Raw genomic sequence first — 72,089 nt, 5'->3', positions numbered from 1 at the left:
AATCTTAAAAAATCACAAACCTTCACCTTTGACATTAGTGCGTAAATGGGCACTCCCAACCCCTATTGCATGCACAATTGTGAAAAAGTGCCTTCATGCTAGACCCAGTCCTTTTGGGGCATGTGTCATGTGACTGTGACAGCTCTTGTTAATCATTTCTTTTTATATGCCCAAAGAAACTTTGGTTGTATTTTGTTATGGCGCATCTTCCGCTTGTCCATCCCTCTGTCTGTTTGTCTGTCAGCCATTCTTGTCCGCTCAATAACTTTAATACTATTCAGCTTAGGGCAACCATGGATTAAAAATTTATGACCCAACAATTCTTAGGGTTTTGCAAGTTATATATATATTACATTGTTGGGTTAATTTTTTTATGACCCAACAATTATTCAGAGTTCTCATGGAATATATAAAAAAATGTATAATACATTGTCTTTTTGTCTGTTAGCCATTCTTGTCCGCTCAATAACTTTAATACTATTCAGCTTAGGGCAACCATGGATTAAAAAATTATGACCCAACAATTCTTGGAGTTTTGCAAGTTATATATATATTACATTGTTGGGTCAATTGTTTTATGACCCAACAATTATTCAGAGTTCTCATGGAATATATAAAAAATGTATAATACATTGTTGGGTCACCAATCTCAAATACTACCAGTAGCTATCTTTAATTTGAAGGTTATGTTATCGGTCACCAAGGCAACACTTAATTAGGGACCAAATCAATGTCAATGTCACAGTTATCTGATATATAGAATGCCTGTGCACTCAAACATTTCTGCTCAATACCGTAACTTGAATAACTCGATCAATAGGTCATCGCCACCGTGATCTTTAATCTAGTCAGTACCATTAATTGAAACGCATTCAGCTAAGGACTACCTTATGTGGTGTTATAGATGATCATGGTCTGTAGTTGATGCTTATTTTTATACCCCCAGAAACCAAGTTCGAGAAGGGGTATATAGGAGTTGGCATTGTCGTTGTTGTCGTCATTGTCATGGTTGGTGTAGGCATGAAAAACTTTAACCTTGGCTATAACTTCTTTGTTCTTGAAGCTACTGCAATGAAACTTCACACAGCTGTTTACAATCACAAGGGCTTTAATCTGACCAAGAGCCATAACTCTGTGATGCTTTGTTGTCAGAATTATGTTTATGGTCTTGGGAAATAATAGACGAGAGTTGACCTCCATGCACGGGACTTATAGTTTTGAATTGTCTCTTCAAGACGATTATTGAGTAATAGCCCATAATAACAAAACCTTGTTGTGTCAGGAGCTGGGGCAGAAGTACTGATGGTTCTAGGGTTTTTGTGTCACCTGCTGTAGGCAGAAGGTGACACTAAACGATCACTTCTCTGGCGTCTGTCTTAGTCCGTCTGTCCAGCCGTCTGTCCGTCCATCTGTCTGTCCGTCACACTTTTCATGTCACGCGTTTTAGCTCACCTGAGCAAAGCTCAGGATGAGCTACTGTGATCGCTCGAGGCATCCAATAAATCGACTATTATTCTTTTGATATAATTAGAAATAATATAAATGATAATATAAATATAAGAAATGAACGCCTACTCGCTACATTTCAACGGGTATATGAATACAACAGGTCGCATGCATAGTTAATGTAAACCCCTTCGGGGTTTACGAACTCTGCACGCGACCTGTTGTATTCATATACCCGAGAACAGACGCGAGAAGGCGTTCATTTCTTAATTGAAATTAAGTTTTAAATTTTATTCATAATTACACCTGTAATAGCCTATAGGACTTATTCTTTTTGGCTGAAATCTGTTAAGGTTTTGGGGTTAGTGTTGTAATGCACTGTTGCTCCATGAAATAATATTTGCCCTAGGAAGCTTATATGTGACGTCGTTTGAAAAAATGGGACCAATTGCGGGACAAAAAATGCAAACTTAGATCAGACGCCGCTCATTCTGCGCGACGTCTGATCAAAGTCTGCACTTTTTGTCACCCATAGACGTGTAGAGAAAACATTTTCTCTCTCTGTGTGTGAAGATTAAACTAAAAAATAACGACACATGTGTGAAAACAGCTGATATATAATGTCACCATGTTTTCCGCAATTGGTCCCATTTTCTCAGACGACGTCACATATTTGAAATGGAAGTGCCCTGTATGCTGAACATAGATTCTGCATAGATACTGTTTCAAACAATTGATAATTTTAGTCAAATTTCACAGGATTTGAACTGAGTCATTTTTAGTTTAAATCTGATTGATAGTTGAAATATTTGCTGTAGGGAGCTTATATTTGAAATGGAGATGCAATGGAAGGCTGAATATAGATACTTCATAATTAAAGATGATGAAAATATGTTTTATCCAAATTTTAACCCTTTACCTGTTTAATGTTCATGTAAAAAAAACTCTGCCTACTATGCATATATTATTAGATCATTTTCATAGTTTGTGAATTATACTTGTAATTTGTAGAACAATATCCAGACTACAATATTTTATGTTGCAAACAGAGCAGTGTAGTGGACATGATATTTATTATCATATGTTAATATAATAAACACCATGTCCACTACAGACCATAGTTATCTCCCCTTGATGTGTTAAAGTAGGCAAAATAAGCCCTGTCCGGGATTCTTCTTTGTTATTATTCAACAAATCTTTATCAAACTTTCAGAAATTAATGGCCATGTTGTAAACTTTCGCCTCTGTGAATTTGGTACGGGTCACATGACCCTGACCAGAGTTATCTCCCCTTGATGTGTTAAAGTAGGCAAAATTAGCTTTGTCCGGCCTAACTCCAGGGCAAAAAACCTAGACATGGAGGGGATGTACTTATTTCAAACAGTTAGCTCTAGGCGAGCTTTGCTCTTTGTTACTTTTTGTTGTATAAATGGTACAACATGTATTTTTATGCCCCCTCTCTTAAAAAAGGGGGGGGGCATATAGATTTGCCTTTGTCCGTCCGTCTGTCTGTCTGTCTGTCTGTCATTCCGTCTGTCTGTACGTTCCGAAAAGTTTGTGTCGCGTGTATCTCAAAAACCGTTAGTAGTTCAGACTTGAAACTTCATGGATGTAATACTCTGGGTGGGAACTTGCGCACCTGGGTATTTTCATCCGGCCAAAATTGATATTTACGGAGTTATGGGCCTTGATTTTGTGAAAAAATGGCATTTTTAGTTTGTGTCATCTGTAACTCTAAAAGCCTTTGTAGTGCAGACTTGAACTTCATGGATGTATTACTCAGGGTGTGAACTTGTGCACCTGGGTATTTTCATCCGGCCAAAATTTATATTTACGGAGTTTTGGGCCTTGATTTAGTGAAAAAACGGCATTTTTAGTTTGTGTCATCCGTAACTCTAAAAGTATTTGTAGTACAGACTTGAAATTTCATGGATGTATTATTCAGGGTATGAACTTGTGCACCTGGGTATTTATCCGGCCAAAATTTATATTTACGGAGTTATGGGCCTTGATTTAGTGAAAAAGCGGCATTTTTAGTTTGTGTCGTCCATAACTCTAAAAGCGTTTGTAGTAGTGACTTAAAACTGCATGGATGTATTATTTAGGGTGTCAATTTGTGCACCTGAGTATTTTTAGCCAGCTAAAATGTATTTTTACGGAGTTATGGGCCTTGATTTAGTGAAAAATCTGCATTTTTGACAAAGCACTAGTGGGGGCATCTGTGTCCTATGGACACGTTTTCTAGTTCATAAAAGAGTTCTTTAAGAATAAAAGTTAAAATGAAATTTTAGCTTTGTCTGATTTATTCCCAAATCATTTGAATTTTATGTATTATTAACTTGGAGGTGTGTTTCTTGAGGCTAGGAAATCCAGTCCCTACCTAGGTTTACAGACCGCTTAAAACTAGCACCTAGGTTTGGAAAGGTTGGGGAATAATCTTTCGTAGGCAAGCAAGGTCATTTTGCTAAAAGCTAGATCGTTTCTTTTTAAGCAAGATTAAAATCTACCTCTGACTTCCTCTTACTTTGAGAGTCTAGCTGAAGGAAACGCACATCTGATGACTTTAAAAAGTAGGACCCATGCAAACATTTTTGGACTGATTTTTCAACGAAAAAAATCGTCTATTAAAATAGTGATGTCCGGGCGGGCGGGCGTCCGCACAGGACCACCTTTTGGTAAAAGTGCTATAATTATTTTATCCTTCAATGGATTGCTTCCATATTTGGACAGTTGCTTCATTGGATAGTCCCTTTCATGTGACATTGACCTTGACCTACTTTTTGCCCCGGAAAATCCGTCCATAATGCGTTTCTCGATTTTATTTTTTTAGCTCACCTGAGCACAGCTCGGGGTGAGCTTTTGTGAACGAGCGTGGTCAACAATTTGCTAATAACCTAATAACCACTTTATAGGCCAGAATTTAGAACCTTGTGTCGCCAAACTTGCTCATAATGTTTTCTATTGATAATATCTCGACCGGAAGCTTTTTTTTCTTCACTATTAGATCTATTTAGACAAATAATTGATATTTTGTTCCATGTTTAGGTCAATTATTTCAGGGTGACATGGCTTACGAGCATGTGCAAATAAACAAACTAGCTATAGCTTAGGTGGCCGAACTTACGTACTTCAAGGGGCTAGCTCACGTAAGAAGACTTTAAAAATTCCAATCATAGTCACACGGCCTGTAAACGTGGGCGCCACCTCTTTTTATGCCCCCAGAATCTGTGATTCGGGGGCATATAGGTTTTGCCCTGTCTGTCTGTTTGTCTGTCTGTGTCACGAAAACTTAACCTTGGCTATAACTTTTCAACCATTGGTCATAGAGCTTTCATACTTGGCATGTGTCTTCCTTGTGACAAGAGCTTTCCAGCTGTGCAAGATTTGTAACTCTGTCTGCAATATTTAAGGAGTTATGCCCCTTTAACCGAAAACTTAACCTTGGCTATAACTTTTCAACCATTGATCATAGAGCTTTAATACTTGGCATGTGTCTTCCTTGTGACGAGCTTTCCAGCTGTGCAAGGTTTGTAACTCTGTTTGCAATTTTGATGGAGTTATGCTCCTTTGAAATTTTGAGTTTTTTTACAAAAGTGCCGCCTGGGGGGCATTCGTGTTTCACAAACACATTTTTCTTGTTTTTAGATGCATTGAAAATGCCCCTATGCAACTTCACAGATACCAAGACATATTTCCACAATTTCCTAGATTGAAGCAGTTTGGATTAAGCAGACGATAATTTTATCGGCGGGTTCAGGGTTAAACTATCGTAAGCAAAATTATGTGTGGCCGCAGCCTCTTAATATAGCGACAAAAACATTTGACGTCATCTGCGAAAAGGACCTTATTGCGGAACAAACCATGACGTACGTCATAAAGCAGCTGCTTTCACACGTTTATGTTGATATTTATAGTTTATACTGCACACAGAGTGATAAAATGTTTTTCTACTAGACTATACAGTCCTATTTGACAAAAAGTGCAGGCTTTGATCAGCCGCCGGGCAGAACGAGGCGTCTGGTCAAATCTTGCACATTGTGTCCCTCCATAAGGTCCTTTTCCCACACAACGTCATTTTTCAGCCGTTTTAGATCTGCAGTCCTGTGCTTTTCAGCTTATTGTAGAGCTAAGCCATTAAAATGTTTAGTGTCCTGAAAAAAAATGAAACTGCGTAGACGGTCAGTGTGACACGTGCTCGCTTAGCCCATTCAGCCCTAGCGACGAGTTTCAGCGTCCTTTGCAAAAACGTGTAAACCAGATCAGAGGGCTCCTGATGGAGCCCTCTGATCAGGGTTTCACTTTTTGTAAAAAAATTAGATTTATTCATATTTTTTTCTCAAAAAAATCCCCCAAAATCTCAGACTGAATTTGTCTTTATAGATCGCATGGAAAAGTCCATTTTAAGGCTAATGCTCAAGGAACTATCTGCACTTTTGTTTTAACGCACTTATGCCTAAAGTCGACAAAAGTAGACATAGGCAAATGGTGTAGACCCAGATAAGCGGACTATGTTTGCTCAACCTGAAATTTCCAAAAAAATCAAAAATCTTAACACTTTGGAAAGTTTGTCCTTATTGTATCAAAATAGACTGTTCCGTGGAATAAATTGGAAAATCCCACTATTAATTCAGGCATGAATAGTAGTGATGTACTGATTAATCAGAAAGTCAACGAATCGTTGACGAGTAGCCCTCTGACTTGACGATGACGGCCGCAAATATTCGTTGACGAAATTTGCCCAAACCCGAAAATGCTTCATTAGTACTGTAGAAGGCATGCGTCTTTGCCTTCGAAAAAATACTGCACTTTTATCACTAGTTTTTAATTGAAAGAAAGTATTTTTCTATAAGTTCTCTATATCCTCCTATATACCCCCAACTTTTGTGTCGGGGGATAACAATACTGTATCAAGCATCAAAGAGTATTATAGTAGTCATTTAACCTTTACAACATTAGTTCTAATGAAGTTTTGCAACTTTTCTCACAAACATTAATACTGTCCCTTTTAGTTGACTTTAGTCGATTAATCGTCAACTTTGACCACTGATTAATCGACGAACTTTTTGGGGGCTGATTACAATCACTAATGAATAGGTTAAGTGATTACCGAATTATTTTTTTAAAATGGTTCTTTCATATTTTACCTCATTCTAACTGCAAGTTCACGATTATACTAGCAAATGTTACTACCGCTGTTATGATATACCACTATACCGGTATATCGAGGGGTTGCTGCCAGAAGCACATAGCTCCTTCTGGCAGTAATCCCTCGATATCATTCGATGTAATTTACACAGGTTCTTAAGACCTCCAAACTGTGTGCAAGAATAGCGGTCCATTCAAGACCTAGGGACTGTTACAGAGGGACTTCGAAATTTCCTTAACATTGAGTTAATGTTTCGTTAATGTTTGCTGGTAAATAATGGTTACAGTAGTGAACTTGATTAAATTGACAACTCTTCCGGTTCCGGTTTGGTATTACTGATTGAATTATGGGATGTGTCAATTCTTATGCAAAATAGTTTGGATGCTGGGACTCTCACAGTTGGCGGTGTCTCACAAAGTTTCCATCTGTAGGTATTTGCAACGCTCAAATACATGTATAATGGCCACAAAATGTTTGAAAACGCTGGATTTTCTTAGTTTGTTAAAGCTTTTAATGGCATCATTGATTAAAAGGTTAAATACTGTGGTACACGTATTAAGGTTAGGTGTTGATAATAATGACAAAAAGTTATGTTTATTGTTTAGCGATTTATTAACACAACGAGCTTCATTAATACTAACCCTATCCAATACAGTAACAATTATTAACGTATAAAACATGATAAAAAGTATACATAATTCGAATTATCTGCACTGATTAACCCAATCATCCAAATTGGTAGAGCTGTTACGAGTATCCGAGTACTCGGATATCCGTGAATCAGGCCTAAAAATCGTGTACGGATATTCGTCATTGCCGAGATCGGTGGATCGCAATCTTTTGCACATTATATAAGTTATACAAAGTATAACGTTTTTGTTCATTATCTTGCCATTTTAAACTGTTCATTTCTGAACAGAAAGTAAAGAATCAATCTATAGGTAGCAACGAACCTTTGTCATTATATAAGATTCGATGATATTCTTGTATGAATTTTCAAAACACAAAAACATGTTTTGAAATTAAATCTTAAATCAGAATGACAATGAACAAGAAATTAATTATAATTTTATGGATATAAAATAATAAATAAATAAATCGGGCTTATTGGTTGACAGGACTGATACACACACGCTTTGTAAAATAAATAATTTGCCAGCATTAACGTTTGACTTAAATGATTCGTATGTGAGCTATTCACTAGGAGAAAGAAACTACTGAGTAAGAACAGTCATAAGGGTATTGCTAGTATTTGCTGTCTTTCCATTGCTGTGTTGTTATTATTATGTCTCCCCTTCTCTGAAAGGGGGAGACATATTGTATTTGTAGTTATTCTTATTCTTATTATTCTTAGTCTTCTGGGAATTTTTTTGTCCGAGGCAGAACTCGGAAACTACTTGAAGGAATTGATTGAAACTTGGAACATAGCTAGATGGCGATGTGAAGTTGTGCCCCTTGCAAGAGTTATAACTCTAGACCATTTTTTTGCAGAGTTATCTCCCCTTTTTCAATTTTTTAATGGTGTACTTTGTCCAGAGCAGAACTCAGAAGCTACTTGAAGGAATTGATGGAAACTTGGAATATAAATAGATGGCGATCTGCAGTTGTGCATCCTGCAAGAGTTATAACTCTAGGCCACTTTGTTGCAAAGTTATCTCCCCTTGTTCAATAGTTAAATAGTGTAAACTTTGTCCAGAGCATACTATGACAACTACTGGATGGAATTTTATAAAACTTCATACAATTGTAAAGCTCAATGAGAGGAAATGCATTATTCAGGGGCCATAACTCTTAATTACATAATCACAGAGTTATGTCCCTTTGTTACTTTTTCTTATCTAGTTCTTCTTCTTATTCTTCTGGGAATTTTTTGTCCGGAGCAGAACTCGGAAACTACTTGAAGGAATTGATTGAAACTTGGAACATAGATAGATGGCGATGTGAAGTTGTGCACCTTGCAAGAGTTATAACTCTAGGCCATTTTGTTGCAGAGTTATCTCCCCTTTTTCAATATTTTTATAGTGTACTTTGTCCAGAGCATAACTGAGAAACTACTTTAAGGAATTGATTGAAACTTGCAACATAGATGACGATGTAAAGTTGTGCATCCTGCAAGAGTTATAACTCTAAGCCAATCTGTTGCAGAGTTATCTCCCCTTGTTCAATAGTTAAATAGTGTAAACTTTGTCCAGAGCATACTATGACAATTACTGGATGGAATTTTATAAAACTTCATAGAATGGTAAAGCTCAATGAGAGGAAATGCATTATGCAGGGGTCATAACTCTACTTTACCTAATTACACAGTTATTTCCCTTTGCTACTTTTTCTTATTTGGAGCATACCATGAAAAGTATTGGATGTAATTTGATAAAACTTCATAGAATGATAAAGTTCAATGAGAGGGATTGCTTTGTACAGGAACCATTACTCTAATTTACTTCATGACAAAGTTGTCTCCCATTCTTTAGGTCAAACATATGCTAGGGGAGACATCTGTTTTCGACGCTATGCTCGAAAACAACACCCATCTAGTTTTCAAACTGAATTTCGATGAACAGATGATGAAAGCTATAACACAAATATCAAAATAGATATTATTTTACAACACAAATTTAAAGAAAATGATTTTCGTAAGGTGTTTATGTGGTCGTTAATTAATGCTGATGATTCGTGGTTCGATCTGTGAATCGTCATCTCTGACTCGTGGATCGAATCGGATCGCCACTTGACCGGCGATCCACAGCCCTACAAATTGGACAATCATTATGTAATAATTAAAATTGATAATAGAACTATCACTAAAATATTTTGATGCTCTTTTCTGACAATATTGTCAATATTGTCAAACATTCTATTTTATCTAGAAGTCGGAGGCAAAATTACCTATTTATATTTCAAAGTGATATAAACCTTCAAAGCAAATAAATAGGATCCTGATGAAACAACTACAGATGCTGTCTCGACGGGGTCCAAACTATTTACATATCAAATTCGTTACAGGGTTGATTGTTCATACTTCTTTATATCCAGAAGTTCTTTTTACAATATTCAGTTAAAAAAAACTAATGTCTTGCTGTCAGTTTTTGATTGCCTCCAACTGTCCCCACTTTCAGGAAACGACTTAAGCCTCTTGGTGGGCCAATTTGGAAATTGGTTCCTGATCCAATTTTGTTAACAGATCTGATCATCATGTCTACTAGAAGTAAGACATGTTATATCTAAATCCATACATTTTGAAATTTTAAATTCATTCAGCCCTAGTGTCAAAGATAAGCGTGGAATCATACCGATTCGACCCAATAGCTTGATGCATTTTATATATTATATATAACATATTGGGTCTAAAGCCCCAGTAAAATGATGGGTCTGACCCAAGAAGTTGGTGACACTAAAAAGGTACCTATGTCTCAAGATTTTCTGATGTATATTGATATACATAGCATTCCAACAGTCAATCTATACTGTATATAGGACAGTGACGCCTGTATCACTATTATATCTAGTAGGTCCCAATAAATATGGATAGGATTATAGTCCCAATAAGTTGGCGAGTTTAAGTATATATATATATATATATATATATATATATATATATATATATATATATATATATTGCGGGTATGATGTCATTATCGGGGTATGAACGCAATTCGGACTCCACACATACTTTGACCAGCCAAATTGCGTTCATACCCCGATAAAACCCGCAATTCATTACTTATATTTACACCAAATGTGCATAATTTCTTTCAAGAATGGTTAAAACAATACTTAATTTCATTTAAGAAAACCTTTCAGAAATCATTTCTTACACGTTCTTTATTTGAACGACACGAATTTAGCCGGAAACACTTTTTCACAGGAGGTCACAATAATGCGGCAAAATATCATCCACTTTAAATCTCATTTAAACGTAAAATTTAAACACTTATGACAACAATACATTTAACATATCATAAATTAACACTTTCTAAAATATTGAGTCACATTTTAAGAGATTTGCTGAGACAATACAAACAATAACAAGGAGAACAATTTTTATGTATATTGTTATGCGATAAATTGCGATCCGAACATTTCCGAAGATGTTGCGTTCATCGGATGATAACTGCAATTACCGAAAGGCAATTTATATAACAAATGGACGTTAAGGTGTAAATATTGGGTATTTGGCACCTGTATAAATGAAGTTTGTGAGCCGGCGAATATCCTGCCCTCGTTTTGCTGTTGTGAACATGGCTCTTTGTGGTCGAGTTTAAAGTACAAATCGATCCCCCAAAGCAACCATCAACATGGGTCGTTTTAGTTACAAGGTATCCATGCACTCCTTGAATCCACCCGTTAATGACGTAGACCGATACAGGTCTTTCTGATAGCCAGTCCGACTATTGAATAATTCACATGCTGTAAACTGAACTTTATAGTCTGTCCAGCCATTTGTCCCATCAGTAGTCGCGGGCTCATGTAATACCACAACCAGCATCGTTGTAGGGAATATGTGTCTCATAATCTACAGGCTATGGTTCCTGACAAACTGCGTTCATTTTTCGTTTAGGAACAAATTTATGTGGTCTGTCGATATCCATTCCATTTGTCTGGCATGATGAATTGGTAAACGAAACACTTGCCTTCTTTGGTGCATCAGTAAACAACCGTCTTGTAAGTGTGAAATACTTGGTTTGTTTATATCCAAGTTATGTTTATATATCTGAAGTTAATTATCACTTGACATATATATTTGCACGCGGCGGGTTTCTTCTCTGGTTTGCGAAGATGCATTAATTGTTTATGAAATACAGTTAATTAAATCTCCCGTTGCAATGTAAAATTTCTTCCTGTAACTTTTGAATATGGAGAATAAGCCTTAAATGTCTATTTATACATTCCACACAACGTTCCTGCTAGGTCCGATACTGACTATCATCCATTATTTGGGTAAGTGAATCAATTTGAAAATTAAAAACGTCTCTCACCGGGCGCATTATCTTTTAACATGCCAGTATTTCTTCATTCTGTTGCTCGCGATTGTTGAGTTCACATCACAATTATAAAACTAAGAGTTCATTTCAGCATACAAAAATATGTACATTCGAACACAATCAATAAAATGTCAATCTTTAAATTATACAGTTTGAAATTGATTTAAAAACCAAAATACCATAGCACAAGATATGCATAGCGAGATGAATGTTTTTTTTTTTTAAATACTATCCGTAAAATTTATTCAGCTCTTTTTCTACTCTAAAGCTTTGAATAAATACTTCGTTCTCCCTCATAAGGTTTAAACAAGGTGTTCCTAGCTGCAAGTATACATGCTAAACAATATCTGTTGCTTATTGAACCATCTATCCTGGCATGATCTCTAGGGATCCAAAATAAAATGACAGATTATAGGAGTCTTTGAAAACTAATTCCAAGATCCTTGTCTGCATTGTAATGTTGTAAAACAGAAGCCTGAATATTCTTATAGGAGGCAAGGAGAACGATGTCATTTTTTTTTTCTTTCTATTGCAAAAGGTAGTAAGAAGATGGTAGTTTACTATTTGCTGAATAAACCAAACGTAAGCCTTCAAAATCATTTTCCTTAACATTTGTCACGAATCAACTGCCAAAGTCTTCACACGAAAGCAGAAACAGATGAAAGAAGCTGATAAAGCTCCGTCAAACATAATTGTCACAAGAGTGAATTTTCAGTATAATTAAGTTAGATTAAAACAACACGTTACTTAAACTAAAAAGGTTAGCGATTGAGAATATAAGAATATACTTCGTGAACAGCGTCGTAGTTGTAAACAGATAATATGAAATTGCTCAATTTGCTACCGTCCATGACAACAAAGATAGGTGCAATACTGCGTTTATCTCACTAGCATTATGTAACCTAGCCGACTGTGGGGTACAGGTTTGAAGATGCACATGAGCGTTCTAAGGGTTGTGTGCCTTGGGAAGAATGGACGCATTCTAAGGATAAAAGAACTTTAAAAGCAGCGTGTATTGTATAAGTGTATTTCTCTTGTGCGTGAGATGGGATTATGCATGTCAAGTTATTGGTTAATTAGAGCTGGAAACCCACTGTTTACGTAGGCATTGACATGTCAAGGAACCACTAAGTGATATTTTATGGCCTAGTTTAAGCCTTCTTTAAGTGACCCCACCCCTAATAAAAAACAACGTGTGTAGAGTACACAACCTCTGTTTATTGATCTTAATCTACTTGCCTTGATCCCTCTTATCAGATCTCCGATCTGAGTATCCTGCTGTGCCGTTTTGGAAGTTGTATTATAGAAATGGACCCTAAATGGCCTTGAGCCAATTAACGAATACACAGGAAATTGGCCCCTACGGTGACACAAGTACAATTAGTAGGAGATGCACAGCAGGAATATCATGCCAAACATTTCAAACTAGGCCTATAAGAATCCGAAAATACTATAGAGTTAATACTTGTTTAATTCATTCTGGGGAAGCAGTATCTGCAATTTACACAAGCTAGTGCGTAGTATGAATTAATTGTGGAAGACAGATACTCCTACATAGATGAGCATGAAATTTACAAACACAATAAGTTGTGATAGTACATAGTAATGAAACGAGATTATAAGTAACAGTAACAGTCATTATAACAAGTATATTTTGTACACATAACGTTGGTTACATTTGTAATTTAAGATGCATAGTAGTCTTATCTCAATAAACGATTAATAATAAAAATAAGGCATTTGCTAAAATCAACAGACAGTTGTGTCCTATTAATTCAAACAATACTTTTTCTATAGCGAAATAAAATTAGATATTTAAGGATTAGCTCATTTTGTCGAGCAGAATTGTGAACTGTCAATTGTTAACTGCACGCATCTTAAAGCGTCTTAACTTCAATTGCACAATGTAGCACATATGAAATAGAAGTCCGGATATAGTAGTACTTCGAGTATCTGTGTCAAATGTACGTCGATTAAGCCAAGTGTGTTTAAAAATGACTGCCTCGATGTCGTAAGTAAGTCATACATGGGTCCACTCAAACTTTAAATCGTTTCTAGGAATATAATATATTTTAGATAGGCGTCAAGATAAGTTGCGATTTACTATTGTGCTTTGAACAACACTCGAACATAAGGTACTCGAGATTGTGGCTGCATTGTCTGTGGCATCAGCGGTGATCAATCGGCTGGTCTGCAAGATGCTTACAGCACAGACATGCCAGTATCTTCATGAGGGAGAGACTCTTGGGGTGACGGACCACACACTAGATAACGTAAGTGCGGATGGCTTTGTTTAATCAGATCAAAGTCAGAGTTAGTGTCCTTCTTGCATTCCATGCATTCACTTCGTGGTTGAGACATAAGCTTAAACCTTTAGAAAAACTCACGAATATCAACTGTCTCCCAAATCATGGTTTGCAAATAAATTTGTCTGCGCATAACGTAAATGCGTTGCAAATAATGTAAATTTCTCCTCAAACACCACCAAAGCTTAAACAAACTGTTGGAAAAGTCTGCAAAACGTATAGGTTTTCAATTATCTGGGAGAAATTCAACATCTTTTTAGCGTGTTTGCAAATAAAGCGCTGCAAGCTGAGTTAACATTGTTATTTAATTTTGTGTGTTTTTAATTTACAGTTGGGGTCTCAAAAATACAGACAATTGTAAAAGTACTTCAAACATTAAAACAAATATCTAAGTAGTATGACGGCACTTACATGCAAACTAAGACACCTTTTGAACAAATATTTTTTCAACAAATTAGGTTTTCACGAACAATTCAAAGAATAATAGAATATATATATGCAGAATACACATTTCGACGTCATCCATGTTCTTAACTTACTTCAGTAATAAAAACTTGAATATCAATGTTTTTATATTAAAATTTTACCAATACTACATTAGTGCACTCATGCAAAGTTTGGTTGCATAAGACGCTGGTTTAATAACATGAACATCTACACACTGCCATTTAAACGTCTTAGCTTTTTATTGTGAAAACAAGCATCTAAAAACCTGAACCTGATTAACTTTTTTTTAAATGAATACTTCAATTTACATTTTTAACCAAATCTTATGAGTAGACGTCCAAATCGTAATAAGTTATTAAGAACGTCTACGCACGTTTAGAATGTCCCTTGTTCATATTGTGCCGCCTGATCAGAAACTTTGTTAAAGATAACAACGTGATCAACGACATCGTTGTTAACATTCAAACGTAAACACTGAATGATCTAACCACATATATAACTATCATCAATGAAGTACAGCACAAACAGTTGTATAAATCTTACTTAGAAATACAGCAGATCACTAGTGTATCCATTTAACTTCGAGAGCATTAACGATTTGAATGTTTACAACGATGAGCAACAATCGGCCCATATTTACTTGTGTAATAAAACAAAGTTATCAGTAAGAAGTATAATCTCCTTTAATGTATTTTCCAGATTATAGGCATAATTGTGTTACATTCAGCATTTAAATATAATTGACAAGTAAGATAAGGTTTCAGTAAAAGTGTCAGATTTTGAAGTCACACACTCCTCCATATTATACCTGAATTTAAAAGTTGTTTGTTTTTCATTCGTCCACAATATTTTCTTTTGAAAAATGATTATTATGAGAACAAGTTTCTGTTTTGTCATTTGACGTTATTTGTCTCTCTTGTGTCTCTAAGGCCTGGCCCATGTGCAATTTACATTGTATTGTTCAAAGTCAAATGAGTAAAGATTTTTCTAATTGAATAGTGGCATGCCAATCCCATAAGACTGAAATATTTTCTAAAATGTAGTAAATAAGTCCACGGTTTGTCACTTCAACCTTCACATAAGACAAATGTACAGACGCTATCGACAGTTTGTGACAAAATAGAGACGTACAAATAATTGCTTTAGGGTATTACGACAACCCACCAACAAAGTGTCGTTCGTCAATAAAAAGAATTAAATAGCTTTTTTTAAAGAAGAATTCGAACAAATTCAATAGCACACGCTAGAGCATTTCATCACGTAATCACCTCAACGAAACTCGGTCGTACAATATTGATTCTATATTTACTGTGAGATTCAAATCTTTTAGCTAGAAACCGGTCAGATTTCTTTTCGATAAAAGCATTTTGCCCACAATACCACCTTCAAAAAGTGATAAGTAAATTCTAAACTTACAACATACCATACACATTTTTAGGTACTTAGGTTCATAAAAAACTAAAGCTCATTATTGCTATGGTCTGTATAAATGGCATACTCTTAAGCTTGTTTATAATATTATAAGATTCATAAGTATTGTATTTGCCATTTTTAATGTATACCACATATAAGTAGAGTATTTTGTTTTCAAATGCTATGCAGCATTTGATGTATCATAAACATTGTCATAAAGTAAAAATGCGTATATCACTTTCATATTTCACCATTTTTCAAAAAGGCCATCAGTTTGCATTTGTATAGAACTAATTACACACGATGTATGTTTCTTTACAAATTGTGTGCTAGCGTCTGCCATTTTCCATGACATTTCCAATATTGTCAACACCATCAAAATTGCACTACATTATTTGCTAGAATATTCAATTTAAATGTTTTAAATGTCTTGAATAACATGCTCATTCCACCGCAGATCCCGGACTAAAGTTCATCATATGATGGTTTAATGCAAATTTTCCCTTTAATTTTTAGTACAGCTAGTAAAAGACCAGCCGCTAAGCCTGCTGCCAGGATTCTGAAATTTAAAGTAGAATGGGGTTTTAAAATGTATCTGTTGATCTATTTTGAATCATTTCTGTTCTTTGTTTCGTTTTCATCCTGTTTTTAAGATATCACATGGCATAACAAGCATATCAAAGTGAACACCAACACTAATATGTTACTCTTTACTCAAAATGGGGAAAACTTCTACAATTATTAGAGGTAGCTGGACTGACGTTGATACATACACGTAGTGTTATGTGCATATTAGCTGAGGCAACACAGACATTTGAATATCATAAAACATTTTAAATCATGGTCAAGGTCAAAGTATTTGCACGCCCTAAAGACGCCACTGACACCGAGGTCATCGTCGACGACAATGAAGCCAATACGAAGACAATATCAATACTTTATCTTTTAAATCAGGCTAGCTAAACATCCAGTGCCAGCAATGGTCAACTCTTTTAGTTTAGAGTTTACCAAACCTTCATTAATGCATTTTGAAACACCCATGTTACAAATCAATGCATAAATGCTACATCCGTGTATAACAAATTCGTAGGGACAGTCAACGACAATATAAATATATTCTACTTATTTGTAAAACATAAACCAACTTATAGATCATTACCTATGACGTCACGTCTCAGTTTATGAAACTAACCAGGCTCATTGACCAATTACAAACATAAAGAGCACGAAATGCTATTGCTCTAAAATGCTTGTTAAAGCAAAGAATTATAAATATAATTTAAGAATTCAGTACGATCTTATTCAGTAGGATACTTACGACACGACGATTAGAGCTCCTTTCAAACCTTTATTTGGATTTGTAGAACCCGGCTTACTCGTGGTTGGACGTCTAGTTGTCACCTTTGGAGTTCCTTGTGGGCAACACAAAGGGCTTCTTAGCTCGAAGAACTGAAACAAAAGTATGAATGGTAACAAAAAATGTACTGGAATAAATACAAATTTAACAGTGACCTTGCTATAATGGCCAGGATTAAGCCTTCCATAAGTGACCACTACCCATAAACAACTTCTGTTTTTCGATCTTACCCTGTATTGCCGTCTGCTGTGCAGTTCAGGGGAGTATGAAGAAAAAACAACATCTCTTCATTTTTATTCACTTTATCAAATAATAATATAAGTTATTATTACAATGCTTAAGAATGAGAAAAAAGGAACTGTTATATCTTATATATAATGGCCAATTAATTTTCTTTAACATAATGCTTCACAATTAGAATATCATAATGATGACCGTGCATCTCAAGTGGATAGAAATATATCAGATATATAACTATTAACATTTATTACTCTTATTTATATGTTATGTATTATGTATTTCCCATCGATCAAATTAACAAATACATTGGTTATGCATAACTTCTTATGTTCAAGATAGACACTGAGATCATTTACTCTGAAAGTATCAACAGTGGAACAGTCAGTGGAGAGAAATGAGAGGTAAAGGTCATTTTAAATGTCTTACAATCACCAATAATTAGCATGTATAAACTTTTGTTATCGTCAATCAACGTTCGGATTTTTGTTATGGTAAGCCTGACTGTGTTAAATGAACTATTTTAAAGTATTGTAGGTCAAAATTATGTGGACTGACTAGAGATTTTGGGTTGCCATACATAACGAATCACATGCTTTGCGAAATCTCAACGATCAGAGGGTATTACATAATTGTATCCTACTCGTCCATGCACGTGCATCAATCACTTTATTTCATCACACTAATAGCTAAAAATATTTATAACATGAAACATTATACACATTAAGAATCACGTGATCGTCTTGATGAATGTAAATTCATCTTTAAAATTCTTGAATAATTTAATTTCTTTTCCCAAAGCAAATAAGATTCATTTGAGTTAGGCTCAACTAATTGAATTGAATCCAATCTTTAAGGTATCTGATGTTTAAATTAATTGAACTATTACTGATATGTAAAATATTGGTTTATAAGGTATTATAAGGTCTGTCCGCGCCATTCGGCTGCATTATGGGTCTACATCACCATGAAGTGCAATTATATAATTTGCAAACGATCGTTTCAGATTTTACATATTTTCTCACCACACATACACACTTTTAAAACGATAAAAACCGATTATGTGTATACATTATAACAACAGGCCTTCAAAGACAGTATGAACAGGTCATAAATATCTTCAAAACACTCCAGTCAGCATAGTAACATTATTGATTTATATGTGTTTTACCCAACACACACATTTTCTCATATATTACAATGATATATGTTTTGGCCTTTTTTTTAACAAAAAAAATATAGAGTAAGAATTGTATTTGAGTCAAAAGATCCTCGTCTTCAATTGTTTTCAATCCATACAACACTCAAAATGTTTGTGAATAACTACGACAAATATATTAATAATATTCATGAACGTAAACCATTGCTCGGTTGGTCCCCTGGGTAATCCAACATCAAAAAGAGGCATTTAAAGAAATCGCTTTAAGCAACGGTAATGTTACATGTTAGATCTTATTTAATAAGACCCTTAAGCATGCTGCGATACATTCACCACTTCCCCATTGATTGTATAAAAAAGACGAGAAAAGATTGTTGTCCCGATACAGAACCTTTTGACTTAAAAAAGTAAAAAGATATTTCATAAAATTAATATGAGGAATATATAGGTTACGGGTAACACAAGTACATACCGAGAGATAAAAGTCACATTGAAAATACAAGCACTCCGAGAGATGTCACATTTATCTTTCGATATATAGGCTCTGAAAGTTTAATTTTCTTGAAAATTATGTTACGCATGTGACAACCTAACTAATATTACTAACTAACTCTTTATCTTGAAATTCTGCAATAAAACAAAATTTAAGATTGGCATTGGTTAAATCTAGAGAAACAGGTATATACGATAGAACAATGCAAGTTCAATGATTGAGAGAGTGATATAAAGGCTTGAGGTTCTTGGCAGAATACTTACATAGCCTGGTGATTCTTGGCAGAAAAGTTACATAGGCTTGAGATTCTTGGCAGAATACTTACATAGTAATGAGCTTCTTGGCAGAATAACTACATAGTCTTGAGATTCTTGGCAGAATAACTACAAACTCTTGAGATTCTTGGCAGACTTCCTACATAGTCTTGAGATTCTTGGCAGAATACCTACAAAGTCATGAGACTGTTGACAGAATGCCTACATAGTCTTGAGACTCATGGCAGAATAACTACAAAGTCCTGAGAATCTTGGTATAAAAAATACATAGTATTGAGACTATTGGCAGAATAACTTTAAAGTAAGGATACATTAGACAGAATACCTTTAAAGTCTTGAAACTCTTGGCAGAATGCCTACATAGTCATGAGGCTCTTTGCAGAATAACATCAACGTACTGAGACTCTTTGCAGAATGCCTACATAGTCTTGAGGCTCTTGGCAGAATAACTACAAAGTCCTAAGACTCTTTGCAGAATGCCTACATAGTCTTGAGGCTCTTTTCAGAATAGCTACATAGTTTTAAGCTTCTTGGCAGAATAATAACAATGTCTTGAGACTCTTTGCAGAATAACTACAAGTCTCGAGACACTTGACAGAATGCCTACACAGTCATAAGGCTCTTTGCAGAATAACTACAAAGCCTTGAGACTCTTGGCATACTTCATACATTCCTAGTCTTGAGATTTTTGACAGAATAGCTACATAGTCTTGGTACGCTTGTCAGAATAATTACATAGTCTTGATACTGTTGGCAGAATACCTTTATTGTCTTGAGGCTCTTTGCAGAATAACTACAAAGTCTTGTGACTCTTGGCAGAATGAAAACATAGTCATGAGATTCTTTGCACAATACCTACAAAGTATTGAGAATCTTGGCAGAATAACTACAAAGTCTAGGGATTATTGGCAGAATGCCTACTTAGTCTTGGGTATCTTGGTAGAATACCAACATAGTATTTGGACCTACATAGTATTGGGTATCTTGGGTAGAATGGCTACATAGTATGGGGATTCTTGGCAGAATGCCTTCATAGTATTGGGTATTTTGGCAGTATACCTGCATAGTATTGGGTATCTTGGAAGAATACCTACATAGTCTGGGGAATCTTGATAAGCTGGTCCTATTGCATTGAAGTAGGTACTGTTTAAATCGCCTGTCGTACAAACCAACTTGATATGCGATTTCCTGAAAGGAAGAGGTTTTTAAATAAATATACACAGGGTTATATATTTGTTCGGTAAGTTGAGTGTGATGTTTGTCCTCTTTTTACCCAATAACTTTTGTGTGTGAGCCCCTTATCAAAATACATATTTACTTTTCTCCCATTACCTATGACGCTGAAATGAATGGATGTATCGTTTTACATGTATATTTGTTTTCTTAATAACCATGCTATTGGCGATTGAGTTATATATTGATGATTGGCGATCCTAAATAAAATTTTGATATAATTGCATGCATGTTGATTAGTGATTACTAATATGTAAAATGTATGATCGAAAATATACTACTGATACAATCAGTTCGGTTCGTGTATTTTTATTTCATTCAACTGACGGGAAATGACATATATTTTGATATATTAATGCCGAATAATCTTATTTGTATAACTATTTTCGGAATGAATTGACATATTGTTTTATTATACATGACATCGGTTTTAAACGAAACCACTATTATATAGGGTCAGAAGGTATCAAAATTGTAAATAAAATACCCATGACTATTTAACAGTTTAATTGAACACACTACACTATCAAGAAATCTGTACATGGATAGATATACATTATCATGATAAAATAATTGAGGTTAAGTATACGAATGCTGCACAAGGTACTTACCGTTTGTTTGCTGTATATTGTAGCGTGATACTGTTGTCTGAGATATTTTTGAGGAAGGTGTAGCCGTTTTGAAGCCCAAGAGTGTTATATATGTTGTGGGGGATGGATGGCTCGATTGAACATAGCTAGATAAAATACAAGAGCAGAATCAATTAAAATTGCAAGTAATACGATTGACACCAAAATAACCAGCCGATTTGGATGCAAAAGAAGCAATGAACGGGACAAAAGACTCCACAGGACAACAGAAACAGGCCACATCAGTATTAAAATGTGTTTATTTATAAATGATGGGGTAACCGCCTTGAAACAGGCATGAAACACACTATTCTTTACCGTTTGATGCTGATTGGATTTGTTTTGTATTCTTACGAATCAAAATTGGGTAAATTATAAAATGACCAATGCTTAAATTATGCACTTCGCCGCTTGTAAGCAAGGTATTGCTTTTTTACATATAAAGCGGCAGATTGATGCTTATTGGATTTGTTTTGTTTTCTTTTAAAATCAAAACTGGATAAATCATAAAATAACCAATGTTTAAAATATGCACTTCACCACATGTATGCAAGAGATTGCATTTTGTTCATACAAGGCGACTGATTGATGCAAAAAGGATTTGTTTTGTCCTTCTTTCTTCCTGAATGAAGTACTTTGGTAAATGTTTCTATGATTTTGCGCAAACGATCTAGGTGCTATTAATTAGCGTAAATTAATCTCATGCTGGTGAAGTTTATTCCTTTATGAAATACATTTAACAGACACTTGATATACAAATGGTTTGACTTGAAGGGTAGTGTGAATTTTATGGTTCACATATTTTGCTAAATTAACCTGCTATAATTGTACTCGATCTGACACTGTAGTATGGTTAATAGTTTCAAAAACTTAAGATATTACTAGATCTTTCGGTAAGCAAAGTGGTAAGCGCACTACCTTCTCTCCTAGGCGGACCGGGTTCGATTCCTGGACTAGGCGCATGTGAGTTTAGTTAGTGGTCGGCTGCCAAGCCGGACAAGTGCGTTTTCTTAGGGCACTCCGGTTACCACCACAACTCAAGACCACACGCTCACGCTACATCGTTTCAACGAGAGTGACTATACGCATACGTTTCCTATACAGTTGTTGTTAAATAATGTTTTAACTTAAACCTAAAGATTGTTTAAATAATGTGGACTTACAGCAACATCGTTACATTCTCCCTCAGTGAAATTAAAACATGGATTCCAGGAATACTCAATCTCGTGACTGTCTGTTACATTCACAAACCTGAAAACAAAGAACATATATATTTTAGAATACAATGGTAGGCTCTAGTACTTGAAGCGTTACATTTTCCCATTTCGTATCTTCTTACACATTATGGTTAGAGTGAAGACAAGTGTTAGATTAAGCGTGCATTGTCAATGTTAAGATTTCACTGACTGTGCCAAAATTGTAACCAAAAAACATTCCATTGCGAATGTCAGAAACCAATATTATTATGTCAAACTCATTTTGGTGTCTTTTACTGTAATATAAACTTCACACATAAACATGAGTGAGACATGCATAAACATTTCTTTTCTTCCAATCCTTAAATCGTAATGAACATATCGCAAACATCATTCTATCTACCCTTTTTATCCAGTATTGTGTCTGCTCTATAATTACAAAAACGTAATCTATTAAGTTACGTTCATTAAAATTGATCAGGGATTTCAAAATTAATATTATTGGAGCGAGACAGACACTGCAGTAATTCTTCATCATTTATTCATTGAAATTGTTTTCTGCATATGATTGACCCCCTCAGATAGAAAACAACCTTTTTCTAAAATAGTTATAATGCCAAACTAACTAATAGTTAAAGATAGGGAGAAAAGCAAATCCTTTTACAATACACATATACACAGTTGAGAAAGAACTTAAAAAAATCGAGAAACTATTGTCGTTCATCGGCTGCCTTTTCTTTCGATTTTTGTAAGCGCCTTCGTCCGTAGAGATATAACAAATAAGGTTATTTATTCATCAAAGATGCAAAAGTGTTGAAAGGATTATAAATTCCTAGAGGTGCAAACGTGTCAACCTAATAAAGCATTCAGGACAAAATTGTGATTATAAGGTTTACCTCGGTTCACCATCTGTTCTCCCCAAGCTTGATATATCCAGAAACTGACCGTTCTCATATTGACAAAAGCATGGGGTCATTCCTGTACAGACCCCTTGGGATTTCACTTGACCGCTGTACATCAATACACTTACTAACACCAACAAACACTGAACCCAATACATTGTCCTTTGTAGCGTAGTATAGTTTATGATATTAAGAAGTTGCACGATACAAAAAGTATACAAAGACAAATAAGTATGTCCCTCTCGTATTGTCACAACATTGTTGTAAAGATATCTTTAATTATTCTGATAATTCGTACATGTACACATTTTATCACTCTGGGTATAGAGATACGGATAACCTTCCCTATCGCCAAGTCAAGTTGTAATATTACAGATACCAGTGAGTGTACACTTTTAAAATTTACCAGTTTTATGAATCACGTACATTTGTAAACGTATGTGTATAAAGCCGTGATTTTCTGTCAGTTAATGTATTGATTCTAACTGATAAGAATTTCATAGCTGTTATTTCATAATATTATAAAACAATTCATATGGCATTTTCAAACAAAAACATATTTTTGTATTAGGACAGAGTGACTACATATTATCCTTGAATGTGTTGGGAATGATAGTATACGGACACCATTGTATGATTAAGCTCATAGTGTATGTCAACATGTTATTGGTATGTCAGATATTGAGAAATTCAAGTGTTATTTTGCTCAGCGAAAATGTGTTTACATGATGTACGTTTTATGGTTGATAGAAATGATGTTTTATTGTCGGACTCTTATAGTTATGAGTATTTATAACTATGTACATACCAACGATCATAGAGAGAGAGAGAGAGAGAGAGAGAGAGAGAGAGAGAGAGAGAGAGAGAGAAAGTAAAAGAGAAATGAGAGAGAGAGAGAGAGAGAGAGAGAGAGAGAGAGAAAGAAGGGGAGAAAACGAGAAATGAGAAAATACTAGACTGAATCTTTTAGATGGGCAAGGCGTGCTAAAGCTTCATACACAATAGTTGATTACTCCTTCTAGATCGTGGAGTAAGGATGCCCGGGCAAACGTTTTCTCCTAGTATTATAATGAGGTTTATCATTTGGATTACGGGGAGGGAATACTGCACACAATAAACGTGCACCCATAGCCGCCGTTTAGAACAGAACACTAAGACATCCGCAATTAAAAAAATAGTTGCAATGCATGTTTATGGTGTTGTGTAACTAAATTCAGTTAATGCAAACATGTTTTATGTTTAAAGTAAATATAATAGAAATTCGATTATTATTATCGTTTATATCGATTTTTTTTGTCGACAAATACCTCTCACGAACTAATATTAGAGTCATAACACGCATCGACGTTATTTTCCGCCCAATAAAATCTGTATCATATGTTGTACACATTGATACTGTTCTTGTTCTACGAGCGGAAATAAAATACCACTGTAACATTTTCATCTTTTTTGTATAAATAAAGACAAGGTGTACATACGAATTAATTTAATTTTAATCGTGAAGTGGTTATTTTTAAACTTTGAATATTATTCGAACAATATTTGTTTCTAAGTTTAAAACTATTCAAACAATGTCTGATTATATGCAAACATTATTACTTTGTCCGCTATTTGATAATTAATATTTAAATGTCATTTCCAAATTTTCAGTTTGTCTATTTGTTACAATATAAATATACACTTAAGTACTTTATCCAGCAACATTATTTAAAGTTGTTGTCCTTTTTAGCAAACTTTACTGCAAATCCTTTATGAAATTGGAGACTACATCTATATTTATCTATTTACATGCGTGCCAAACATTTTTAACCCGGTCAATGATATTAAACTTTTGGTGAACCCTTAAATGTAAATATAGTCATATTTCATTTCAGTTTTAATAGCATGGCTTGACCGCGATTTTAATAAACGCTGACCTTACAGTGTACTAGTTTAATAATACCAAGTATATTAGAATAAGTTACCAATGGATTATTATTTTATACAAACTGCACGGTCCCTAATGTTCGTAATTATTGAACGTGCACTCGTGAACCTGCGTGCTTCATTCTGACGGCTTGGTGTGCACACTTTTAGAGAGCATGGGTTTGTTTGAAGATATTTTTCGATATGCTTCAAATATAATCGGATTTACTGTCTATTCTTTACATAATAAATGTATACTTAATATTTCGAAAAGTGGTTTTAATGATCATCAATCGTGGTAAAGAGAGAAAATTTGAACAAAGCTGCCATGTTCAAACAATATGGTGGAAAAGGAAATTCTTCACTATCGATGTTGCTGCGCCGACAGATTTCTTCGCCGTGCATAATGAACGGGTCCATCCTAAGTACGTTTTACAAAGAAACGTTTCAATATATTGTACTACCAAGAACTATGTGTACTTTATAGAGACGGATGTAACAACGGATGTCTTCAAATCTGAAACAAATCCATTTCAGTATATCGGACAGTTTAATCATGCTAAGAAACTGATATCCATGCCAGTACAAGCTTTTATTCGTTTCTGCGAATCCTTACGTTACCAGGAAGAAAATGTTTTATTTATGCCTAATACAGGGCGGTGTGGGTCTACCTTACTGTCTCAAGCCCTCGAAAAGATACCAGGAACGCGGCTACATGCCGAACCAGACAGTCTGACAAACCTTGCTAGTCTCTGGAGGTCTGCTGCTTTAAACCAAGAACAGTACGAACAAGTATTGGCTGCAATAATTGCATATTTGTGCAGACCCATGGCTGGTGTTTCTAGAATTTGCATCAAAACAAGATCATGTGCATCATGCCACGTTGAAGCCATACGAAAACATTTCCCGAAAACAAAGTTTGTGTTTGGTTACAGAAATAACTTGAACACGGTTTCTTCTTTTCTTGGCCTGATGGTGTCAGAAACTGTCCAAAGTCTTGCTATGTACCTCATCGACAGTGACAGGTTTTCTGCGATAGTTCCTTTCTTTAGGAAACGGATGTACCAATACTTTTGCTTTGGTTTGGATGAACACTATGTTTCCTTGAGGCCAGAAAGTCTTAACACAGTTGAGCATTTTACATATGCATGGGGTAATTGTATTTCATTGATAATAAGATTTCGTGACAATGGAGGAAAATGTATACCGATTAGGTATGAAAATCTCATAGCAGACACAAAGGGTGTGTTAAGTGACGTCTTCAAAGAAGTTAAAATTGACGAGAAGCACATCGACCTAGCGCTAGAGGCGTTCAAAAACGACTCACAGGAAAGAACACCGTTGGACAAGAGTAAGATCAATAATGCTGCCCGAAGACGGATAATGGATAAAGACATTATTCGTGCGAATAAAATCCTGAAGATGTTTAATCTTCCGACCCTTGGAAGTCCATTTACATTAGAAAACATGCAATAATTTTATAAACAGGCATTGCCTATTTATGTGTGTCTTAATAATTGTAACTATTGCCATGGACAATATTGATTGAGAATATAGTATACGTGCATTATTCGTAGTATTTGAAATCGAGAATAATTGTTTGTTTAACGACCTTTTCTTTTTATCAATTAAAATATCATCATAGTTAATGTATCATATGTTCTGTTTACTTTGCGTAATGGTTTGTAAGTGTGTCGTGTGTAAGTTGTCCGTCCAGTTAATTTGAGTGAGTTATTTATAAATTTATAGGGGACACTTTTCACTCACCATCAATTTACCTGTGCTTACTTTCCAGGCATATTTAAGTCGTGTTACAACTACTGTATCGGACGGATGGTTAAAGTACTATCCGTAATACACTTTGATATACTCGCAAGAGAATATTAAGCAGCCGGTATGTTTTATCATAGTACAATTCGTGTATTGTTTTATAATTTTTATTCATTGTTTATTTAGTACGCTTGTATTGTCTCATTATTTATAATAAGTTTATTCAAGCTGCTTTTTGTTATCACTTCTAAATTCCAATAAACTAGAAGACCTTATTGGCTTCTTTCAACGTTTAAACCCCCGGTAATATTTGTTCTTATGTATGATCGTAATATATTTCACTGACCGAGCACCAAAATATTTATATTATATGGCGTAAGCACGAATGAAATAAGTACTTTTGGTGTGTACGAAGTAAAATGCATTGGAATTTTATACTGAAACAAGCATATTTGTCTTTTTATGATTTTCTTCAAATGATTATAAATTTTAAATTCCATTTTAGTGTAGCATTTTCGAAAATCCACTAACGGATCCAGGGGAAGGGGTACGCATCGGGAAAATATTCCAAGTTTACTTCTAATTTCAATATAGGTGAAAGGTAATGAAATACGCCATAAATTCACAATTTCGAAATATAATTACTACGGCCAAACACCCGTGCCAACATTTTAAACTTAATAAATTTCAGTCCTGAGGGAAGGGCGCAAGTCTAAAGATTACACCCTATTTAACGACAAATTCTTGATACACCCCTGCTATCATTCTTAGTTTTATCTGACAAAATGTCTTAAATTCAACAAAAACCATATAATTCATAATTCTCGATGAAGGAAAACATTCGAAGAATAATAATATTGCAGAACAGAGGGGGACCAATGTTCTGTAAGGCCAAAATGGAAAGTGCGCTGAAGAAGAAAAAACACAGTCTGCAAAATTATATTTCAAAACTGTTGTGTTTCAATGTAGGTATGTAATAAAGACATATAAAGTTTTGCTACATTTATTTTACAAGTGTATTACATTTCTGGGTACATCAATAGTCTAAATCATACTGCCGCTACATTACTTCTAGGGGTTCCACCTTGGTGCCCTAGCGGGGCGGTTACTGATTTGCATATAGAGGGGGGATCTTCTATTCTCACAACATTGCAATAATCTTATAAGGTGACGAAACATCTAGTTAAAAATGACAAATGAAAGTCTTTGGTGATTTTAAATGTCGTTTTGTTTTAAGAAGAAACTTTTGCCCCCTCCCTCTCAAAATATATTCGTATAATCAGAATAAAATTTAAATAATTAGATTTCGACAGTTTTTCCCCAAGATGATTTTTTTGCAATTCCAAATCAGCGATCTAATATTTATACATGTATATATCGGCCTATCAGTCTCAGGCAACAGTTCAGGTGTCACCTCCTCCACCTTTTGACAACAGTTTGATTGTTACCAAAATGACCATGAATAACGCCCAGAGCTACAGATAAGGGTCGTTATGGGCGTTAATTGCCGATTACGACATAAAATCAAACAGCTGTTCGTACCGATACGATTAAAAATATTAGATAAATAGAGGGTGACGTTCTTCCGAGTATTTTCGACCGTTTTAACGATAACTGTTTTGACTTAATGTTAAACCGGTTTGCTAAAATCGATTCACAATCCTGGCGTAAGACTTCCACAAGCTATGATATTAATAAAATATTGATACTTGAACACAAGCACTCTTTTTCTGTATTCACATCCGGATCAACGGGGGGCAGATAACTGTGGTCTTGAGCCTATTTAAGCAACATTTTTTTCAGAAACAGACTTCAAAACTCCTAGAGTTCGGCTTCAAGCTATATGCAACACATACTGAAAGTTTGGCAATGATATATCAAACACTAAATGAATGAGACAAGTCTTAGCACCTGTGGTATTTTCATAAAAAGCAGAAACAGCCATTTTCCTCAAATGTTAAGCCGCAAACCATTGAAGAGCCATTATTTCCTTATGCATTCGAATAATTTGACCAAGTAAAGTTTTCCTTGTAGCTTTTAATGGTGTCTATAGAACAGCACCGCACAAATGGCCTACCTACTCTTTTAAGATTTTTTTCTAAGCAAAATAAGGTTTTTCCACTTCATCGGCTTAGGGTTTTATATAAAAACATGACATAGAGCCAAACTGAAATGCCTCAACTTGTCAAAGTTTTGCTTTTCTGGTCCACTTATATACAAAGGTAACAGAACTGTTCAGTTTAACACAAGAAATTTAGTGATCATGTGTTAATAGACAGTCTACACAACACTATATGCCAAATTGTTGGCTTCCGGGACAAATGGCGCAACAAAGGAAATGGCAAAAACACACCAAAACTTAAAGATTCATGACAACTGCTAGTGTTTTCATGTATGAGATGGCTACATGATGTAGAAAATGCAGAGATAGCATTATTATGCCCATTTAAAAAAAACACTTTAAGAATCTGTTTTGAAGGCTGGATTTGGCATTAAATTCATAGTACAGCACTTCACCATTGTCTATAAGATGCTTATTTACACCTGATTTGTTATAAATCTCACTCATTGGAATCATTTACACACAAACAAGTACTACAGAGTTGACTAACATCTTCATTCTTCTGAAATATTGGATTCAGAGCTGCATCTCCTGGATTCAGATTGCAGGACTACCGCCTGGGGAAAAGGCCGCAGCTAACTTAAGCTTATTGGCACATCATTATCTGCAAGCAAGACACAAAAGCAATGTTTTACACAAATAAAACTATCTGCCACTACTGTTAAAGTTTGAAAAAGGCCTGTAAACACTCATTTGAGGCATACACAACCTTTAATATAGTCATAAATGTGATAAATATGCAGAAAAAGTTCATGAATTCAATCATTTTCGGGACAAATTTAATAAAATATATAGTCTTTTGGACATTTGGCAATCAGTTTTTAACAACTCAAAGGTAAATCTCATCTTATTGAGTACCCAGATGCATTTTGAAAGCATTCAAACCAGACATGCCTAGAATTTCTTCTTACTTGGAGATGGTATTCCTTTCTCGAAAATCCTTGCCGAGAGCCGGTATGGAAAACCACACGAGACCACAGTTTTACCAGCACTGGTTCTTGTCCTTGAAAATTCCTCTATGGCTACAGCAACCAGGCTGGCTATCAAAATAAGCAATGAATTTGGGTTTTTAAAACATTTGTAATGTATTAAGGTTGTGTTTTTAAATGCATGGAGGGAAAAGGCTCTATTCTTTATGAAAGCTGCTCCCTTTTTATTTTTTTGCCTTGAGAAATGTCAAGTTTTTCAATGAATAGACTGAATAAATGAATGAAGTAATGAATATATATGAATGATTGATAGAATGAATTAATGAATTAATGAAGGGTGGCTTTATTTCTTTAAAATTGGGATCTCATTGTGTTGCTGTGATTGTTGAAGTAGATGTTTTCTTGTCCATAAGCTGAAAATCATATGCACACTAAATAAAACATCATTTTGCATCCTATGTGCAGTACGTTTTGTTTAATGAAACAAACTGTCTCAATGGGCTTATGTGACCAAACTTACTCACTTTGTACTTCAGTTTGGATACAGTTTTCCATTATATAATCTTGAAGTACTTACAAATTACAGCATGTCGGCATGTTGGCAAACACCAAGTAAAGCTCGGCCTGGTGGGCAGCTTGTTCGGGTGAGGGGCTGTCTGGCTGGTTCTTCATCAGTTCCTCCTGGGTCTGCTTCCTATGTTTAAAAATCCCTCCATTTATACTCTGGAATTGAAAGTGAGGCTTTCATTCATTAGTTACCATCATTTGGAACTATTTCCAAACATTATATTGAAAGTGAAAGTAGGTTTTTTTTAAAAATGTCAAAAATATATAAGAAAATTATATATTATTAATTTATATTATGTAATATAAGATGTTTAAATTTCATACTCAAACACTAATATTCAATGGCTAAGCACTGTCAACTGGCCAAATTTCAACCAGATAGCTGTATAACTTAAGAATTTATAACAATTTAAAATAGGCGATCCCTCCAAAAGCTTCCTCTATATCAGGCGTAAGACCACAGTTATTTTTACTATATGTTTCATATAGACACTAACCTGGCTTTTGACTTTATACACATCCCAATTGAAAAACAAGGACATGGCATCATTAGAACAATCCAAGACACAAAATATAATCACAAGAAAACCCGACTGTCAAAATTGAGTTCAAATACATAGCCCTTCCGCCAAGGAGTCAATCGGCTACAAACAACTAATTTTTAGACTTCCACAAGTTATGATTTTTCCAATATTTACACTGAAAACTATCAATTTCTGCCATAGAGTGTCAAATTCAGTCAAGTTCTCTGAAAAAAGAACATTTTTTGCTTCTTTTTCATTCAATTTTAATAAAATATTGATACTTGAACACAAGCACTCTTTTTCTGTATTCACATCCGGATCCGGGGGGGGGGGCAGATTACTGTGATCTTGAGCCTACCTACGCAATGTGTGCAACTGAAAGGGGACGTTACCGCTGCGTAGCGTTTTACTAAACGATTCTATTCTGTGTAAATCAAGTCAGCATAAACAATGTCTGCTCGAGGCCGTTTTCCAGCTAAAATATAAATAATAATAAACTATAATATAATAATATTATTAAACTTTGTTACCAGACAAAGTACTAATTCCACTCCATCATTTGTTAAAGCAATAATAAATGATTTTATTCATGACACTGTTTATATTTGTGATGCAACTTCAAGTAAAAAAGAAGAAACATGTTGGTGACAAGGTGTAGGAAAAAACTGAGAAATCATTGTTTTTGGAGTATTTATGGTTAACGGTAGAGAAAGATAACGATTTAAATGTTCATTTAAAATGCAAGATCGGTACTGAAGCCAAGGCAAATAATGTGTGGGCGAATGAAGGCTTAGAAAACATTCGAAAACAGTATTCATACGCATAGCCTAAAGAACATACTGAGGCAGAATTGATGGTATCAAAATCTAAGGCAGAAATGTTTAGTTTGAGCGAACTTGAAATACAGGAAACCTCTCCAGTAAAATCAGAAAAAAATGTCCATTTTCATACTGTTCATTATGCAGCAGTGAAACAACTGCCGTCATCTAAAGTAAATAGTTTGCTACAGTTCTTTGAATGGGTGTAAGGTGACTTAAAAATATCTCAGCTTGGACACAATAACTAAAGTTCAGCAAATTATTTGTACTCTTATCACGAGGGACATTGTCGCAGATATCACCAGTTCTGAAGTGTTTGCTATTATGATTGATAAAATCACAGATTCTGTTCATAAGAATTTGTCTGCGTGTGATTGATTTGTGAAGAATGGGGAGCCAGTTACCAAGTTTTTAGGAAACATTTGAATTGATAATGGCAAAGCACACACAATTGTTGGAGAACTTTTGAAATATCTTATTAGTTCGAACATTGCACCTGACAAAATGGTTTCGTTGGCAACTGATGGTGCAGCCATAATGACTGGGAAAAAACCTGGGGTTGGTGTACAGTTAAGGGCTAACCATTCACCATTTGTAGTTGAAACCCATTGCATAGAACATAGATTGAATCTTGCAGTAACATATACTATTAAAATGGATAAAACATTTGAAAATTCCTTGAACAAAATATTATCTCTATTAACTCATAAGCGGATCTAGTAATCGAAATATAACATTGAACAGTTATTCTTAGATCCAGACATAAGCATTAAGGAGCCACACAACCTTCGGTGGCTGGGACGTATAAGTGCAGTAGATGCTGTGTATATATAGTTTTGTGTTTGCCAAACTTTCTAGCGATGCGACAGAGAGTGCAAAGGGCCTCCGTAAGTATTACTCCACATACAAAACTGTGTTATTGGTAGCATTTATGCTTGATGTGCAGAATGAACTGGGGAATCTGAGCAAAAACTCGACCTGGTGTTTAATGAAACTGAGGAGAAATTGATGGTTACCTGGGGAAACTGGAAAGTTTAAACTCAAATACGGTACATGTCTACATAAAATTAAAATATCTATTCCAATCACATAGAATGAAGATAGCAGTAAAGTAGCATCTTTCAATGACAAGCATTTGTTAGCCTACTCTGAAAATTCTGAAAAGAAATTCGAAACTGTAAGGCAAACCATGTTTCATCCCTCGAGAAAAACATTAAACATAGGATGAGAAAAGCTGACAGTGAGATTTTCAAATGTTTAAGTTTGATATTAGAACCATCTATTGTGAATAACTCAACAAATGATGAGTGCAAGGAAGCTAGAGAAGAAATCGCAGAACATTTTGATAAAAATAAAGAAGTCACCATTGTTCATGGTGACCTTGTGGCAGGCAAACTTGAAGAGAAGAAACTTGTACTTTGTTTAATATATAAAAAAAATGATAAGCAGTGGCCATTACTTCAAATAATGATTATGTGGAGTTACAAATGTTACCCTGGTTTCATATTCATATTTTATTAAGTTAATCCCTTAAGGAAAAGAGCAGGTTTATTTAACATGTGAACTCAAGTGTGACTGAGTTGTCAGTTGTGTTGTATATGTATTGTGCTGGCCGCTGTCTTCATGGGTATGTGTTTACAAGAACTGGTTTTTCAAGTTATTTATTTTTATTAATAGGCACTAACATTTTTGCATATTTCCCGCTCTTATTTTTACAAATCTATTTCGAGTCAGGTTTTGAGGTGTCAACATCTCAAAGATAACTTTTCCATATTTTATTCCACTGCCCGGTAAAATTTTTTTTACAGTACTTTGTTTTATTGAAGATGTATTGTAATTGCATTTAAATTTATCTTATGCTTGATGTATTAGATAATTTATTTATATTATCTGAATTGTGTAATTTATTTCCTTTCCGGTATTAAAAAGTTAATTGGATTATTTTGTATATTTTAGGATTTTGTCAAAGTCAAACCTTTGGATTTTAAATAAAGTGTAAACCAGAAACCGTAATCTTCCTTATAAATACTAAGAGACGGGGCACGGGTAACAATGGCGATCTCGGCAGGATCTTTAAACTCCATTCTGGTACACGTCTAGTCAACCGGGCGTGGCATGGTGAGGGCGAGCCCTACCCATCATTCTAAACTTTATTTTTGAAGTTGTTTCAACTGAACTTTGTTGAACAGCAGTGTATTTCTGCGAGGAAGTAAATGTATGAATGCAGGAGATATTGCAGAAAGTAACTTGTAAAATACATCTATAAAAGAGTATCTGCAGAGAGATTTTTGCTACATGCTTATATGTTGACTGAAACATATATTATTTGAACATTCTTGTGTGCACATGAATGATACATTTGTGGTCAAGTCAAGATGATGGTTTAATGTATGGACTTGTAAAAGTCCTTATCAGGAGCTGTTGGTCGTTTCGAGTGGTTCATTGAGGGGACACGGACCTGGGCGTGGTCGTTCTGGTCGTTTCGAGTGGTCGTTCTGGTCTTTTTGAATGGTCGATTGAGGGGACGTAATTTTCGTTTGCGATAGTTGGACATGCAGAATTCTGGGGACAGTTAGGATCAATAAGGAGCTGGAGAAGTGATCTTGTGGAATTCACGGACAAGAAGGATTTTTTTAGTGTTTTTGTGAAATTTTGTTGGATAAACTGTGAGTATTGAATACATTTTTGCTGTTGTTTTTTGTGTTTTCATTGTTATATTTACATAGAGGTTTCTATTGTTTATATAAAAAAATATAACAACTTTTGTTAAAGTGAATAAGTTAAATTTTGTTGTAAATTCTATGCTGTTGAAAAATTAAGTAAAGGCAAGTTGACTAAAATTATTTGTGATAGTAGTATAATTCGTCTCATTTTGAGGATTATTGTAATTTTCTTTTGTTGTTTACTTAATTACGATAAGAAACATCTAGGCCAATTCTACTTTCGTTTTGACGTTCACAGTGGATGCTATTCTGAGCATAATAATAGAGTTAAATTTTTGTTGAGTGTTTTTAAGATTTTTGTTTTCCAAGATTAGATAAGTATTAATTGTTGTATTTGTTTGCATATTTGATGGTTAAACATTTATGCTTTTGATGAAGTTTAAATTGTTTGTGTAATGCATGTTTGCATGACAATTTGCTCTCGTTTTGTGCTATATTAATTATATACTAAATATTAAAAAAATAAACATATAGGATAATGCTGTGGCAGTGAAGATTTTGAATAATAGTAAAAAGTTTGTTTTTTTTCTTTGTTTTTTTTTTTAAAAAAATATTATTTTTTTTGAAAATTTAAGGTGTTTACTGTTAATGTTCGATTAACATTTGTATTTGCCAATTAATTCTGAGGTGTGTGAATGAAGTAATTTTCTGTTTGTTTGTCTTATGTGTTTTTTCAGTGTGAAGAAAATTCAGTCACAATATTATTGGGTTCTACATGCTTAGGGTGTTTTTGGTTATTAGAAAGGCATTTAGAGGATAATATTGACAATAGCTTATATTGAGTCAAGACTGCCGTAGATTGTCATTCATTTATTAGTGAATTCAAAATAGTCTTGACTGTATTATTTCAGATGGTAGAAATATGGGTGAAGCTGAAGGGGGTGGTTTTTGTTTGTGATTTTTTTGTTTTTGTTTTCTATGTCTTTGGTGTTTACCCAGTGTCATCAAACAGGGGTTATGTTTAAACGTTTTGCTACTGAGCTTGTTTCTGTAGTTTTTCACTTAAGTATTTATACAAGTAAATACATGGTTGACCATCGCTTTCGGTTAATAATTGCCCCAGTGAAAAAATAATTACCCTCGGACAGTTATTTTTCGCACTGTGGCAATTCTCAAACGAAAGCCATGGTCAAAGATGTATAATTTTAGAAATAACAGTCAACGTAAGTAAACCTCACCATGAAATGTTCCCTTACTTCATACATTTTGGAACAATTATTTTTTATATTATTTTTAGAACTATTCAATGTGCCAGAAATAATACCTGTTTACCGACTGAAGCATTCGAAATATACATGAAAACTAAGGTCGTTATTTATATATACACCAGAAAATGATGCTTTTGTGATACTGTCTGATTACAGCCAATTAATCGAATAATCAATCGATCAGGGTCTCCGTTTAATCCATTATGAAAATCCAAGCTGATTGCTTATCACTATGAATTAGCAGCCACATGGATTACATCTAACGCAAAAAAACATACATTGAACAAAATTTATGAGTTAATATGGCCAGAATGAAAATAACATTGGGCATCACAAGCACAGCTTTCTTCAATTGCAGAATGTCTTATTCAAGATTAGTTTTATCAGCCTGGATATAGCGATAGAAGGGAACAGTTGGAAGTACGCTGTATTGACGCAACCCATTTACTGACGAGAACACGAATAATGAGCTGCCGAGGATTGCTTGAAAATCCAAGCAAGATCAGTTAAATGTTGCTAAAAAAGGACAAAAACATGCTAACACCTATAATTGTCGAGGAAATAACTGATCCGATGTCTTCCTCGTTGGCTGCGACACATTTTTCAGAAGGAGTGGAACGTGAAATGAAACTGTTGGAAGACGAAACAAATGCTGATCTTTGCAATGACAACAAACTATGGCGGGAGTCTGAGGACAACGCTGGAATTCCCGCCATGGAACGAGTCCGCAACAGGTGCTTGCTTCGAAACCGTCTTTTTGGACAGTTTGTTGGTAATTCCATCGAATAAATGCAGGCGCGGCTTATCCTGATAGGTAATACTATCTAGTAGTACGGCTAGTACGACTACAATATATTTTTTTCTATATTATCAATATAGTTATACATGTGTTTGATAACCACATGGAATTAAATGTAAACATATTTATCTTGAAACAAAGAATATCAATATGTTGAAGACTACTTAGACGGATTATGTTAATTACACTTTTACTGTTATAAACAATACTTCATTCGCAGGACAATTATATACCGCACAGGACGCACACACGTGTATAATCGTCTTGACAAATCCGACATGACAACACCAGCATGTTACCGAGAATGTGAGGCATGAGTTTCTAGGCATTCGACCATTGTAATTGTGATTATTGTCAGGTAAGATGCTGATAGATGTCACTTTAGGATGTGTGTCTAGAATGAAAAGAAGTCGTAGGGCAGATTTCGGATGCCAAGATCTAACATACATTTGATAGGGCTAAAACCAAACCAAATCCAATGACACGTATATCTCTTAGTCTGTGTCAATCGTTCAACTTGTTAAAACACCAATTTTTGTATTATAAGATGAGAAAACATACATTTCATTTATCTCATCCACACAATTTCAGGGGCCATATGTTCGATAGGCGTTCGACGAAAAAAAAAGAAGAGTGGTACAGTATGTCTGGATCGAAATTTATTACAAAAAGGGGCACTGGGTGTCAGGTGGGAAAAGGCGAGGAGAAATGATTCAACAATTTTAGTAACATCCAAAATGGGACTCCTAAACATTTGGTGTTGACTATCGATATTATCATATGGAACTTCTAATGTTACTGGGTAGTTCATTTATAGCCGGCGAATGACATGTGTAGTCATTTATCAATTACAAAGTTGTTTCTGATTGAATATGTATTGTGCCATTATTCTGTATTGACACGTGACTTATATGGCAATAATTGTTATTATATGGCAATACTTGTTAAGATTAATAAAAATATATTTGAAAACGTTTATTGTGTTTATTTATTAAAATACAAACGAATCACAGTAAAGAATCACAGAGTATAAATCACATCAATATAAATAAAAAATGTCAGCATTTGTTTCTAAAACAAACGCATTTATAAGATTGATATAGCATGTAATACTAATCAGGCTGTTTATATGCAAAACTTAAACATAAAAATGTAACCACAGAGCAAACCACAAAAAATGAAATGAATCACCTTATGCAAATAAATCGACTCAAACTTGGACAAGAATTTACTAATTAAAAAAGGCAATCACAAAAATGAAATTCATCACAGTGCAATGATCTTTTATAACAAGAGCTGTCACAAAGACAGCGAGCTCAACTATTCCGTCGCATTTTAGTTTGGATTGCAAAGTTTTGGTAATACATGCATAACCTTAACCAGAATATTTTAGTCGATTAATAAAGGGCCATAATTTATGTCGGTTGGATAGTTGGAATCACCTGTCTAAAGTGTCAATGCAATACATGAAGTATTTGCTATTATATTGATTTAAATGTGGTTACATGCAAAACCTAACCAGAATTTCTTAATCAAATTATAAAGGGCCATACTTTGCATTATCTGCAAAATACAGTTATCTTACTTAATTATAAAAACACGCTTGATCGTTAAGTGCCATTGAATAAAGTCTCAATACAAGTCATCAAGTAGCTGCAGAGATCGTAACATTATATGCAAGATAGAGTTATCTCGCTTGATTAATTAAGTAGGTTGTATAGTTGAGAACACATCTAAAATGTAAATGCAATACATGCATTTGCTGATATAATGGCCTAAAGGTGCTTACATGCAAAACCTATCCAAGGTTCGAAACCGACGCTAGGGTGAGTAGGATAGCTCTCGTTTATCTTCGAGTAGTCGAGCTAAAAAACCATCGCCTCAAACAAAAGCAAGAATTTACTAAAACAGTTCGGAAAATACCTTCTTGTTTATGGACCTACGGCGATTACTTTTCTTTTGTGAATTATCTTATGCCTGGAAAGCCGAAACACTTTTTTCACACTCTGGACATTTAAGGCTTGACCACCCCAATGTGCTTATCTAAAAGACATCCCGCATTCGTGACAGTTACACCTTAGCTTTTTTCACGTCGATTATGCTTTTGATCAGAATTGGAAAACGAGTTCTCGCAATTTATGCAAATAAAGGGCTTCGCCTATAATATGATATACTAAATTTAGTCTTTCACTAGAATATGTCAACACGAATGGAACATTTGTAATAGTCGACCTTTTTTCATAAAACGAAGCAACCTTGAATCAATTTTGTTTATTAACGAACAGCACCAATTCCAATCAAAATCAGATTAAAACAGGTTTCGTTCGCCCAAAATTATGTGTGGTCGTTCGCATAATTTAATAAAGTACGATTTCTTTCAAAAACATCATTTCGCGTTGAAAAGGTATTGTAGATGGTATATATTTACTGTTTATGTATCTGTATTGTAACGAACTAGTTGAAATTAGCCGATCTATCACCGTTTTTGCAAGATTAACAAAATGTGTGGTCGTCTTCATCGCCGATTATAAATTTGTTTTTGAATGTCCTCAAAACCTACACCATATAGAATGACAGACGGTATACCATATGAAAGCGGAAATCATGTGGCCTATCAAGGGCTAGGTATTGTTTTAATTTGATTCATTTTAGTAAATTTTAGAAAATATAAAAAACCCATACCTTTTGTTGTGTCAAGATCGCCGTGGTCATTTACATTTGTAGTGAAGTCACAATTCTTGCTCCCTCACAGCTGAAAACATCCTTGAAAAAATAATTAACTCTATTATTTTATGAGCGGATCTAGTAAGCGAACCAGAACATTGAACAAAATGCAGGAATTATTCTTAGATCCAGAAATAAGCATAAAGAAGCCACACAGACAGTCGCTGGCACTTATGAGTGCAGTAGATGCTGTGTATTCGTGCTTTAGTTTTGTGTTTGCCAAATCATTTTAGCTATGCGACAGAGAGCGCAGGTGCGAAGGGCCTTCTTAAGTATTACAAAACTGTGTTATTGGTAGCATCTATGTTTGATGAACTGAACTGGGAAATTTTAGCAAATCACTGCATAAACTAGAACTGGTGTTAAATGAATCTTAGGCCTAAATTGATCGATGTCTGGGGGAATTGGAAAGTTTGAAACTCAAAGATGGTACACGTCTTCATGAAATGAAAACATCTACATGTGCATTTCAATCACAGATAATGAAAATAGCAGTAAAGTAGCATCTTTCAATGGCAAATAGTTGTAAGCCTACTCTGATAATGCTGATAAAGAGTTTGAAACTGTAAGGCAAAACCACGTTTCTTCCCTTGAGAAAAAACATTAAACATAGGTTGAGAAAAGCTGACAGTGAGATTTTCAAATATTTAAGTTCGACACTAAAACCATCTATTGTGAAAAGCTCAACAAATGATGAGTGAAAGGAAGTAGTAGAAAAACTTGCAGAACATTTTGGTCAAAAATAAAGAAGTGACCATTGTCCAGGGTGACCTTGTGGCAGGCAAACTTGAAGAGACAAAACTTGTACCTTGTTTGGTAAAAAAATAATAATAATAAAGCAGTGGCCAAGACTGCAAGGAATGATTATGGGGTGTTACAAACATTTAACTGCAAAGTCATTATGTAAGCGGTTGATTCTTTTGCACCACGAGGAATTATCTGAAATTGTGGGCAAAATAGCACTGACCATGTGTTTAACAAGTCAAGAAAGTGAGAGAAGTTTCAGCACACAGAATTGACTGAAGAATAAGTTCAGAAGTTCACTCAAGGAAGTAAACCCTGATTTCCTCATTGGTATTGTAATGAGTGGTGTAATACTTGACACATTTGACACCAAGAGAGCCGTTCAGATATGGCACGAAAAAAGAAGAAAAGACTACCAAAAGACTAACGGAAGGCTTTTAGCCAAGAAAGAAAAGTAGTAAAGATGTTAAAATTAATCAGGACTTGTTATTTGCTGAGCAACATTTCGATTCTGTGTAAAATCTTAGGTGTGCTTTAAAAGTTCATTTGATAAAATAATTCATTCATAATTGTAATTAAATGTACCAGTACACTTTTGAAATCGACATAACATTGAAATGAATGACCCAAGGATGTACCATACTTGATTGCAAAAGGGTGTAAAACACATTTAAGTAAAACAGTTATCTGTAACTCTGATAACGCAATTGAATCTATCAATTTCGGCAATATTATTACGCAAAAAATTATCTTAACCGTAAATATTCAATAAAGAAGTCTACACTCGTTTGTTTTTGCTTGTACTTTGTTGCCTGTCTGAGACTGAGTGTGTATGCATGTGATGGTTCCTTTTTAAGAGCGGGTCAGACCATGGTTTTTATAAGTTCGTATATAAAATCAACACATTTCTTGACATAATATTGTTTATTTAGTAAACAATCTGTCATAAATGTGTTATAAATGACGATTGCAGTTTTGATGTGTCTTTTTTGATTAGCGAAATAATATGAATATCCTCTGGTTAAGAAAACACAACACAAAATTGCAAACAAAAAGTGAAAACATTCATCTTCCTAAAAATGACGTTTAAAACGTGACTGTGGTTAAAGCATTTATCTTATAACACCAGATAATTAATTGATTGTGTTTTGTTAACTAAGTGTGTTATTGCACTGTATAATGTTCGACAAATCAACAAAAACATTTTCTTTACTGAAATTGTTAGGTTTTATTATTTATAATGTTGTTTTTCTTTCACAACCATTTGAATACAGCGCTGCAAAATAGAACCATAAAACAGTTACCATTCGTTTGATCACACATGCACAATGTAAATTTCTGTCATCATAAATTTAAACTCAAAGATCATCCTTAACTGGTTTAATCCAATTCAACTAGACACTATGGAATAAGATTTGTTACATATTTGTTTCTTTTCACTTGATAACACAAATATACTGCCAAATGGTCGTCCTTGGAAAGGTAAAATGTAGTTTCAATGAAATATCAATGCTATGTTTTCGCAGGGACATGTTATTTTGTCAACCCCAAAATGTAAACATATTACATTATGAGTCTTTCATGATGTATGAATGTACATAAGGAGAAAATTAGTTCGAACTTTTATGATGAATAAAGTGAAACTGAAGTGCTTAGATAAAACGCACCCTGGACATGCAGTTTAATGTATTATCGTATTTGTTTTAACTATCACATGTGCATAATTCTAGTAGTTTTGACTTATAGTTAGATGACATGAAGTAACATTTTAATGCTTAAGAATGGGCGGAATGAATGAAGAGAACAAGCGCTTTTGAAATATTGAAATATTATATATTGAACAGGACATCTAAGTCCATTCTGACACAGGGAGTGTGTATCGGATGAGTGGCAGTAGGCGGAGGTTTAAACATCCGCAGAAGTTGATTTTTTTTAAATATTAAGCCTAGTATTAATTGGGTGCCTATCTGCAATTTCATTGACTGAAAATGTAGGTTGTATTCTAATTATGGTGTCGGAACCGACCGTGTTAGTATGTTTCCGTGAATAGGACAACATCTAACTAAAACATGTTTACAGGTATTTATTAATACTTGACCTGTTTATCTGATTGCCTCTTGGATTAGGGATGGCTAAGTCATAACTGATGACCTGGGAAATAACAGAGAAAAAAAAATGGAAAAACATTTGACCAGACAAACCATGAAGCCATTAAAGGCATTCGAAAGCATGCCTTATGTTTACTGCAGTATGGTATTTAAACAGTTTCATTCGTTTTGGTAAAAAAATGTCGTTTGTTGTTCTAATTCTACCACCTTGATACTGTTCTTTATATTTGAGCGCGAATACACTACCACTGTAACATTCCCATTTTTTTACACAAATAAAAACAAGGTGTACATAAGAATTCATCTCGATATAATCATGTAGTGGTTATTTTACAACTTTGAATATTAATCAACCAATATCTGTTTGAAGGTTTAATACTATGCAAACAATATATATTCACAGGTTAAATTTTGTTACTTTAAGATAATGAAAAAAAAGCCCGTTCATTAATTACTTATATTTTTATGATCTTTTCAACTGTTCAAATTCTGTTTGTCAATTGTAATTATTTGAAATAAACTTAAAAACCTTAATATATTTAATTTAGCAACATTATTTAAAGTTTTTTTTTTTCTCCGAGCAAAATTGTCTGTTCTTTAATAACCTATATTTAAATGTCTTTTTCAAGTTCTCAAGTTCAGATTGTCTATTTATAATAATACAGTTACGACCCTGCCCCGTGGTCCGTCGACGCTATCAACTGTCCCTTAAAGGGTGACCAAGTATTTGAAGTGCTCCCCTCGTGACTGCCTCTCGGGTACTGGTTCCGAAACCTCTCAATGGCAGTTAAATTTCAAGTAGTCTAATCATTGCGTGTCAAAAAAAAAATTCACCCGGAAGACAACTCAAATTTATGTCTACAAGTTTAATAAACATTGAAGAACAGTACACAAGCGGAATAAATCATCATTTAAACAACAATAGAAGAGAAGGTATTGTATGCAATCGCTGGGTAAACACAATAGAACACTATAGCATCATGTTGCATTTATAAGTCCTTAAATCATTAATTTTCCACTTTTTTCCTATTTAATTATTTTTGGATTTTATCAAGGAGACAAATCATTAAAATCGTTAATTTGTTATCGTTTTCTATTTCCAGTTAAATGCCAAATTCAAATGCCAAAAAGGGCGAATTGTACGGGATGTGCTCCAAGCAATGGCCAAGATACGTCTCCTCTTGATTCTTGAAAACCCCTCTTTATATAGTCACATTGTCAAACGACCCCAAAAATATCGTCGAATGACCCGACCAAAAATGACCCGACTGAAAACGACCCAGATTGGGTAAAATTATCCAAATTGGCTGACAGCCAATCCAAGATGGCGTCGTCATAGATCGTGAACTATTGAAAAAGTAAATACACATTCTTCTTTACATGAACGTTCTATATCAACGCGTGGATATCAGATTTGGGAGCAATGAAATCTGAATAAGATGAATTGAAATAAGTTATCATTTGTACTAACTTTATTCCCTAAACTTTTAACATTGCTTAATCAAATAGTAGAATGATTGCTCATTCAGCGGTGGCAAAGTTCAAACAAGGCTGGCACGCCTGGAATGTCGGAGCGTTGCTATTTTCTTGTATGATTTGCCATTGACCGATAACAACAACAATACATAATATACAAAGAGTTAAAGTAAGCGCATATTATTCTACCATAACCGTACATGTGCTGGGGCATATCAATATAGAATAGAATTAATGATCTTTATGTACTTAAACAAACAACATTATTTAAATAGCCCGCAAATCCTTGGCGAAATTTCAGTTTATATCTTTATCAATTTATTTACGTGCGCGCCAGACAATTTACCCCCATCCACCCCACCTTTACGAATGTTTTTATACTTGTTATTTGAGATTCCATGGACAAACACGTTCACATTTTACATGAACGTGCCGAGGAGAAAACAAAAAAAGCCTCTTCAACAGTAATTTATTACCGTGATATAAAAAGAAAAGGGTTCTGAATCGCATTGAATATAGCGGTCTCATGATTTACATTTTCCAAGTCCTAATTGTACTAACTGTAAGATCTTGTAAACGTTATGGTCTGATAATTACCGCGCTACATCGACATTATATTTAGTAAAATTTGAATGCGAGAACTTGCATGCTTTATTCTGACGGTTCTGACGGTTTGGTGTGCACATGCATTAAGAGCATGGGTTTGTTTGGATATATTGTTCGATATGCATCAAACATAATCGGAATTACTTTCTATACATTACTATTAACTGTATACTTAATATTTCGAAAAGGGGTTTCAATGATCATCAATCGTGGTAAAGAGAAGAAATTTAAACAAAGCTGCCATGTTCAAACAATATTGTGGAAAAAGAAATTCTTCACTATCGACGTAGCTTCACCAACAGATTTCTTCACCGTGCATAATGAACGGGTCCATCCTACGTACGTTTTACAAGGAAAAGTTTCAACATATTGTACTACAAAGAACTGTGTTTACTTTATAGAGACGGATGTAACAACGGATGTCTTCAAATCTGAAACAAATCCATTTCAGTATATCGGACAGTTTAATCATGCTAAGAAACTGATATCCATGCCAGTACAAGCTTTTATTCGTTTCTGCGAATCCTTACGTTACCAGGAAGAAAATGTTTTATTTATGCCTAACACAGGGCGTTGTGGGTCTACCTTATTGTCTCAAGCCCTCGAAAAGATACCAGGAATGCGGCTACATGCCGAACCAGACGGCCTGACCAACCTTGCTAGACTCTGGAGGTCTGGAGCTTTAAACCAAGAACAGTACGAACAAGTATTGGCTGCCATGTATGCATATTTGTGCAGACCAATGACTGGTGTTTCTAGAATTTGCATCAAACCCAGATCATGTGCATCATGCCACGTTGAAGCCATACGAAAACATTTTCCGAAAACAAAGTATGTGTTTGGTTACAGAAATAACTTAAACACTGTTTCTTCTTTTCTTGGCCTGATGGTGTCAGAAACTGTCCAAAGTCTTGCTATGTACCTCATCGACAGTGGCAGTTTTTCTGCGATGGTTCCATTCTTTAGGAAACGGATGTATCAATACTTTTGCTTTGGTTTGGATGAACACTATGTTTCTTTGAGGCCAGAAAATCTAAACACAGTCGAACATTTTACATTTGCATGATGTAATTGTATTTCGTTGATAATGAGATTTCGTGACATTGGAGGAAAATGCATACCGATTACGTATGCAAATCTAATAGCAGACACAAAGGGTGTGTTGAGTGATGTCTTCAAAGCAGTTCAAATTGACGAGAAACTCATCGACCTAGCGCTTGAGTCGTTTCAAAACGACTCACAGGAAGGAACCCCATTGGACAAGAGTAATATCAACAATGCTGCCCGAAAACGGATAATGGATAAAGACATAATTCGTGCGAATAAAATCCTGAAGATGTTTAATCTGCCGTCTCTTGGAAGTCCATTCGCACTAGAAAACGAACAGAAACTTTTATAACAGGCTTTGTCTATTTATGTGTGTTTCAATGGTTGTAAAGATTGCGTAGCATAGTCGTACCAGTGTTAGTTCTTAATATATTTCACTGAGTGAGCGGTTAACAATATATTGCGTCGTAGCTTAACCACGAGTGAAATAAATGCTTTTTGGTATTCACGAGGTGAGATGCATTGCAAGCTTACACTTAAACAAGACCTGATCGTTTTTATTATTTACCTTACATGATTTTTAATCACATTGGGTTAGCTTTTCAGAAAATCGCGCCTAATTGTATGCGAATGCAACGTCTTTTTCGAAATGACGTCGTTACAATTATGCCCCAGTCCCGTGTACGCTGACATTTAATATTAAGTGGGAGCATTCTAAAATTTCAAAACAATATAAAATATCAAATTGTTATTTTACTGTTTGAAACAGTGAAGTATCCAGTAGCGGATCCGAGGGCTCATCCTTGGCGCACCCCCCTAAAATCGTCAAAGTTTACTGTTTATTTGAATATGGGAGAAAATGTTATAAAATACGCCCAATATGCACCATTTCGAACTAGAAACTGTTAAAAATATCATGGGCGAGTACTGCCGAACCCCGCTGTCAACATTTTAAACCAAATAAATTTCGGTTCAGAGGGAAGGGCGCAAGTCAAAAGGTTACGCCCCCTCTAATGACAAGTCCTGGATCCGCCTCTGGTATCATTTGTTTCGCTGATAATCTTAAAATCTGAAGTCTGAAATATTGATTTTTAAAGCGTGTGATAAAAAAAATGCAAAATTGACATATAGGACAAAATATTCGTATCTAGCAACGACACTTACAAATCGATTGTTTATGTCAAGTACTTGTAGTAAAGTGACGGAATTTCTAATACCCTTTAAAGTTCTCTTGTTTACTGTACTATACTGATAATTGAAAGTCCTTCTTGGATTTAAACGCCATTTTGTAGTAACAACAAAATTTTGATCCCCTTAAATTGTTTCAGTATCATAAATAAAGATAAGGTTTTTAGATTTCTACAGTATTTCCGCAGGTTGACAATTTTACTATCCCCCATCAGCCAGTATGTATCCCTCGGCCTATCGGTCTCTGAAAACAGTTCAGATGTCATCCCTTCCGCAGACACTTGACAACAGTTGTGATTATTAACCAAATTACATAAAAAAGTACACATGTTTTGTTTGATCTATTAATTCTTTCGGCGATATTGATATGCAACGAAATATTCTTGACCGTAAATATTTTATAAAAGTGTGTTCACTCTTTTGTTTGTATTTGTTTGTACGTTGTTGCGTGTCTGAAAATGCGTGTGTTGATTCGTATTTTGACTCGAGACAGTTGTTTAAATCATAATGTGTTTAGTATACATACTGTCATATAAGTGTGTATCAATGGTGGTTGCAGTTTTGTTGTTGTTAATATTGGCGACATAACACGAATATGTTCCAGTTGGGAAAACACGATGCAAAATTAAAAACTAAAAGTGCGAACAAACATATCCCTGAAAATGACCTGTAAAACGTGACGCTGGTTAAAACATTCACCTAAGAGATTGTCCTAATGATTGTAGACCATAAATTGCTTGTCATTAGTTGTTTAACCTCCTCTGTGTCTTTATAATTTTATAATATCCCGCAATTTCTACAAAAAAAAATTCTTTGATCAAAATGTTAAATAAAAGAAATAACATTTTTATCATATATACAAGAATAGTTCATACTGTAAGTAAGACGGACATTATTAAATTTATCGTTAAACGAGGGTCTGTTCTTCAAGCTCGCGTGATGCTAAATGTCGCAATGAATAAACTGGTGTAAAAATGCGAGCACATAAGTGAAGGTATAAACGTATGTATTTTTGATGATTGAGGAATATACGTGTTTGTGTACATTAGAATTCATTATTGCCGTAACATGATCAAAACATAAAAATGTATTTTACAATTTCACAGACACTAAATACCAAGATAAAGTTTGTCATTTCCTCATTCTATCGCGGAACTTGGCAATAAAGCCAAACTTGAATCCCCAGCGGCCCAGTTTATTGTTGTTGTTTTTTTATCATTCAAAATAAACAAACGTTAAACAATACAGCACATATGTAGATATGTCAGTCGGACATTTCGATAAAGTAATTGTTATTTCTATTGTATGATACTTGTTTTTTAGGTAATCATAAAAAAAATCCGAAACCTGTTTTAATTGTTTTACGTTATAACTTAAACTGTGAAGAAAGTGGCGAATGCATCAGAGAACAGTGTGTTGTAAAGGAATAGTGGAAAACTACTCCAGCATTTTATAAGTTCTGCGATGCTATAATAGACATCCACATTTTTGTCTTAATTCTGGAACAATGACGATATTCATGATATGCGATATTATTTAAGAACGCTTTTGTCGTCAATTCCGAATATATGGATCCACCGAGATTGCGCACTGCAAATCTCACACCGAGTGAAGTGTGATACACTTCGCCAGAAAAGTAATAGTCATAATATGTAAACAAAGTTTGTTGATAAAAAGAATTAAAGTCCATGTTTATCGAAACGTGTTTAGTTTAAACCAAGGTGACTGCAATTAGCGACCCGAAGGTTTCATGGTTTCTTTCCCCTGGAGTGAAGACAACTTTTTAAAAAAGTATTGATTGTACATGAAATCAGAAAACAAATTCATATTCCAGTGTTTTGTTTAAGATATGCGATGCTGGAGGCATCTGCATAAATTATGTTGCGTTAATTCTGTAAGAACTATGACGATATTTATGATATATAAGATATTATTGAAGAACGCTTTTTGCGACTTGTATTTTGTCAATTTCGAATATATGGATCCACCATGATTGCGCATTGCAAGTCTTAACCGGTTGATGCGGTAAAAATTGTAATATGTTTTTTTCATTAAACGAAATAAAGTCAATGTAAATTAAGCCCCGTTTAGTTTTAACCAAGGTGACTACAATTAGCGACAGGAAGGTTTCATGGCTTATGTCGCTCGGAGAGGAGATAACATTATAAGAAAAGATTTAAGTTAATGACAACCATGGAGTTTGAACACAATATAGCATTTGAAATACTTCGGGAGATTTAATTATTAGTTATATTCCTTTGCAAAAACAAAACAAAAATAAAGGTGTTTTATGAATTCAAAAAAAAGTCTTCGATAAAATGGCATGTGTGAACCGCTGCAGCACCCACTAAACAACAATAAAGCGAGACAGAATCACTGATCAGCGTAACCGAGCGCGTTTCCTAGGTTTTGTTTTGTTTTACGTTCTTGTATATTCAATTCCCAAATAATTATATTGAACTTGCAAAACAAAACTGTTAAAAGTTAGTTTTTTTGAGACATTTTCTTTGTTGTATTTATTGTGTTTGCAGAAATTCGCGACTCTTCAGATACATTTTTTAATACTTGCAGACATAAAATCGATCCCTTAAAGTGTTATAGTGTATTAATTATACACGAATGTATATCTTAATGGCTTACCCAAACCAATATTTTCCAAAAGATGTACATCTAAAAAAAATCATTTGATTCATACAAATATATAATTATATTGCTTAAACATTCATCGAACAATTCAAATACGCAATTTGAAGTTTTCTTTAGCCATACTCTATATAGACCCCAAACACTTTTATACCTCAATCAAGTGGAACGAGGACATGATTCAAGACGGAAATTTTTTTTTTTTCATTATCTGAGGTATTTGTTGGGTGAAACTATCCCACTCACCGGAAACAAACATCATATATTTCAGTTTAAATATATCAGATGTTATGTTTTAAACTGGTTATGCCATTTAATATGACAAGCACACACAATTAATGTTGTGAGCAGCAGGCATAATGTTACTCCTCTATGTTGAAATATTAGGTCATTCAAAGGTCAAAGGTAGAAAAGTAATAGTTTTTTTATTAATATAATGAAACACTGTGTTTAAACTAACCGCGTTCAGTTGAAAGGGTGACTACATTTAGCGACACTAAGGTTCATAGGTGTCTATCCTACGAATAGGAGGAAATTTTATTAAGTAAGTCGCATTATTATAAAATATATCATGCAAATGCTGGAAAATGAAAACTATTAAGCAATTGAAGTATTTCATAACGATCTGTGTATTAAATATTTACCTTTACAGAAAACAAATAATGCATTTTAGTTTAAGGGAAATTGTATACGGCACTTGGAAGGTGATGAGGTGAGTATCAATGTCTATGTACCTGGTTATACTGAAATTAACATTGATCGGAAGCTTTGTCGACATTCAATTATGTAAAATATTATATTATAATATATTAATTTGGGTGAATGCATGAATTTTACACTATTATAGTATCCATGACAACACGAATTTATATGTACATGAACCTGACCACACTATCTGAACTTTTGCAATTATATGTATCACATTATGTGACGTAACCAGAAAGTCGTGCCACCATGTCCAGCAAATTGGGAGAACAATGATACAAAATTAAGGTGCATTTGTAACTTGATTACAATATGTTCTTCAACTATGACAAACTACAGATCATACGATGTACTTAAATTGCCCAATAGTAAAAAAATCATCAATTACTTACACATATATGCAATCGTTCCATAAATAGTCATCAAAACAATCCAGCCAAGCTTGGAAAATAACGGAACGATTTATATCTAAGAGGACTCATGTCCTTGTGAAGGGCGGATCGCAATTACTTGTATGTTCTTTTCATAAATGCAATAAGTATGAACAATTCAAACATATAAGAGAATAACAACAATAAAAAATGTAAGCTACAGAGAATCAAATTTATGTACCGATTTACGAGGTCATTCAAATCTGTTATAGGTCAATGTTACAAGGCCTTAATTTCTATTCGTTTTTATGGGTAGAGTAATAAAACCCTTATTGTAATTTTCTATATGTTTTTTTTTTTATTTAACAGCTATAAGTTTGTTCACACGAAAACTCGTGCACTGAAATATCAAGTTTAAAAAATGTATTTATCATTGCAGTATAAATCAATTGTCATTCGCTATAATTACATAATTTACTGTAAAATACAAAGCAATCGTCCTTTAATAATACATAATCATTCACATACACCATAAAACAATGCATACATAATGCAACGAAATATATTACATGACAAACGATAAACATGACATGACAGTTATACATATACATCTTACCAGATAGTTATTAAGCACTTTCGTCCGAATTCGCAATTTCACAGATGCGGTGTTGTTACTTGCTATAAACTTATATTATTAAATTTAAAATGTTAAAAACATGTTTCATTACTCAACCCCAAAATGTAATTGAATTACACAACCTGTCACAAAAGCACGGTTAAAGAAAAGGTGCAATACTTATTGGCCGATAGGACACTAGCATATTAATCCATAACAAGCGCTGAAGTTCATTCTTAAGGTCACACATGTAAATACATAGGAAAATGAAAGTGAAGGAAGTAGTCCCCATTAAGCAATCTCCTGGACCATGCAATCATAGTTTTAAGGTACCATTACAACCATGTAATAAATGACTCTGTTACATCAATATAATGTTTTGAAATCATAGTATTTTCTGTAGACTTGCACGTGATCATGATTTGACCAATGACATTTATACTTGTTGTTAAGTTACATTTTATATTGTGAGTATCAATCAGCATTTATCAGATCATATTTCATTCTCCTGACAGATTCTGCCGTTAAACATTTGCAGAAGACCCACTACATTGCTGTATCAATTTCAAACGCTCATTTTGCAATATGACGATATTTTCCACACAATTGCATACTTCAGTTTAGATATTTTGGTTATAACAATATCAACAACAGTATATGTCTTTTGTCAGTTGATACACCTTTTTGACATCTTTGTGAATGTCAAGCGTAAAGAAATACTCCAAAAGTCCTGCGCTGTAGATGGACACATTGTTCGGCTTTTACTTCGGATTTCCTTTCCAAGACAATATATTTAAGCCAACGTTACCCAATCCACGTTGATACGAAATTATAAAGCTGATAGGGTTTGCTGTCTCTCTACTCTGCTGTTGAATCTTGGCTTACACAAGATTGCAAGTAGGTAAATGGACTGGTTTGAATACCAGACAAGCAAAGTAAGGTTGGTGTGGGCTCTCCCTGTCTAAGTCTTCCTGTAACATGTTGTAGAGACTAACTCTAGAAAGCACCATATCAGACTTATTTACACAATTCTACGTTCCTACATAACCGTTTCAAGCATTTTATTCGTTTTCGATGGAAGAAGGCACGTCCGAAGTACACGCAAAGTCCCTATTAAATATGAGGTCTGGAAAGCATGAGGCACATCAACACTTGTCATTACTATGTTGTAGGTGCCGTTTTGTTATGCTGCAAATTTCTTTTTACAATACCAAAAATCTAAAGTATACATTCATTTGTATGCATTAGTTAATACTAATTTAGACTCGCCATCTTAAGAAGATAGCTCTAAGCTAGCATTAATGACTCTTAAAGCTTAGCTCTATGTTTTATCAATTCAGGCTGCCCAGCAGTTAGCCATAGAAAGGAGGAATAAACTAGGAGCTTTAATGATCGAATTAAGCTCTGAAGAACAGTTTCAAGTCAAAAGTTGATGACAAGTTTATATCCATTACAACATCTCAATTTGGCAATGTTTCAATAGACTAATATGAAACTTTGGCTATAGACTCAAGAGTTAAAAATAATAAAAAATAATGAATAAGCGTAAACTCTGATCTATGAATGCAATGTAGAAGGTTTTAACACGAAGTCGGGCAGAAGGAAGCTTAATAGTAGAAATGTCAAGAACATTAGAAAGCCTGATACTGATACTCTTTCAAAGATAATAATAGAACGTGTCCCTTGCCCCTTGACCAAGATAACGTGCACAATGGTTAATGTTTACGATCGGTCTTATTGACAAAGATAACGTGCCCCTTTGGTTAATATTTGCGACCAGTTTTAATGACTAAGATAGCTTACCCCTGGTTATTGTTTACGATCAGTCGCATAATCACAATCTGCGTACCGTTTACACAGATAATGAGACAAATATTTGAGGTGGATGATTCTTTTCTTTGTCATTATAAATAAGTCTGAGTCTGAACATGAACCACGGTCTACGTCTACCCAAAGTTCTTATCCTGAATACCAGTATAGAAAGCAATACCCGATCCTAAGTACATTTATCGTTGTGATTATATAAAAGCCATCTTCAGTGAATGTAAAAAACAAATACTCACATATTCTCAGAATAATCAAGAAAATAACAATTGTAAACATTCCGCCCAGAACTGCCATTCCAGCGATGAATCCGCTACCAATAAATGGTCTGAAACGGGAATTATCAAGGAATGATAACTGTTACAAACCTCGGGTATAGAATTGTTCTGGAGTTGAATTTCTTTTGAAGGTGAACATTAAGGTGGAGAATAAAGGGCTGTATAAAGGATGAACAGATTTTGTCTCGATAGATGTCGTGCAAATGTAAAATTGTCGACCTCAATTTAGCACGAAAAGTGGAAGTTTATTTGAGTTGTTTTCATCTTTACGCACAATATCACAAGCTAATTGTACGATATTTATCATGCAAATATCAACTGATTGGTTAAGCTGTAGAGCATCATGTAGGAAGTAAATCCGTCGTTAACGAATCGAAAGTCATGTTGTCGACCTAACAGAAACGTGCCAACTTTTTAACCTGTTGCTGTGTGAATTTCCCACAAAAAGTTGAAACGTCAAAGTTCATTGCTCAATAAATGGTGCATGAATATTACCGTGTCTACCCTTAATCTAGCGTTAAATTTAACGCAGTGATCTCCCCTGACGAGAAGAAACAGTAAAACTCATTAAACGAAAGTTAATGCCGCGTAGTACTTCTATATTAATTGCGGCGCTCCACTGGATTATTATCTTGCACGGACCGATACACACTATGTCGATAAGAAAGACATTTTTACTAACAGGTAGTTAATATTCATTCCGTTCCCAGCTGCACTTAGAGCGCTATGACACATAAGTTAGGTGTATATGTTTATCATAACGTGCTTCCTTAGCGGAATGTGTACCTTCGGTGTCGACAATGGAGAGGTACATTTTAAATATTTTATAAAAATGAAGTTCAACCTGACTTACAATGATAAGCCAGTTCGACCTGACGTCCGCGTATTGCTCCTAGTAGCAACACTGACATTTGAAAACAACCACAAAGAAAAAAAAAGCAATTTAAGATGCTCATAGCATAAAATGAAATATAACTAAATAAAGCATCAAATAGATTGAAGAAAATAGACATACACAGCGAACAAAACACTTCCTCGCAGTCTGGAACGAATTTAAGTTTTGAATTAATTAAACATGTTATACTTGGTTACATATTTTATTACATTGCCGGCGCATTTCACTGATTAAACATAAATAAACTGGCATTGCAATGGTTAAAATGAAATATATTTGCGTTGTAATAAAGCTTATTGGTTGCCCGCTTAGCGCAGTGGTTAGCGCACTCACTTCTCACTAAGGGTTCAATTTCCGGCCTGGGCGCATGTGAGTTTGGTTAGTGGTCACTAAGCCGGGCAATTGGGTTTCATCCGGGTACTCCGGTTTCCTCCACAATACAAAACCACACTTTCGCGCAACATCGTGCCAACGAGAGTGATTAAAATAAGTTGCAATAGCTTGTTTAATAATCGCTGTAAAATTAAATTTTAACTAAACTAAGCTTAAGGAACGATAATCTTATCTTAAACAAGTTCAATACAATAAAACAAAATGTTTCAGTAGCACATGCTTTGAGTGTCTCTTCTGTTAAACATAAAGTAATAAACATAATATGTAACTTCGATCCTTAGCACTAGAAACAAAAGAACAAACGGCACTATACAGAAACGTTTTTTACATCCTGTTTTGAATTCTTTGAACATAGCAATAACCATGCAACAATTAGTAATAAGACAATGGAGCGTTAGAATATGGTGTAACACGTGTTGAAAGACTCCTTATTTTTGATTTATTTAAACCATGAAAGGTAATTGTCTACTACAATGTATTCCAAATATCGATCAAATATAACAAGCGCGTGCTATATTAAACAAAGGCAATCAATAACTAGTAATTGTATACCGCAAATATTATGATTAGTCATAATGTTAATTTTGCAACTGACTGTACGTCATAGCTACCCAAGCGTACTGTTACAGCTATTGAGACACAAAACATGTATATTTCAATTTCGGGTAGAGTATTGTTTCAATATACCTACTTGTAACGTCTATGGAAGGCTTAAACTAGGCCTATGAATACCATTTGTTTTTAAAAATAAGCCTATGCTGATGATATTGGTATGTTTACTTAAAGTACATATTTATCATCGAGAGTTATAAAATAACTTTTTTGATTTCCCTTAGACGTTGCCTTACGGCAGTTTTAAAGTATCTTTTGCGATCGCATATCCTTTATCAGAATTAATTTAATACATTTCCTTTCAAGGAAGGTAACACAATTAAAATGACATTGATTTACTTAACGAGTTGTAGCTCTTGGTAATGCATGGTGTTGGAACCAGGGGTAACATAAGATACCCAATACACGACTGCGAAACAGTGGCTACAGCTCTTTTTTGGAGCTGTGTATAAAAAGAGCCAATGACACAAAAGAACGGATATCATCATAAAACGTAAGTACGACTATTTATTTTATCTAATATCACAATTATGATGGCTTATTTAAGAAATCGGGGAATGCAGTGCCATATAAATAAGTTTAATCTTCACACGTATTTCGGTTATTTTGTAAAAATATTGTTTATGGAGTTATAAAACCGATTCTCCCATCAAACACATGCATGTTTACAAACAAATGTAGAACATTTTCACAGCTTTTCAGCTAAATTTCACTCAAAAAGCTTACATTTAAGATAAAACTAGTATTATCGAGTGTTTTTATTTTGTCGGGAATAAAAATGATCGTCTTTTTACCGGAATAGGCATTCTTAGTACGTTGAAATATTCGGAACTTCTACTCAACAGGGAATGTAAATGGCACATCTTGTTTCGGAATAGCCTATATTGTATGTGATGAAAAGGTATATGTGGAAAGCCTTTATTAACCGACTCGAGTGTATAAGAATCCAATTCATGTGCGCTTAATTGCAATAACCAATTAGTTTGTGATTAATGTCTTATAGATAAAATGGCACGCAGTAGCTAAATTAACAATATGCGTGAATTACACGCTCACTCGCATCACCGGAATTTAACCAAAGCATTTGTGTAATTGATACGATGCTTTGTTTGATGGGTAAAACGGTATATATATATATAGAACATTCATATCACAAATGCATGTAATTGGCGTGTGGTTTATGGAAGACTAGGTGACTTTCGACCATAATAAAAGACTTGCCCTTGGTCATGACATAATCATTGGTCTGCGTTTTTAGGCAGACTATGGTATTTGGGTACATTCATACGTATAATCTAGGCCTGTTATATTTTAAATTTTAACTAATTATACCGGTGATCCCTTAAAAAGAGGAAGGGGACCGCTATAACCCATACAAAAGCGTAGCCTAAGCATTAACCCAATGTCATGGTATAAGTCATTCGCCTGCGATTTTAGGCAAGCTGTGGGGGTTTAGTACATACTTTAGACCTGTAATATAATAATTTCAATTATTTATAGCGTCGATCCCTTAAACGAGGAAAGGGGACCACTGCCACCCATACCACATCGTATCCTAGTTCTTCGATGTGATACAGACGGTTCTGGTTCCCCTTTCTCTGAAGCAAGGATACAAAAGACTCATATAGCCTTTTTATAAATAAAAGGCAATTCATTGGGGAATGTGATATAACTGTTACTTAAATCGTTTAAACAATGAAACAAAGAATATATAATTTATATATATTTTTTGGTAAAATTTTGTTTAAGTGGTGATAGCACAATGGTCGAAAACCTAAAACATATTTTGCAACATTGGGGATGACTTTTTCGAAACATTTTTATAATCGTTTCTGGAGTTTAATTCGTGCATAAACGTTAAATTATAATTTGTTTCGAAGAAAAAAAATCAAAAAAATAAAATAAACATGAACTAGAAAACGAATAAGGCTGCTAGGCCACCACGCTGTCAACTTCAAGCCTCTATGCCGCTTACTTTTCGCCGCCAGGCCGCTAACTTGACACCGTTAGGCCGCTTACTTCACGCCGTTTGCCCGTCAGGCCGCTAGATCAACAACTTGCCACTGGCCGCTACCATCATGCCGCTAGACAGCCACGCCACCAGGCCGCTAGGCGGCTAGGTTGCTAACTCCACGCCGCTAGGCCGCTTACATCACGTATATACCGTGGTGCCAGTCTTAATTGAATGATACATGTCTTATGATGGATTCAATTCAGTTTAACCTATTGTACACAAAATGATTAAGTTTAATGATTATCTCAATGTACCTTCGATAGCCAAAATAACATAATAGATCCCTTAAAATCTTGATATATCGGGTAATTCATATCCTTTACATTAGCCGACACACAATAGGTGTTTTTTATGGTTGCGACTTCATGTAGTTTTTGTGACGTCTGGGGGCATTTGTAAGTAGTGTCTTTCTGGAGTATTTGCCAAAATATTTCAAAACCCACATTACGGTCTTATCTTGTTAAACGTATCGCATTACATGTTAAACAAACAAATAGTAACAATACGTCATAACCAAAAATAAGTTAGATTTATGTTAGTCATTTCTATAATATCATTTTACTTGAGCAGTTTAGCGCAGTATGTACATAATTGTACAAACTAATTTATGTAGGGACATAATGCCACAATGGTAATGTATGGCGAAACGCCACGCGAATTCATCATGGGATTTATTTATTTTATTTTTTTATTTATTTATGTATTTATTTATTTATTATTATTTTTTTTTTGGGGGGGGGGGGGTAAGCGCATTCATCTTTCTCACATTTACAGTTACGCATTCACTAGGATTCCTTCATCCAAATATGCTTTCAAAAATTGAATAAGCAAACGGCGCTTTATAGACGTGACATTTTAAAAGAATCCATACCGACCCATTTAAATAATCCAAGCTTATTCAAGTCTGTAACTTCATTGAATTAAATTCACATCAGAGGATTGCAAGTTGTCATTCTGACGACCAAAAATTACTCAGCTTTATTTTCGTAAACTGGATATCTTGCAATACGAAATGTTTTCATATAACGTGCTTGTTATAAGCACGTTCATATATTACGCTAACATAAATGTAGGTATTTACGCGTTATGTTCTACTAGCAACAGACACTAGACGAGAAGCACATTGTGGTTTAATGAATCATTTATTGAGCCAAACTATTTCCCAATTGGAGGTGTATTTATGTATACATGCGGGAACATTAGGCTGGCCATTTAATATCAATCATGTATACATAATCATATAACGAATATAAGCTGTACTATGGTATTGAATATGAAGAAACGTCATTTCTTTCATGCTGTTCGATGAAAGTTCATCAAATGAAATGATAAGAATTCATAATCTCACGCATCCTTTTTTATAATACTGAAAAAGGACATTATTTAACTTAGTTTAACTTTAAACTAAGTTACGGTCCATGAATATTCCGTGGTAAGAAAGCAGTTTGGCCAAATGCATATTCAATTCAAATCGGTAATAACCTTATAAAAATATGACACATGCACGCATCCATATATTCCTAATATCGAGTAATGTTTACTCATATTTAAAGTGACACTTTTATTCAAAATCAATACATACACATGCATTACAAATATATATTTTGAGTTTACACATTTTCCTACTTACTAAATAATGCAATTATGGAAAATATTAATTACTGATAACAAGATTATAACCGTGTATTTTATAGCTGAAACACAAATATATTAAATGAATGGTGAATGGTAAAAGATTTACTGTGATCTATTATGCCTCATTAGGTAGCAATACCGTGTTTTCTGCACATTTCATTAAAATTAAACAAGGTATCCTTTATAAGAACCATTGTTTTCGACATTTATTCATCCTTATTGGTATATTAAAAGAATTGTGTTAATTGTGAAAAATCTTATTTGGGAGTAAGAGTGCATCTTAAGCATTCGCTGCAATGAAAGCAATGATTCCATATGAGTATGTTAACATTCTAACAAACATATATTGTTATATGACTTGAGAAAATCGTTAGCTCTTTCCATACGACACACTGAATGGTCCATTGTCTTGTGTTGCACCACTGATGTTTTGATCCGTTGGGAAACTCTTCTCGGTGGACGCCGGAGCTTGAACGCCGTCCAGTGTTGACGTTCTTGTTGTTATGGCAGCAACGGAAGATGTTTCTGGTGATGTTTTGTTCTCTTGGCAAATCAGACCTTTCTTTTTTACTAAAAAACAAGTAGTTTTAAGAGAGAAAGAGAGAGAGGGGGGGGAATGAGAGGGAAGTGAGATAGAGAATTTGACGTTTTTCTACCTTACCTAATATTTACTATAACTCTACAAAACTGTTACAGTTTTTCGCTTAACACGAAACCGATCAATTACTCATCATCAAACTCGGCCCATATCAGCACAGAAAAGGCTAAAAGAGCCATAAATAATTATCTAGTAAATATCATACTTACAAATAACTATTACCACAAAGACGATACCCCCTACAACAAGGATGCTTGCCCAAACGATTCCGTGAATCATCCCGCATGTACTATCACAGTCTCCATTGGATCTGGAAAAAAACATAAATGTATTATTTAACGATTATCGACTGATATAAACTGGGTTGCTCAATTGTGGCATTATTGGCCCGGTCTGCATAAAAGCTGATTTTGTAGAGTGTGTGTGTGTGTGTGCGTGTGCGCGTGTGCGTGTGTGTGTGTGCGTGTGTGTGCGTGTGCGTGTGTGTGTGTGTGTGTGTGTGTGTGTGCGCGTGTATGTGTGTGAGTGTGTGCTGTTCTTTGTTCCAAGATTAATGAAAAACACATTAGTGCAGTTACAAGTAGTTGACACACGACACCCCCCCCCCAACTATCCAGCAGGCCAGCAGATCAATTCTGGTATTCTGGTACACTCCTGTTGGCCAATCGTATGATAATCACGGGTTAAACGTGAAGTACTATAGATTATGGATAATGTGTTGAATGTGATGAAGCGTATGACAGTTATATCCTATTAGTAAAATGCGTAACACGTGATATATTAAAAAGCAGATATGTTTTACTTTCATATTGGAAGTCAGGTAAGTTGACAAAAGCGTATGCTTTTACGCCGGAAAATGGAATCTACAAATTATGGTTCTAACATACAAAATAGAGATCTTACAACCCTTGACACTGATTGGTTTGATTATAATCGGCGGGCAGCAATTTTGTACATATCTTATATCGTTTAAGTGCTGTTGTTTAAAATTTATTATTAGCATAAAATAAACACGTGTTTTGATTAAGGGAATCCCAGCAAATTATATTACTTGTGTGTGTACTATTAAAGTTTTAAAATTAGTGATACTATTGCTTTCAATGATCATTCGTTGACATAACGTACGAAATTCAACGAATATCTTCTATAAAAAAAATGATAAAATACTGTTAAAATGTTACCGCAAAGAAGGTAAATAATGTGTTTGTGGTCCATATGAACAGCATACTTCAATAAATTTTTAATAAATAACTGCTTAAAAACATACATCCACATACAGTTTGACACCCTTTTCTTAAAAACTACATCTATGTTTCATTTCATATTCTATTGACGCATATGATAAAAATAAAATGCTCTAATGCAAGATGCGATATTTTAACCTCTTGAACACTTAAATGATGTTATAGGTTCGAATGGATGTCTGTAGGTTAGGGATCGCCACCACTTTAACATGGCATCATTGCGGGTATGTGTGTCTTCGTCAATAGAGCGGACTGAGCTAGACTCTTGGCACCCACTTGGGGGACATATATGGACTGATCAGGTAGCCAGGGGATGAGCAGATGTGCCCCAATATCGAAGGCAAGACAATCATGCGAATATTGCTTTCAAATATGTAGTAAACTTACGTTGAGGTTGAAGAAGGACGGCCACGATATCTGGCTTCTATTTCTGCAAAGAATCAAGTACAACACAACTTGTAACAATGTCAACTCGCGAGTCTATACACATGTATATGCATCCATCCTCTTTCATAGGTTGATGCTCATTACTTATAAAAGGTAAAACAAACTCCAAAGCATTTGGTTTGAACTGAAAATGTCATTTTACAAATAAAAGACTGCTCAAAATAGTAAATAAATTGTGTATCTTAATGGACACGTTTTGTATGTTTAACTATCAATATGGTAATGTACTGTTGAAGGATTGTTTAGATATGACCATATCACATTCTTTTAAACGATGCTCAGGAAACTAAGGATGTGGAATAAGAAGAACATTGGACATGTTTTGGGTTAGAAAATTCTGTAAATGAAGTTGGAATGATACAAGTTTAATATGAAATATTACTCAACATATTCGATATATTTTATATGGGTAACATCCAAACTATGACGAATTCATCACATGACAAAATAGCAGTACATTATTGGTGCGGACAACATTTTTCACAACTTTCTCAATCGAAGTGACTCTGTCATCTCTGGTACACGTGTTATCTTTTATGTTCCGTTATCACTGAAACTACTTTCTAGAATGGTACCATTCAGCGGTGTCGGGTCGATTCGGCCTAGTGATCATTCCACCCTAGTGATCCGTTCGGCCTGGTGATCGCTGCGGCCTAGTGATCATATCAGCCTAGTCGTTTTCGGCCTTCTTTGTAGTATTAATGTTTGTGAATTAGCTTTTGCACTTTCATTTTAAACTACTTAGATTTAATTTAGTCAATTAATTTCGTATTTTTGCACTATCATTTTTATCAAATACATAAACTGTTACTCACAATTGCTCGTATATTCTCATATGCTGATTTAGCAGCAAATTATATATTTTTATTCTTTTCTTAGAATCACTTATTTCTAACATAATGAACTCGCATGACCGGCAACCAACACAACAAAAAGCACATACTTTTTTAATTATATTATTTAACCCTTATGCTCATTCATGTTATATGCCATTTTGGAAGTTTTTACACGCATCAGCGCGGTAGTTGACCACATAATTTAAGTGAAGTTAGATAAGCGTTGTTATCATTAAAGATCATTTTATCATGTGACTAAAATTTATCCATAGACACCACCGCATTGAAAACCCTACTCAGGTAATGTTTTAGAATAAAACTGAGACACAGTCAAACATACATTTAAGACTGAATACCAGTATCAGCAAAAAAAGCCAGATATTTTTTGCAAACATTTTAGACATCAGAAATCCTTTTTTAATATTAATTTCAAAAGTTTTATTAAATAAGACGCAAACACGATACTGTTATTCAATAATTAAAACTTGGCAGTTGTATTCGAATTGTTATACATACATGATACCTATTATTGATTACTGTTTTAAATACAATGCCATATCGATTCAGTAGTGTCAAATACTAGTTCACGGATTACTCGGCCCTAAGACAAGTTGTCACATATACAAAGTCGGCGTCACGATACATTAACCACTAATATTTTCCCCTATTTTCATATCTTTGATTCAATGAACTAGTGATTTGATTTTACAATGAGATAATGTTTGGAAAAAAGAAAAAGAACATTACAACACGTTAATTGTGTATGAAATGGAAGCATGATCAGAAATATTTGCTATTGCATAACTATTTCATTTAAAATTTAGAATCTTGAATATATATATATGCATGGCAGTTTATGCAATTAGGTTTCATTATATGAAAACCACCTGTTTTTTGCCGAGATTAGATAAATGAACGTTTACATGATTTCAAATTAATAGAAACTTGCTTGGAAACAAATATTATGAAAACACCCTGCTTAAGTTCAATTTTAGGCTAAAAGCGATATATGTTCTTTTGTTTTTTTTTTTTTTTTTTTTAATTTCTCTTTTCAATGTTTTCACATAAAGTAAAATCATACTCAACCCTTAAATAGGCATACTAACAATTCTATGTTTAATACAATTGAAGAAGCAATTGATACGTATATAGTATATTCAATACTTGAAGATTGAGACAAGTTTTATAACTTGAGATATTCATGCAAAGCAGAAATAGAAATTTCTGTCAAGCCGCTATGCATTGCAAGAATTAGATCAAGTTAAGTTAACTTAGTAGCTTTCAATTTTGTCTATAAGAAAAAAACATATCACCGGCCTGCTTACTCCTTAAGTTGGAAGATTAGTTTTTCATTTGTTAAATCAGCCCAGTTTTGAACGTAAAAAATACAGAGTCTACTTGAAATGCTTCAATTTGTCAAGCTTGTGTTTATCTAGTCCATCCACATACTTGTTTAACAGAACTGACTTATAAAACAATATGCAAAAAAGTTATCTATGTTCATAGTCTATATGCCAAACTGATTGACTCTCGGTAAAACGGCACAACAAGAGAAAAGGAAAGTTATCATAATTGCTTGTTTGGATTGTTCATATGTCAGATGACAACATGTTGCAAAAATTTGGTGAGAAAAGATGAATTTGCCGAACTTTGATTCTATTTTTAACATTGAGTGTCTGAATTTTAGGCTAAGTTTGGCATACACTTATACATATAATAGGACGGCACTTTCCCATTGTATATATGCAGCTTAGTTATAACCGATTTGCTGGACTTGCAAATCATAAAGGTTTAAAACTGCCACCCCTCCACTCTCTGCGATTTACCATTATCTTTTTCATGTTACTATCTTTCATTGCTCCTTCTGTGAATGGTCTTTTGGGATTTGAATTTTCAAGCGTTTCGTAGTATAGTGAAGGAAATATTGTCTTATGTGATACAGTATTATACTGATTAATTTGATGCACGAGGATTTCGTACAGGTATGATATTGGCTATTGTTCATTCTACCGGTTGACTTTCAAAAAGAGCTCATCAAAAAAAAAGAATATTGTTTTTTTTTTTATAAATTACATGTAGACACCAATCTCGTATTCGGTTAGCTCATTTCAGTCATATTGTTAACATATTCAGCCGTGCTAGTATTCCGTCAGTCATGGGTTCCACTCCAGGCACACTTTTCCCTTCAAGTTTTCTTCAATTGTGGTAGCGACTAACAACAAGAGAACCTCTGTCGGTCTTTATGGTTAATATGGAGGAGTATTGTGCGTGTGGGTAAGAACCAGCCACTCGGTTTGCTCAGTTGGTAAGAGCGCCGTGCTAGTAATAAGGCGGTTGTTGGTTTGTGCCCCACACCCAACGCACTTTTCTCCGATAATATAATATAATAATAACACTTTCGATAATATACCAGGTATAATAGACTGATGACTTCGATCAAATTGAATACTATGCAAGCCTATTTGCAAATGGCAATACATGTTAACATGTACTATGAACATCACATCACTGGACAGTTCTCATTATTTAAATTACTGTTGAATAACTCAATACACTTTATATCATCCAGTTTGAATATCAATAACTATGTAATCATAAAAATGACAGAAATCGGACCATGAACACAAACCTCCACTCATTTCGGATCTAAAATTCATCTTGGTCGAAGAATTGGCATGTTTACATACTACCATATTTGGAAATGAGCAGCATTTTGTTTAAACTTTATTTAATTTTACAACGATTTTACAACGATTGTGAAACAAGCTATTTCAACTTATAATAATCACTCTCTTTGGCACGAGTGTTGTCTTGTGCTGCGGGGGGGGGGGAACCGGAGTACCTGGAGAAAACCCACTTGTCCGGCTTGGTGACCACTACCCAAAACTCACATGCGCCTAGGCCGAGAATCAAACCCGGGTCGCCTTGGTGAGAAGCGAGTGCGCTAACCACTTCCTAGCCGGACAACCCAGCTGCAGCATTAAGAAGGACGGAACTGCTTTGTATTGGTTTCTTACGACACTTAACATTCTAAAATTAATTATTAAGCATCTTTTGAGACTGGGCGTTCACAAATTGCACTGTATACCTTGGTACACTCAAACATGTGGTAGTTCCTGTCTATGTTCTGTACAGTCAGTTGTTCAGCTTAATCCAACGCTTGCACAGCATCCCGAATCGGTGCTATTTTTCCGTCAACCTCGTTTGTATTTTCTTAAATTTGGAATTTTCTACGATTTTTTGTCGATATGTGTAAATGATGTCAGTTGGGTCTGTGTATTCTGAAAGCCGATACAAAGATTGATTTGTGGGTGGTCTGCAATTTAATCTATTCCCTAAACCTAAAAGAAAAGAAAAAGAGAAATGATGTAGCGTATAAAATCAAAATGATTGGATGAGCATTTATTTTGATTTGCAGGTGGCGACTGTTAATGTGAAACGCAGATACATACACATAAATCAGAGTTCATTTATATTTTGTTTCAACGATATTTCATTTACTCGTCAGTAGCAAAACTATTAAATTGAACAACTTTGATTTATACTCTATCGTAGAGTAATGAATTATACTTTCCGGGCATATATTGAATTGCTTACAATATGGATGCAAAAAGGTGTAAATGTACCTCAGGTGTTTCCGTATTAATTTCCATTGGTTAACGGAAGTCATGTGCTGCGCTGCCCTGGCTGATGCATTTATAAACATTCTAATGCTACCGGAATCGTAACATACAGAAAGGGCAAATACTGTTTACTCATAGACTATATTCAATTAACTTGGTTATCTTCCTTCCCGTGAGAGAATAAATACTTCCGTGTTTCTCTCTATTAGATAATTGCATGATAATATCTTGTATGTTGAGACAAAAACAACACACTTTTAAATTTCACATATCTTAAATAGGCATATCAAGGATATCTTGAACAAGTATCTTGTATAGGGAACAGACTAGCAAACATATAAATTGGTTTGATCGTTCGCGAATATTCGTAAATATCGTGATCGTAATCACGTCCCAGCAAAATTGTCGTCAAATGAAAATTCGATGAACATATGAACTTCCAAATGTTGAACATCAATGTTGCGTGTTTGAGCATTTTCAAAATTGTTATACTTATTTAAAACTCTTCAAACAATTGATATCGAAATAACACACACTCATGTAGTGAATATTTATTTTACTTCGTTATGTTTCATTTATCCTCATACTATCATACTAACGCCATTTCGAACTAGATTGATAAAACATTTCCTTGATAAGTCTTTATTGTGATTATCTGGTTAACTTTGGAAAATGTCTACCATATTGTTTAACCGAAACCTTAGACGTGCTTGATAAATTGGACTGTTATGTGCGTATGTATTGTATGTGTGTGTAAGTGTGTATATTTCATTCATATAATATGATATTGAAGTGTTTATAAAATGCTTCAATCAAATTAAATGTTCTGTTCTGTTAAACGTCAGTTTATCCTTGCTGAATGTGACAATTAACATGCTCAATTGCGACATGATCGATCTTCATCGCATCTGACCAGGCGTATGAGTACAGTTGTTCCAAGTGTCAAGAACATTAAATTAACACGATAGCTCAACTCTTCTATATAGAGTATGAACACTTTATGTGTAACACGTGTATTAAATTACATAACAAATACCACGAAAGCGATAATGTTTATTGGCGTGGCGATATTTGGGCGGTGCTCATCATTGACTGATGCGACCAACATGGCAAGACACTAATAGATTTGTTGCGGTGTCTGATTGATGCTAAACAACAGGTGATTATAACCATGTATTTGAATTAGCCGTGGGCTAGCACTGTTGCCTCGTTTTTATTTGCATGTGATGCATAAATGCAGTAGCCGAGTACAACAAAATCCGTATGAATGTTATTTTGAACATTATTCTTTTTCATTGTTTTCAAGTTGATGGGTAGTTTTTAATTTCATAATTATTGATAAATGAGTGTGAGAATATGGTCATCGCTAATTTGTTTAAAGACCGGGGTAATATTATAAAAGTCAGACAGTCAGAAAAATTGCCACTTCACTTGACTTCACAGAGCTGTCTGCTAGTACAGACTGCCAGTACATTTTTTTCAAATATACAAATACTTAACAAACAAAAAATGCTAAAATTTACAAGATAGTTCTTTGATATGTATCATAAACATATTTTGTGAATTTCAAGTCTCTCAAACAGTTATAAATACTACCTTCAAATATTGTTTTTTATAACTGGTAAACAAATTCAAATTTCCCAGCAATGTTGATTGGCAGATCTTGAAAGTTCATGACCATCTAACAGCCAACAGAATTTCACTACCAATTCCTGTTTACTACAGGTTTACTATAATAGTATGAGGTTGTTACTCCCATATGGAGGGAAACATCCATTATCGGGGGTGATAGATACTATCAAATGGCTTATTATAACACAATTCGTGGAAGTATTGGTTTATGGTGTATGAAACTTTATTTGTTTAATCTCAAATGAGAAACCAATGGCAATGGGCAAATCCGTATGTACCACTCTATCAGAATGACATAACAACACAAGCCATCTAAATGTTTACAATCAAAACTGCTGACCAGAGCAGACCTCAAAAACACGATTAACCACGCCTTCTCTGCCAAATAGGCTGAATTGCTGTCCGGTAGGATATTCAAGTCAGGCAACCCGGCCTTTAAGCCCCCAGTAGATTCAAGTTCTAGTTTCACTGACCTTGCCTTGTGCCCCTTAACAGGGGTTATTTTTGAATGTTCGACTAATTGGCTTTCGAATTATTTGTAATTGTTGAGCTTAGTTTGAGGGTTACGGTTATACTAACTAGTTTAAGCCCCCAGAAGACCCGTCTTCTAGTGAATACCTTTTTTTCTCGAAACAACTAGTGGGATCTTTATATCAACTTTGGCAGAATAATGTTACCTGGTCAATTTGAAACGCGTGACTCTCAATGGTATAACATTAAAACATTTTCAATAATACTATTTTAAATGTTTCATGTTAAACGAAAAGTTTCACAGGTGATCGGAAGATGAGTGTTACTCAGGCAGGGATTAAATGATATTATGACCAAAAAAACCCACCCATATCACTTCTGTTTTACCTGTCTGCTCTTCTACCTACATGTAGCGTTTATGACCAATCATCTCCCTTTTAGGCCTTATTCTCTTCAACTCCTCCCTTCTGGATCGAAAAATGCCCCATACAAATTTAACACAAATTAAGAATAGAGAATGAATTTTCCCATTCTTAATTAATATATTGTTGTTTTCATTTGAAATGGTATATTATGCTGATAATTAGAACGCGAAAAAGGTGTAACAGTTAGATCAAACTTGGACACTTCACTTCCACTGCTTTAACGCCTGTGAGTGCATAATTGGAGACTGGTTCTTGCCAGCACTACATACATTCAAATAAAACAACAATGAATACTACAGGGAAAAGACTAAAACCCTAAACTTTAACTATGTTTTCCTATTCGAAGCATGTGCACTTTTGTGTAATTATAGTATAATGCTCTGTTTTAATAAAGCAATGCAAACAGTTGGGGACAATTAAAACAAGTCACAGCCAAAAAGACATGAAGCAAGGGATAATTATTTGGTTACGAAAAAATACAAAGAGAATACCGAATTTGAACGAATATCTATAGAACAATAAACGTTAACGGCGATACTAGAAAAGTAAATAGGTTAATTACATTCTGTTGTTTAAAATTATACCAGGTGGCAAAGACGAGCTGGAAAAGTATTATTTCTCTAACAGCTGTGATTTCGCATTGTGCATTGATAAAATAAACAACAGGTGCTTGTTATGTATTATTTATCGAAATAATTGGTATAGGTATGGTTTACTGACTTAAAACAACATGTGTTTTTTAATCAAGATTGATACCCATTAGAAAGGATAGGTACATTCAGAATTAAAATAAATCTTTATTTTCATTTTTTTAATTATCAACTGTTATGAAACATATTGATATCAACACGCTTGTATCTTTGACAAAGTAAATATGATATAATAGAATGAACCTATTTAGAATGCGGAATTGAACAAATTTACTTTTTGTCAACTTTGATATATTAGGTCGGTGTAGAGAAGCGTTCTTTCCTATGTGGAACTAGGGGTGAACTAGTTTATATACATTGCTCAAACTGTCTCATTGAAACTACTGAAAGAAGAATATATCCTAAATTAACTGCTGTCTGTGTTTTCCGAGACAGAATTTTGTAACCCATTGAAACCACTTGCTCATAGAATCTGTCTGTACAATTATTAGACGATTCAGGAAACAGGAAGATGTGAACGATACATTTTCTGTCTAGGTTATTAAGCTTTTAAGAAGAGCGCGGCAATTTCTATCCACAGTGCGAACTTATTAGTACATATGAATACACAGCTATCTAATTTTTCTAAAATGCACTTCTTGAATTGAAGACTGTTCTTGGCTTACTTCTGAAGCGTTATAAAAAGCGTCGTTTAATTGGTTGGAAGAAATGCACAATTATTTTAATAACACATGGTGTCTTCCCTATAAATGGCGCATCTTTTGTTAGTACTATTTTCGTAGACAAGTAAGACATTAACGTAAGAATAGATTGTACTTTATTTATTGTTTTTAAAAGTACTCCAGTACTCAAAATATTTCATAATTTAAAGACTCATCAGCTGTACCTTGATGAAAACAATTGAAAAAAATCGATGTTTAAGTACACAATCTTTATTTTATGAATCTCATGGCAAAAGAGCCAAATTAGAAAACATGAATAAATGAAAATGCTGTTGGTTGGTGGAAGATACTTAAAAACAATGTGCCTTTTTTTTTGGGGGGGGGGCGGTATTTTGCTGTTGGGTATGTTTAAAGAGAAGCTTTCAGGTACAATCCTTGATTTTATGTTTTGTTTACCTGAATATAAACAAATGAACACTCCGACTTTGTCCCTTTATAGTCGCTCCGATGCTGTTTTATTCAAACATCAATGTAAATTAAATCAACAGTGTAATTTATGTCTAAACTTGTATTAACAACTAGTGTAACAGAAACAAGTCCAGTAGTCAAAAGATTAAACATGAACCCCGTTTAATGGCACAGGGTCAAGCCCAAAGACAAGTCTTTAACGGTCAGTTAAATGTAAAATTACGGAAGCTCTAACTAGTTTGTGTGCACACCCTCACACTCGTTCCAGTATTCCAAAAAAAGTAAAAATGAAAATCTTATCCGAAATAACTTGAGGAAACTTAACAATAAAAAATAATAATCAAAATAATATGTAAACCCCATTTTCTGCTTTGATTAGGAATCCAAACTCTTTCTGCAAACGAGGGAATACTAAGTAAAACTAAAAAAAAACACAACAACAACAAAAACTAAAAATGTTTTTACACAAAAAGCTTGTTGTCGTCAACATCATATAAGAACGCCGAACTTGCAAAACTCCTTTATTCTCTTTGAAAGATCTACCAACTTTGCCATCAGCTGTCATAATATTTCTATTTACTTATGTTCCAGAAACGTTACTTTTGGTTATTTATGGAATACTGGTTCATAAAAGCGCGTGTGTGTTGTCCTTACCTTAAATATACAAATTGTTCAGTGGAATGGGTGCTTTATATTTCCCTGTGCAATCACTAACGACGATCGTGCAGTAAGATTATGGTGATAAAATGTTATTTCAGATGGGATACAATGTATTTGTAGGGACAATAAGCAAGATATGTAGTTGTTTTATTGTAGTTATGGTTCTATTAATGAACACATTTGTATGTAGGAGTACACTGTATTTATTTACCAATGCATTCAAATCGAAACTAGAACAGGGTACCGTTTTAATTATCTTTTATATTTGTATTTAACTGTGGATCAACGAACAAAAGCGAAACAATTGAGTGGCGGTATCCAATATCTTCCAATTTCCTTTATTAAATCAAGTTTAACGTTCACATCTTAGTGCATTTAATGGCAGATCAAACAAAACTGGATTATACCAAATCGAAAGCAGACTTTTCGTATTGTTCGGACATGATCACAAGACAGATTTGTTTTTTTATTAATAAATAAATCGAAGACTTGTGAGTTTTGTGTTTGATTACAAAATAATAATAAGCGCAAAAATAGATGTTGCTCCGCACAAGTTCCCATAAGTAAGTATACATAAATGACTAAATGAAAACTACAGGAACAAGCAGGCCCAGTAATAAATAAGAATAAACATGGACCAAACGACAATGAACAAGACAAATCAAAGTATTAACACCATACACACACATCCATACACCTCAAACACACCACACATCTAGGAAATAAGTTTTTTGATATCCACACTAGAACTTGCTTTTCCCCATAAGCTATCAGCTTTCATTGCAAACGATCTTAACACAATAAGTGTAATATAAACACATTCTTAAACAGTACACTGGCTTGGCCTTTGCATACTATAGTTAGTAGATGGTAATGATTATAACCTACCGTCTTTCCGGCAGTTAACTATAATATTGAACCTCATTATCCCATTATGTCAATGGTGTAATGTAATATCAAGTACGTCCTATAGTAAGTAGAGTTTAGGGGCATCCATATATTATTTGCCTACCGATAAAGTTGAACCTTTGGACCTTTTTGTACATCATACTAGCAACAAAGTAAATGAAACTACTTTTCGTCCTTTTATGGTGATTGTGCTTTCGCTATGTAAGGATTATTTGCTATTTCCATAACTAGGTTTTCATAAAATTATCCATCCTTTCGTAGCAAAGTGTATCGCACAACCTTTCATATGTCTATTTCAAAAAGAGCGCTCTCGCGTTGTTATATCTTTGCGTATTCAGCTGTTAAATACACGGTTTTACTTGTTATCAGTAATTATTATTATTCATAAATGCATTATTTAGGAAGTCGTTAAATGATTCAAAAATGATATAAGCTCAGGATTATCTAAAGATGGAAAATCTGCCCATTAACAATTGCCATAAAAAACACGCCGAATAGTCAACGGGGGGACTAGGAATGGGTCCTCTAGCACATCCACAGTGACTGTAGTTTGCCCATCCGGTCGTTGTTTTATTATATGAGGAATTCAGGCGCCACGTCCCGTTGCTCACACACTCGCGCGTCGCAAATCCTACAGTACAAAATTGAGAATGTGTAACAATTGTCAAGTATCTGAGTTTATAGTCCAAGCAAACGAGTTTTAGAGGCGCTATGTACTGTTACTCAGGCTCTCACTTGTCACAAATTTGTAAATGGAATATAAATTATCAAGAATAAAACTTAATAAAGGTATACAATCGAATACATTTGACTGCGTGTTTAGTCCAGGTAACTGTGTTATTTGTCACTCCCTCCTGAGAAAAGAACCAGATAACGTGAAGGTTTTGACTTTAATATTCACCGAGTAGTTGGTCCACAAATCTGCTATATTGCAAGCAGGGTTGTGATATATCATTCCCTCACTATATCTATCGCTAAAACCCTCGACATACAGTACCA

General features: G+C 34.5%; 1 long non-coding RNA gene across 1 annotated transcript; it reads right to left on the bottom strand.

Moving 5' to 3' along the window:
• Nucleotides 1-58,517: 58,517 nt before the first annotated feature.
• LOC128240535 (uncharacterized) lies at nucleotides 58,518-62,073 on the bottom strand. Its single transcript, XR_008262182.1, has 4 exons — nucleotides 61,931-62,073; nucleotides 60,695-60,737; nucleotides 59,273-59,373; nucleotides 58,518-59,035 (listed from the first exon to the last, which is right to left on the bottom strand). It is a non-coding gene; the product is annotated as an uncharacterized LOC128240535 (long non-coding RNA).
• Nucleotides 62,074-72,089: the final 10,016 nt, after the last annotated feature.

Source organism: Mya arenaria, chromosome 1 (genome assembly GCF_026914265.1).
Source record: "Mya arenaria isolate MELC-2E11 chromosome 1, ASM2691426v1".
NCBI classification, from domain to species: Eukaryota; Metazoa; Mollusca; class Bivalvia; order Myida; family Myidae; genus Mya; species Mya arenaria.
Note: the sequence above shows the minus strand (reverse complement) of the source record. Positions and strands in the feature narration are given on the sequence as shown.